Source organism: Manacus vitellinus, unplaced genomic scaffold (assembly GCF_001715985.3).
Source record: "Manacus vitellinus isolate BGI_N305 unplaced genomic scaffold, ASM171598v3 scaffold_3_pilon, whole genome shotgun sequence".
NCBI classification, from domain to species: domain Eukaryota; kingdom Metazoa; phylum Chordata; class Aves; order Passeriformes; family Pipridae; genus Manacus; species Manacus vitellinus.
The window spans coordinates 8842654-8914742 of NW_021940535.1; the positions used below are offsets into that span (position 1 = coordinate 8842654).

The following is a 72089-nucleotide window of genomic DNA, read 5'->3' on the forward strand; positions in this document are numbered from 1 at the left end:
AAAATTGGGCTTGTGCATGTTTTTTGGTTGGCTGATGAACTGGAAAAATAGGGGAAAATGAATTCAGAATTAAATGAAAATGCAAAACTCAAATTTGGAGGAGTATAAAGGGCTGATTTAAAAGAACAAGAAGATCCACGTATTTTGGGTAAATGCATACATTGTATTCACTGACAATATTGACTGTGTCCTCAGGTTAGTTATCACTCTTTGTTAACTTACTTATTTACATCAGTTTCAAATGAAATATTAAAATACTTTATCACCTATCAAATAACTTTTTTTAACTTCTGATATACATCCCTCTTTCCATTTCCAGCTGAAAATCATTTGGTCTGAATTAGAAACTCATTTCCGTTTCCAGGAACCAGATTTTTTGTTTGACAAATTCACTTATCACTGAACTTCTTGGCCATGTGGGGTCTTAAGACACTATCTCATTTGAATATCTAATCTTTACTTTATTATACATTAGCACTCCATCACACATTTAATTGTTAGATGCAAAAAAAAAAAAAAAATCCAATGAAAAACTCCACCTTACATAAAATTATGGTCCTGACTACTGTAGAGGCTGAGACAATATGGAGCTTCATACCTTCTTCTGTGGCTTGGGGTACTGTGGCAGATTTAGACCACCTTGCATGTGCGAGAGCAGTACTTTGAGGGCCACAGCTTCTTCCCCGCTACCCCAGGTACCACACGATCTTGAACTGTGGAGTGCCGACTCTGCTGAAGGATGGAGGTGCCGCGACCCTGCCTTTTCCAACCAGCCTCCTTCTACAGGTAGAGATGGGGCTCCTTTTTGTGTGCTCTGTGCCACAATCCTGCTTCTTTGCTGTGCCCCAGTGGCTGGAAGCTTTACAGCTGCTGCCCACACTGACGTCCTTATGTACACATATACAGCTCCGGGCCCAGATGTCCCCTTACAGCATAACCTTGCCATGAAACTTCAAAGCTCAGGGAAATACTTCCAGCTCAGGTGCCACCACCATCGGGGAACTTCTTCTCATGGAGTAACTCACCGCAAAGGCCACAGCAGGGCAGGATGGAGTGTGCTGCCCTAAATGGAGGGCAGTCACCTTCGCAATTTCTTATTAGGCATCAGTGAGTTCCTCACCTGTGGCCCAGCGCTCAGCCTCACCCTAAAGCTACGCAGACACAGGACCAGTTCCCGTCTTTGCCTAACTAAAAACTAATGGCCTTTGGGATACCTTCTGTCCCGTCCCTGCCGTAAGTGAATGCAGCCATGAGACAAACCCACCCGGCAGGGAGGAACGGCCGCTGTCGAGGCGGGGGGCCGCGGCCGAGCCTTCCCGGCGCCCTGTGCCCCCTGCTGGCGGCGGCGGACGGGGCCGCACGGGGCCTCCGGCCCTGCCGCCCCGCCCCGGCACAGCGCGGACAGGGGGCTCGGCACCCGCCTCTTCGGGGAGGCGAACGGAGCCGGGACGGTGAGCCGAGAAAGGGAAGAAGTCCGAAGGAGGAAACAGGAGGAGTTCTGTATCCAGTATTTTCCATGCGCCCCAGATGCCACCTCTGGTATTCCTTAAACTCCCCTGTTCCCGCTGGCCTCCCTCCTCTGACCTCAAGTCCCTGTAACACAGTGGTAACTCAGTTCTTGCTACAGGGACCTACTCTGTCACTGCTGCACAGTTTCACTGTACTGCTTCAGATGTTTTTCAGGCAGTAATATCCTTCCCCCCCCCAGTACCTAACCTACAGTCTGCCTCCAGTATATTTTCCCTGATTTTCTACCAGGTCCTCAGGTGCAAAATCCACATGGTGATTGAAAGGGTGCTGGCCTGCATCAGCTATCTATTTATGTTCCTTAAATTGATTAGGATTTTCTCTGGTTTGTTTTTATCTCAGTAGTTTTGTTTGGTTGTTGTCTACTTACTGATTGGATGGCATCCAGAAAGTCATAAACTGTAATGTCTTTTTGGATTACGGATGGTAAGACATATATTTTTTTTTACTCTATTATTTTCAGCAAATATTAATGTTGTCTGCAATAAATGAACCTGAACAAGAGAAAAGAGTTAGCTTGTATCCACTACTTCTAATTTCTTCCAGGTAGACAAAACAAGTCTATCAGTCTGTGCCTTAACAAAGAAGTAATCTTCAAATACTTTTGGAACATGTACTCAACACCATACCAGGCAGAAAATACACAGCCTGATTTTCATTGACACAAAAGGCAATTTATAAAGCTCAGGAAGCCTTGCAAGGATTAAAGCAGATGTCTGCACCCACTTAGAGCTTTCTTTCCGCACCAGTGTTGTGTAACTGAATAGTTGTTCAGGACTTGCTGCTGCTGAACTGGGTAAGTGTGCCACACCTAACACCTTACTCAGGGCAAAACTATGCAGATCAAATGTTTGCATAAAGATGCATGTATTTGCTTTGGTGGCAACCATTTTCATCTTTGCAGCCCTTCACTTTGAGTCTCAGAAAGCATGCTGACAGTGAGCTATAAAGAGACCTTGTGATTTATTCTCTTGTGGTGGTCTCAACATTTTGTCCTCTTTTCCTTCCACAAATTGCATTGATCTAAACTGTTATTGATACAGAAGCCATCCAAATACAAAAAAACCCCTACTATTTTAAAGTGTGATGTTGAATGAAGTTGAAATTGGCTAAACTGTAAAGAATCGTTTGGTATAATTAAACAAAGATATATAATATATACAGAGACATTTCTTTAGGTAACTGAGTAAAAATCATGAGTTTAAGGACTTATTTTCCTCTTTAATCTTCATGATTTTTGATTTTATATTCAAGTGGACACAATGAAAGAAAGGGATTCACTCCCTGAAATGGATGAATCAGTCTCTGAGAAAGGATCAGGTTGTCTCAGCTGAACTCCCTAGTGAAATGGGAATAAATATGTTTTTAATGAAAATGCTGAAGTCCAGAGCACGTGTCTGCCATAGCCCTACCAACTCTGGGGAGTAAAGATATATGACCGGTCTTGAGTTTGAATTCCTTCTTCTTCCAAGCCATATTTGGGGAGCTTTTTAGAAATAGGAGGGCTAAACCACAGAAAAGAAGATTCCATTAGTGTTAAAATTACAGAGACTGTACCACAAGGATAGGGCAACTCTGGAGAGTAAAGCAGAGATAGGACAGAAACCTGACAGTATTTATTGAGGTAAAGCTTACAACAAGAGAAATGTGATAAAAACTTGAAGGTGTAGTTGCAATCTTTCTTCTTGTAAGGCGTCTGTAGGTGTGAACTTCTTTGCCTGCTTTAACTTTCCTTTCCTTCATGCTCAAGGGGTGCAGTTCTTCTACGTTCTTCTATGAAGTTTAACACAGGCAAGTGCCAGATTCTGCACCTGGGATAGGGCAAACCTGGTTGTGCGTATAGATTAAGGAACAAGAGGCTGGAGAGCAGTGCTGCAGAAAGGAACCTAGGAGTCCTGGCTGATGGCAAGTTGAATATGATTCTATTTCAGGTAGTAGTGACAATGAGGAGGGAGGACCATGAACATGTTCCCCATAAGACCTTTGGGACTTACCTGGGGAAATTCTGAGGAGGAAGAGACCTCAAGTCAGTTTAAAAGAAGACAGCAGCAAAAATCTATCAAGCAAGAGACAGTGAGACCCATTCTTGAACATGGGCAATAGAGTAAATATGACTCTTTGAGAAAGCAATATTTATTGTATCCTGGGGTAGAGAAGGTACATAGAAGGATGTCTTCTCAATCTCTTGGATTACATGCAAAATTTAACTATGACTGACTGAGCTTTTACACATCCCTGGGAGTCTGAGGTCTTGGGGTCTCTGAACTACTATAAGCAGCAGGTCAGGAGATCCAGGTTCTGGGGCCAAAATTCACTCCAGCACTTAGGTATTTCCTTTCCACCCATAGCACTACTTCAAAAATGTAAGGAACACTGAAAATAGCAGAATCTCTGTTGGAGTTAGGCCTCTGTTGCACTTGCACATTTAAGACTATTCTACAATATGACTTTTCCTCCCTCTTTTCTTTGTCCTCTGACTTTTCATTTTCTTCTCCATTTATTGTCTGTCCCTCTTCATTCTCATTCCACATACACAGACCCTGTTCTTAATGCTATTAATCAGTTATTGTCAACAACTCCCTTCCTTCCTTGTTTATTGCTCATTTTAGATCATCCATTGTACTTACAAAGTAGATCTGTGGTAAACCCATTAGAGAAACCTCTGTGCCTCTTTAAGACCCAAGCTAGTTTTTAACTACACACTCAGTGTTTCCTCCTTCTTATTTTGCTCTCCCACATCAAAAGAAAACCCAAAGTAAATAATACAGGTATGCCCTTGCTCTTTTGTTTTCAGAGTTCTTTCTCTTTTCTTGTTTGGTTTCTCTTTGATTTTTCAGGTGTTGTCAAAATCTGAAGGTGTTGCCTATGTATTTCATCTCCAAGTTACATACAACCATCATGATAAACAACCAGAGAATGGCATATCAGGGTAATAATTGCATTTTCCTTGGTATATGAGGAGCTGGGTGGTCTCCAGCTCAAAGCTGGGTCAGGGCATACTTGGGATGAAATTTTTTCATAAATACTCATTGAGGGATTAGCTGGTATATAATAATAAAAAGTAGGGCAGGAAGGGATCATCAAAGATCATCTCCTTGGCTCAAGCCAAGATCAGTTTATAATTAAACCACCTCTGAGAGATGTTTATCTTATTTCCTTTTAAGAAGCCCCAACAATGGAGATTCCACAGGTCCTTTAAAGTTTCTGATGCTTAACTATTCTTTCCTTAGAAATTGGTCCTAATGTCCAACCTGACCCAGACTGAAATTTTAGCCCTTCACTACTTATCCAGTGCTTCTGTCTCTTCTTGTAGCAACCTTTTGCCTATTTGAAAACTGATATTGCATTCCCTCTGATTACTCTTCTCCAGGAAATTTTTCACAATCTCCTTCTGTAGACTTCAAGGGGGTTTTCTGCTGTATTTATGTGCTTCATGGAGGTGGAAATCTGCTTTGCAACTACCATTGCTGATGTAAAATAAGAATGACAGTAAGGGGTAAAGGAGATTAGGAAAACTCCTCATCCTTCAGTGGGTCCATATCTTTCCCAAAGTGCAGTGTTCATTACTAGACACATTCTTTTAACTGAGATCTCACCAGTGCTAACTGGAGTTAATAGATGACTTCATGAGTGAGATATGAAACTCTTTTTCACATACTCCAATGTAACATTTTGTTTTCCCAGAACTACAACATTGTTGACTGATTTCATTCTAATGTAAGAGATTTTTTATCAGTTTACTGTAAAGTAAGACTATCATAATTTATTTTGCATTCTTTCCTCTGTGTTTTTTCTAATAATGCTGGCAATAAGGCTTATAATGACAGCTGAAACGTGGAGGTTCTGTGCTGCTTGCAAAACACAATTCTGCATATGCATATGGTATGCTAGCAGGAAATTACTTTAAACATGGTACAGGTAGCTTGTGAGTTGTTAGTAGGTAATGAATCCCTTTCTGTTTGAAAGGCAGACAGAATTTTTCCAAGTAACACATCAACAGATGGGAAAGATTTCTCTAAAGAAAAAACACTTTTTAAAACTTTATCACCTTTTTCTGATTCTGCATTCTGCTCTTTGACACTCTCTTATGCTTCCATTAAGTGGCAATTTTAAAAGCATCCTTCCCATGAAGTATTTCTTCAGCAAAACCCAGGTTTACTAGTGGGCCACAGTTTCCTTGCAGTGCAGCCCTTGGGGTCATTCTGGAATGTCAGCTCTGCTCAGTGTCAGTGAAATTCTCTGTAACTCTGTGATGTGACAGTTGCATGGGAGAAATGGCTAAAGACAAGTATGTCTTTTGAAATATGTCTTCCATGCCCAGCAGTGCAGTTTGATTTTTAGTGTTTTATAGATGCTTTTTATATATACATGCATGGAAACACATACACTTGTATATGCCCACTTGAAAGTGCATTGTTTAGTGAATTCTCATTTTGCTATCAGGCTAACATGAGAAAATGAATGCTGTCCTATATTCAGGCTTCAGTCCACAATCAGTATGTACATTGATACATATCACCAATGTAATCTCTCCAGAAGGTAAATCCTCTGAACTCCTACGTGTCATGCTATGAGGAATCATGCTACAAAACACCCTACTGGGAAACAAGTTGTAGCACCTCGAGGAGCTGGAGTGGTTGCACCTGCCTTGTGAAACAGTAAGTCAACTGCTGCTCTCTGAGTGTAATGAGTTGTTCTGACAAGCTTAAAAAAAAAAGGCATCAAACTATATTTAAGAAGGAAGTGTTTCCCCTCCCCCTCCTATAACCCCTTCAGTGCTACCTGCTGCACAGTTCTTGAGAAGTGGGCTAGGCTAGGGATTTTTGTTGGCTATAGATACTTCTTTTGATTTGAATTCTCTTTGCTAAGAGAAAGGAGGATTTCCTTTCAAAAGAAAGGAGGATTTCCTAGTGGTAGGGATGGGGTGGACAGAGCAGCCCACATCTTGTGTAAAGGTTAATGGGGCTTTTAGGGTGAGAGAGGGAGTGTCACAAAGGATCTGTGGTTACTTGTGAGCAATGGGTTGGTGTGAGGGCAGGGATGGTCCCAGCCTCACTTGCAGGACAGTCTGTGGTGCTCCAGGCAACACTCATGGGGAAGTGAAATTACCTAAAGTACCACATGCCATTCATGAAGAGAGATGGTGAAGGCAAACACAAACGGAAGAGGAGTTTGTAAAGGACATCTCTGTATCTTATAGGTGATTTGTATCTGCAGAGTCAGAATGATCACCTGGAGCAATACAAATCTGTGGCAGATGGATTTACAATTTGTACTTGAAACACAGGCCTGATTCTTACTTTGCATGCATGTCAAAGCACTTCCTCGTGTAGAATTACTCAACATTTACAAGTCAGGTGTGATTCAAGCTCTGCATAGATCAGTGGCTTAATTTAAATTATCAGCAACTCTGACAAAGCAGCATTAGAGTCAGCAAGAAATGACAATGGCCTGTTTAATCAATCAAACAACCCAGACTTGGCCTGCTAGTCTAGATGAAATTGAAAAAGAAATGAATGCATATTGAAAAAGAAACGAATGTGTTAATTCCGGGGGAGGAAAAAGTATATAAACACTTGGCATAATTTTAACTATGATGCAGAAGTAAAGAGGATGCCTTGGACAGTAGAGGGCACTGTGACCTCAAAAATAACTTCAAACTGGGCTTTGGTCGTACCTGTTTGTGAGCATAGTTGATGGGACACAGACAAATGCCGTATTCCAAGTGAAAATGTGCTCTATTTGTTTCATAGTAGTTCAGGAGACTAGAGAGGCAATGTGAAAAAGCAAGGGGAGGGGAACACGGTAGGTAGTGTAAAGTCACGATGCCTACAAATACTCACTTGGAAAATTGAAAGAAAGGGATGAATTCTATCAAGCTGCTTGACACTGTGGTACATCTTTATGTTTAGGGAAGACAATCTTTAAAGCTTGATTTGAGTGCTATTGTTAACAAGGTTTAAGAATGTATCATGAAAGCACACAAGTATTCAGAATCATGCTTTGAGACAGATTATCAAAAATTGAAAATGTGAGGAAGAAGATGAGAAGATGTAACTGCTGTTGCAAGTCACCAACAAGGACAATGTCCTATTTTTAGTTTTGTATGGGTATAAATTAAAGGGTTTGTAGCATCAGCAACATTTTCTTCTCTTGATAAGGTACCTAGCAAAAAGACAAGATTTATCAAGAAAGGACGCCCTGCGGCCCTTGAAGTGACCATGTTAGTCACTTCAGTTTGTCAGAAAGAATTCACCTTTTCTCAGTCATATAAAAGAAGCAAACAGCATTCCCAAGCCACAGCTTTGTTTGTCATTTAAGGGGTGTTCACTGTGTAGGATTATCTTGCCTTCAGTCTGGTCTTCCATTTTGCTTAGTTTGCCAGAGGTACTTTCTACTGCTGTTTTAATTTGCCTGTTCTCTACCTTCACTAACCAGGGCAGCATAGCACATACTGAAATCCCCACCGAAATGAGTGTCAGGTTAAGCAAAGTCTGAAACAGAAATAAACTTGTTAACATCTGAACAGGCAAGCTTAGACTGCTGCTGTTTCTGATATAGTTGTTTGTATTACACAGTGGTCCGCAAGCTTCTCTCACTCTTGCCAAAACAGATTTGCCAGTAAATCTCCATCAGTGTAGATTTATTGACTTTGATATGGCAACATATTTCAAGAGCCCTACTGTTTCTCACATCTGGTTGCTCTGCCAGTTGGTCACTGAAAAGCTAATCTGTGAGCACTTCCAGATTATTGCTTTTCTCCTCTTTCTATTCTAAGTCCATTTCTGTCCCTCCCATATTTCCACTATAAATGGTGTCCATATTCTCAATCTCACAGAGATTTTGTCTGCCATGAAAAGTAACTCAGTCCATGTTCATATGGTCCTGTTCTGTTGTTATCACTTAGCTCCTGCTTGTCACTGCAGGACTGCTACTTAGAGACACAGCAGATAAACACTGACTCCACAAAACATTAAGTAAAACCACAGTGGCTAGTAAATCAAGTTAGGGGGAACTGGATCCATCACTTCTGCTTGTAACAGTGAGTTCTGGGGTCCTCAGATAACTTACTCTACAATTTTCTCCTGCAAAGAAAAGCATAATGAGATGCAGTTGCTGTGGCTGTGAATCATGGCATCTATGCCAAATTAGCATGACTACTCACAGTGGCCAAATGCCACACGATGAGAATGTAGAGTGTACAGCAAGAGATCTTCATTTTGAAAGCTGTAAGGAGATTATGTTATGCAGAGGAGTTAAAAGTCCTCAGGACAGTGAAGAATTACAGAAACATTCCAGGCCTCAGTTGGGAGGAAATGATCACACTCCATGCTTTAGGAGGGGGCATTGGCAAATCTCACAAATCAGCTGCTCAATAGGACAAGTGAATGGCTGTGCTGCTTTCATCATTCTGTCTACAGCAAGGAAAGAAGGGCAACTGGAGATATGTTAATCCTAAAGGTTCCCAGTGTAGCCTAAATTTTTTTCCTGCTAGTCATAGCATCTATTGTCCTTTTTTCTTTAGCTATTATTTTTTCAGAGCTCCAGGGAAGCATTTAAGGTAGCATGAATATATTGTACTGGAAACCAAAAGCCAAGAAATCTGAAAAAGTCTGGTGGAGACTAATTAGGTTTTGTGACTCACCAATGTTCTTCACTGTTATTCTGGCAGCAGGAACTTTGAGATTTACAATCACTGTCATGGAAATGAAGGAAGTAATTTCTTTGTCAAAGAAAGAAGGGCCTTCAGGACCTCTCCTTGTAAATATGTGATTTTTTTTTTGTTGTTCTTTTTGCCAGGGTAGGCAAGCTGGGTAAATTGTTCTTATTTGTTTCTAGTAGAAACAAATTTTTGCTTGTTTGAGCAGTTAGCCATACAGACACAGATGTTCCAGTTCTATATAGTTTTTCATATATATAGTTGAAATGCAACTGCAACTATAAAAGTGAGAGAAGATACATATGAACACGGATGTGCAAGTAGAGATCAGATTGCTGTATAAATAACTCACCAGAAGCATATTTTTCCCTCTTCGGGATGTAGGCAATGTATGTTTAAAGGGGTTGACTCCAAGGGGAATAGTGATATCCTGCAGAAAGTGAACTGGTCCAACAATGCTGTTAAATAGGACAAGGTACACACTATAATAATTTGCCACCACATTCCACTGGGTTTTTTTCTGCCAGATTCCTCCAAGGGCAATCCTGCATTTTTACTTCTGCCTTAAAAGATTTCTTTGCCTTCTGCACTTCTATTCGGCTTGGTCTTCACAAGAAGAGGTCCCAACTATTTCTGTTCTCACAAAGCTCTTTCTGTAAGTAAGAATTTGTCTGCTTGGCTTTGACTGAAGCTCAATCAGTATTAATAATGAGTTAAGTCAGATATGGCCATATGGTGTGGAGCTCAAAACGCCCTAACTTCCCAGCTAGTTACCTGGGGCTCTGAGCTCCACATTGCTGCAGCTCTTTTGCTGTCAGCACTCAAAATTACTAGTTTAATGCTAGGTTGAGCACATCTAACCATGCAGCAGCCACAGAACTGTTTGGTGAAGCGACATACTTTCTGAAACATGCTAACCTTGGATTAAATAAACCAAGGAAAAAGAGCCTGAAGTTCCCTAACTTGCTACAATGCAGTCCTGCTATTATTAAGTCTGCTGCTGAATGTGTGAAAAGTGTGTGGGATCAACACAAACTTCACAGAAGCAAAGCCCCATGGTAGGTGGCAATGGCAGCTTTGTCAGAAAATCTGCAGAATATGCTCTGAGGCTGTGCCGCTGGAACAAAGCAGAGAAGTACAAGAAACATCATTATAGACTGAAAAAAGGAATCTCTACAGGCACTCTTATTCGGATCTCCTTGGGAGAGAGAAGGGGTTAGTAGTGGTAATAAACTGTAAAGTAAAGGTCTCACTTGAGGCAAGAGGAAGAGAGAGAACTGGTGTCAAGAAACAGTACAGAAGATGAGAATGAGTGGAAGAAAAGAAAGCAAGCTCTGGACTGTTTGATAATGAGGTGTGCCTGTCCAGTGTCCTGAGGAATGAACAATGTTAGAGAATATATAGGAACTGCCAAGGCCAGTGCGTTTCACTTGCAGGGTCTCAGTCCTGAGGACTGTGAGTTATCTTCACTGACAGTGTGCCACAATCACTATCCAACTAAGGTTGCTGATATCTATCAGAGTGATTTGGAAATACGAAGAGACAGTCCAGTAATCATGGAAAATGTGCGAGCAAAGAGATAGAGAAGACCTAGAAGAGATAGAGAAGAATGTTGTGTTCCACGATATGCCTCGTCCTGGGACAGTAGAAAACTGTGAAGCAACAGCTTATGGATTTTGCACTCCCTGGACAAAAGGAGTTAAGATAAACTGATTAAGAAGATGTCTCTCCTATGGACTTAACATATATCCTTCAACATCCTTGAGAGTTAAGAGAAATTAAATTTATTTTCAGAGATATATTTCCTTCTTCCCCTTCCTTTTTGTTATAAACAGTAAGGTCTGTGCTGATTTATTGGAATTACTCCTTTTACTGTGATGTGCAGGATTAGTAATGAGCTACTCTGTCTGAAACGTGATGTTAGATATTAAACATAGCACTTCTAGAAAAAATATGCAATTCCTGTGATGATATAAACCCGAGGTTTATTTCTTACTACTTGTGTCTTACAGACTGAAACGTGTCATTTTATTTTTAGAGGTGTACCGCTCTACTGCAGCTCTTTTGAAGTAGTGTTGATGGTGTTCTATAGCATTTCATAGTTGCTGAATATGGGCACCTTTACATTTAAGAATTTCATGTTCTATTTTTCCATAGTTATAGTAACTTTTAAAACCTTTAGAGTTGTTTAGTAGTACGTGCCTTTGTAATCAGATTCTGTGGGTGGTACCCTTTGAAATAAATTGCCTGAAGAGCTTTAATAAAAGAAAACAGCCTGAAGGTAATTGGTTTGCTGAAGGCTGGAGCAGGCCCAGTTAACCTCAATGGTTGAGCCATCCCACAGCGATTATTTGAACCTTAATAATATCAACCCTTCAAGTTTCTAAGTGTTCCATGACTCTACTGGTTTTGGCAAAAATTGAAAATAGGTCTCAGGAGCTAAAAATCAGCAGAACATATCATACTGCTCTTTTTCTATGTCGGTTACATTAAAAACTCTATCTGGAGCCTGTACCTTTCAATCACTCAGACAGCAACAATAGACTCCTTTGGTTACTAAATTTACGACAAGGCTACTTGATTAAAATCAAATACAAAAAAGAGCAGACTGTGGAACTTTTTCGCTTGAAAAGCAGGTGGGAAAAATAGCATGTATTCTTCAAACACTTGAAGTGTCTTCCCTTTAATAAGCACAGATAAATGTTTCTTGCAATATGAAACTGGTACATGTAATTCACACTGCAAGAAGGGCCTACGTACTCAGGAGACTGGCTGTTTTATATGAAAAATACTATTTCTTCCTTGCTCCCCTTTTGAGATCAATGTAAGACATGCCCTTCGCAATTATCTCCCCAAAAGAGCTAGTGAAGGGCTATTTTCCCTCAACAAGGAAAGAAATGTGGAGCCAAGAGACACACAGGCCCTCTGTCAGTCCCACAGGCATTTGTTTAGTACCTTTACAGGCTTGTATCTTTACAAAGATTGTGGTGTAAACAGCCTTCCTACTACCACAAAGACACAAAAGCCATCCTGTCCTTACACATTTGTTACCTCGGTAGCTATAAAACTATATATATTATTGAACAATTTTTTATATTCTATCTTAGTACGGTATTTGCCACATAGGGCTCAAACCATGTGTTTCACAGGCCAGGATTCATAAAAGTAATTTGGAAAAAGAGATGAAAAGAAAGAGGTGGTAAACATTTTAGAAAGAGATCTACATCTGTTATGACAGAGGAAAAATATGGAAAAGCCAGGAAAAAGAAGCAGAGAGTTTCAAACGTAGAAAACTTGAGAGCAGAACCAAAGAGAGAAATAAAGAGAGCAGAGGGATAAAGAAAAGCCTGAACAGAGCAATGATGAGCATCTAGGAGGCAGGGAATAGGTACGATCAAGAAAGGACTTCCAGGGGACAAAAAGAAGATGTTAGGGAGGAAAGAATGAAATGGATCTGCTTGGAGAGGTTGCAGTTACTGAAGATGTGATATTCTGCTATACTTAATCAAGACTATCAAAAAGTGGTAATTAAATTAATGTATCCCTATCGGATGAGCTGCTGCCTAAGCACTGCTCTGTGCTAAAGCACTGGTAGGAGGAGGAACGACAGTTTTCTGCAGCTGGGTCTTGTTTGACAGTTGTGCTGTACATTCAACACTCTTCAAGGAACAGTAATTCCAGCTGTTACAGTAGGAGCTACAGTGGTTGCTGCTGAGAAGTTCCTGAGGAGAACTGCTCTGGAAAAGTCATAAAACAATACCTCAAGGGTCCACGTTATGCAGAACTTGTGCATAATAAGGCCTTTTAACCTCTGAACCCAAAGCAAGGTTTGGGCTGGAGCTGCCTGGTGCTCCTGGGCTGAGAGGCCACATCACTAGTACATGGTAAGGCAAACCCACGTTTAAATTCCATAACGAGGAGGTGCAAGAGGAGGAAAGAAGGATGTCTTCTGTGGCGGGGAAGCCCCTAGGACAATAAAAAACACAGGGTTACCTCCTGGCAGTTAAAATTTTGGCAATTTGGGCGGGGGGAAGGGCACTTCTGGGGTGGGCTCGGTTTAACAAACCGAGACAACGCTTACAAAGCTGAACGGCCCGGGGACGGGAAGGGCAACCAAGAGAAACACCAGAGACCACAGCTGCGTGAGGGTGGCGGCAACCCCACCCGCTCGGCGACCGGCGGGAAAACCTCCCCCGGCCCTCTGGCAAGAGAGGGCGGGGCTGAGCGAGAAGAGCTTCACTCCCGCCTCCTCGTCCTCCTGCTCCTCCTCCCCGCCGGGCTGCGGGGGCGGTGCGTCCGTGAGCGCGGGGCGGAGGCGGGGACGCGGGGGGCGCGGGGGGCGCGGGCCGCTCCCGACCCCGCCGCAGCGCGCGCCCCCTCCCCCGATCGTGCCCAGCCGGGCGGCGGAGCGGGCGGCGGGCGCGAGCGCGGATCGGCGTCCCCTCGCCCCGTGGTACTACGAGCCCGCCGACTGCGGCTCGCCCCGTGGCCTCCGGTCCTGCCAGGGGGTGGGGAAGCCTCCTCGGCCGAGCACCGCCCTCCAATCGGGCTCGCTCGCTCCCCTCCCCTCCGGCGCGGCGCCCGCCCCGGCGGGGGACCTATTGCGGAGATGGTCGTCCCTGAGCCGAGGCAGGAACAAAGAGTCGCCGCCGCTCAAGCCCGGGCAAGAGCAGCAGCAGTCGCCAGGCGCCAGCCCCAGCCGCGCCGCGGCGCGCACTTTCTGCCGGGCAGGCAGCCAGCTCTCGGCGGGGCCCGCACATGCGGAAGGGGAGGGCGGCGGCCGGACACGTGACCCGGCGCGACCCTGGGGATCCTTGCCGGGAGGGGCCTGCGGCCCAGCAGGTCCCGCTTCCCCCTCCGCGCGGGGCCCCGTGTCGAGGCTTCGCTGCGCGTCTTCGCAGAGGCAAGCTCCGAGTGAGGCTACTACCCCGAAACCGCCCCTCCCCCGCTCCTTGTGCCCCCCGGGATGGGGGCAGCCCTTCCGCCCGGGGGAGCGCGGTGGGGCGTGGGTGTTCGCCTCCCAGCCCCTCTCTCCGAGTGATCCCCGGCACGGCAGGCCGAGCCCCCGTGGTACGCGGTGGCTAGTTCTCGGGGAAGCGAGCGCCGGACGTCCTTCCTCGGGAAGCAGCGGTCTAGGGTGGCGGGGCAGGAAGGCGGGCACCCGCTGCGTCTCCCGCTGGAGGGAGGGCAGCGGGAGGGCGGTGTCTGGCACTGCCCGGGACAGGGGCCGGTCGCGCTCCCGCCCTGCCCGGGCCCCTCCCGTCCTCCAGCCCCTCACAACGCGGTGGCGGGTAAAAAGAGAGAAAAGCTGACAAGAGCCACACGGGGATCGGCGAGAACCAGGGGCAAGGGGAAGGAAGAGAGTTTTTTTACCACTTCAGCATCCTTTGGTGGAGAAGTGGGGAAACGTGCTGTTTGTGTAACTAACTCTTGTTAAAACAGTCCCTCTGGTGGTGTTGACTAGCGCAGTTCATAGTGCTGGCATGACCAGCTTGTTTCTTGATAACGCTCTGCTGAAAGCGTGGAGGGTTGTGTGTACTTTAAAAGTCTTGACTTCCTGTTTGAACAAATTTGTCGGTAACATACCTGTATAGAAATCCTCCTTTGACAAGCTATTTTGTACATATTCTTTCAGAAATAAAAAACAATGATCTGTATAGTCACCTGAATAGTCTATCTGTGCTGTTTAAAGCTTTTATGTGTAATTACGAACTCTCTGTATGAAATTTCAGCATTTTTGAAGTCTAGTCAAGATTTTTACTTAAAACTGATGTTGCAAAGTTCAGAGTTCCTTTTACAGGGGCTGTTCTTAAGGTATTTGTGTTCTTTTGGCAGTATTTGTTGTCGACAAAAAGGCCTTCATCATAAAAGCTGATAGCAAGATATGGCTCACATTTCTTCTGGGTAAGTAGAAGAAATATATTTGGGAGTAAATGCTCTTCTTTTTACCTCTCTTTCTCCGGAATTGTAAACTGTCAAAATGTATTTGTAAGTACAGCTTGGAAAAACACAAAAAACATAGCTTATGTTGAAAATGGACAGGAAATAACTTCCTACCTGGTAACTTTTGTAAAGCTGTTACTGTAGCAGTTGATGTGGTATCACAACATTTGTAGGAAAAAGAATTCCAGATATTTATGGATCTTTCCTATTCAGTCATTAATTTCCTGGGGGGGGGAAAAAAGCAGCAATTCTTATTGAGTAATTTATTCAAAACAGCTTACTTGAGAAGAATTATGGATGGAAGAACATAGAGTTGTAGGGGGATGTAAGTTCAGATGTTATTTGGGAATATTTTTGAGTAAATAGTGAAATGGCTAATGGCCAAAGTCTTGAAAAGAGCACCTAAAGTGTTTGTGAAATTAAATAAGAAATGCATTCCTAAAGTCAACAAATGTTAAGTAGTAGCATGTTTGTAAGATGCACAGTTATATATACCCTTAAAGGTATTATAGTAAAAGACTGTCATGGCACTCCAAAGATGCTGGTACTATTAATCACACCACCAGTAGTCCTGGTTGCCAAAGGGAGTTTCTTCAGTTTGATGAATTACATTGCAAAGGAATAGCAGGGAAATAACCCTTAGATTACAAACTAATTGATGAATAGTGTTCCTGAATTACTTTGCTTACATCTGTTTAGTCAGCATTTCCTAGACTCACAGTTACTTAAATGACTTAGAAACATTAAACTGATGGTCAAAATTGAAAAATTATTTTCTTTGATTGAAATTTGAGAGCAGATTAGGGAAAGAGCTTTATAATTTCTGGAATTTGAATTTGTCTGTGAAACTCAGATAATCAGTTAAATACATCAGGGAGGTATTTACATTTTTAATAGCAGTAAGACCTTGACAGCAAATTATGTGATAACATACAATATTTGCAGTAGCAAAGAATACACTAAATATGAAATAGTGGGGTTTGATTAGTTTTACTGGTATTTGAATTTTTGTTGTCATTTTGCTTAAGCTTTAGGGCCCATGCTTTAAAAACAGGCTCCCAGAGCTGGAGCTGGTTTTGTTATAGAGTGTGAAATTTTTTCTCATGCAAATTACCTCCAATGCAGCAATAAAATTGTCAAAAATTTCAAGGATAGTCTTATACTACACTTTGCCCTCTTATGTTGGGTTTTTTTTTTAAATGACCATTGACTTGAGGCCTTTTTCTTGAAAATGTCCTTTTTATATTGAACAGAATCTCAAAATGGAACAACTTAACTAAGTTGCAGAAGTAGTCTGTGCTTGCAGGTTCCTCATTGTTTCCGGTTTTGCTGTATTCCTACCTCAACACTTTGTGGGTATTTGCCAAGTATTAGTTTCTTGTATGCTTCACATCCTGCTAGATTACAGTATCTCAGCATCTGTTGTTCTCTTGGTAAATAAAGCCAAAGAATGGCTTTATTCTTCAGTATTTAATTTCCAGAATTAAAATCCTTTTTAGGTGCCGTTCATATTGCTTTTCTTAGAACAGCACACAGGCAAAAATAGGAAATCTATCAGATTTTACATAATAGCCCTAGTCTGCAAAAATCTTATCATATGCTTTGCTTTTAGAGATTCTTAGGTTGGGAGAGAAAATGGCACCTGCAAGTTCAAGTACATAGTAGCTGTGTAAGTGTTTGTAGCATTAGACTATAGTATTCCCTTCCGGTCCTCTACTTCATTCTTTCCCCAGTAAGGACATTAATAGGATCAAAGGATGGTAATTTAAGAGAGCTGATCTGAATGTTTTGAATCAGAAACTAGATTAATGCAGTGTGTTGAAAAATGCCGATTTGTACTCACAGTGGAAGTCCATGAATTAAGACCATTGTCTCTTGAAATGTGAGTAATTACATTGCTGTGCGATTATGAAAGGTCTTAATTTTGTATTTATAATAGAGTGATGTTGTGAATTTTTGTAAAAATGTGTATGAAATTCTCCAAAATAACTGTGAATGTATTTACTGTTCCTGCATTGACTTTAAATGAAACATTTACTGAAGAATAAGATTGAGAGATATTGTTTTCTCAATGAAATAAGTGGTATGTTTGAAAGTGAAATGTAATTTCCATATTAATAGATAATTTATTTGCATCAATAAAATACTGCATATTTGGCTTATTTGGAACCATGTGAATTTGAGATAATGAACAGTATTGGTAGCTAATATGCATTTGACTTTATTGTATATTCTTACCTAACATATAATCTGTCTTAAAATTGATTTTTTTTTATATTTTTTTTATAGATGTGGTATGTCTATATGTGAATGTATTTCAGCATCTGATCTTACTGGGAGTCTTAGGAATGTTGCTATGAAATGAAATAATGCCCTATGCCAATGTACAATTATTACTCAATAAGTAATAACTAAGAAAGATGTGGCCTGCTCTATTTCATTCCATAGAATTACTGCAAAATGTGTTTTTCTTACAGAATATGGTTTACTGCATTGCTGATATAGCTAATGTGCTTACCCGGAATTCCATGTCAGATCAATATCTGCTTTTCTGAAAAAGAAATTTGCAGCTTTCCATGAGAACTAATGTAAATGTCCTTAGTATAAAAAAAAACCTGCAGCTCCTGAACCTTTCAGAACACGTTAAGTTCTGCTTACACTGAGCAATTTTTTGAGGATTTTTTTTTTTTCCAGAAAGTATATGTAATACTGTGAAGTTTTAAGTAAAAGTTTGAGGTCTTCATTTTCTAACTGGAATCCAGCCTTGCCTAACCTCAACTACTATGTGAAGTGTTCAACTTGAGCTAAATGTTAAATGGTACAGGCAGGTAGTGTAGAATTTTTTTTCCCTGTTAGGTAATTTTTGTTTCTTTTTTTTTTATTATTTTTAATTTCTGTCTTGCCCAGTTTCACCTTGCAGATCTTCATATACAAAACTTTAATTTTAAAATTAGATCATAATGCAACAAACTAATTTTGTGAACCTTGTGGTGACAATGATAACAAGTACTGCCATCACCAGCACTTCCAGGCCCTTTACTGGAGGAATATCTGGTTTGGATATGTATATACTAGGACATGAAACGTACATTAAGTCCACTCCCATTCCACATAAATTTAGTGCTTTTGCAAAGGTGTTTTTCTTTCTCTTATTCCTGCTGCTTTCCAGAAGCAGCCAACCACACTCTTGTAAAATTCAATCTGAACACATGTGCATTCACTAACTCTCTGACTGTCTTCTGCATCGATGTGCAGGCATTGCTGTATGTTTTACCGATGTGTAAGCAATTTGATCCATTCCACATCACCATAGAGGCAAGAGTTGTGTGCTGATCAGCACCCTGGAGAGAGACACAGTGCTCAGCACCTTTCTGGCCCCAGCTGGGTGTAAGTAGGGCAGGTGATTGTCTTCTCCACTTTCTCTCTATTCTGTATAGCCTATGTGAATAAGAGGGCTTTTCATTAATCATAAAGATTTTCCCTTCTGTGGCAGAAAGCCACTGTGTGCCTAGAGGGCAACCAAGACACCTTCAGTCTAGGAGGAGCACTGTGATCCCCCTAAATGCCTGCCCATTATCCCTCACTTATGCTGGCTTTGCTTCCATGCTGAGCGCTGTATATGTTGTCGGTGCTGCCCAAGGAAAATGGAGTGGTTTCTGCTCTCTGTGGATCTTGTCATGCTCAAGAGGTCAGAGACCTAGATTGTTAACCTACTGCTTTATCATCATTTGTCTTTTTCCTTTGTCCCTCAGATTACCTCCCTTGTTCTGTACTTTTGTGACAGCAGTGAAGACAGTCTTCGAATGGACAAATGGAACGTTACTGCATGCAGTCTATTTTTTCTAGCAATTATAGTTGCAATGAGATTTGTGTTGGTTGTCATGGTCTATTTGGATTTCTGATATTTACACCAAAATGTAATTTGTAAATTAAAATTTATTTAATGAACTCATGGGGAAAGAAAACAAACATGACAAACAAGGGCTCGGTCCACTTTGTAGAGACTAGTCTAACATGGGAATTTACTTACTCATCACTTAAGGCATGAGGGGTTGAACTCACAGGTTCTCTAATTCACAACTCAGCTTGAAGCTTCTAACCTGTGCACCTGTGAGCAAGATAATTACCTAGATGATGGTGGGAGTGTTCATCCGTCGTTTTTCATCACGATGCAGGCGTCCCCTGTATCACACTGGGAAGTATGAAAGCCTCACCAGTCCAGCAGCTTCAAAAACTTTTTGGCTAAGCTGACATATTTATACCTTCCAGCTTGGAAGTTTGGTCTATAGCATTTCCATGAGTTAGCAGTTTCTGAGGGCACTGCCAGACAATCAATATGCAAGGATTATGGCTGCAGGAGACAGCAAGCTGCAGGTGATAATGGCTGCATAGTGACCTTAAGCCCTCTCTGGTCACCAGGTCCTGCCTGTTTTTTGCCCTTGCTTTGGCCTAGCAGCGCTGCCTGTAGCATGCATCAGGCCTTAGCTCGAGTTGTGTGTTGGCAAAAATCTGAGCAGGAGTTGAGTGAACAGTCACAGGAGGTGTCATAAATGCTAAAAATATTTGTGCTTATTAAAAAAAAATGCTTGTAATTCAGTTTTGTTGTTGAAAGATGTAGTATGTGCATTAGATGCTGGTGGTCCAACTTGAGTGATGCAGGATATAGGTGGAAACCTATGCCTATTGCTGATTAGCACTGCATAATTTCAGATTTTGAGAGACCTGACCATGAAAGTTAATTCAGATGTTCCTATTCTTCTTTGCCTCTGGAGTCTTGAGTATTTTCTGTGCATCTGTGAAATAGTACTGTAATTACTACGATGAACGTGATTTCATGTTCAGTTATCTATTTGAGTAACTTCGCACCTTTTGTTTCCTTTACAGCTGTTTTTGCAGGAGTCCTACATTGGTAAGGTTAAATTTATTGTTTGAGAGTAATATGGTATTTTAAAATAATAAAAATAGAACTTTTACTTATTTTTAGACAAGATATTGGGATAATTTATATTTAGATCTTTCCTCTCAAAACTAAATTGTCTGTGAGCCGAGTAGTTCTGTTCTTGTGAAGCTGATGTGACAGGTTTCTTAAGCCTGTTCAGAGAAGAGTAAAGCCTGCTTTTCAGGTAGAAAATTGTTGCTTAATCATTAAATGTCTGCCCTTAAATTAAAATACATTACAGTATTATATAGCATTATAGTATTATAATTAATGCTGTAATATAATTTACTAAATACTCTATGGGTTCATATTTTTTCAATTTAAAATTATCTAAATAGGGGCGAATATTGCTATAATATGTAAGTAAATAAAATAGCAGTTTGTAAATAAACTTCATTTCTTCATTGAATGTCCCTTGGTATCTATGACTTAATACATTTTAAGCCTCTTTATTGGGTTTCAATTATTATTATTTTTTAACAGGTGTCACATAACAGCTCTATTTGAAAACGACCGTCATTTTTCTCACCTGTCAACACTAGAAAGAGAAATGGCTTTTCGCACGGAAATGGTTAGATTATGTTTCAGTGGTTGGAAAACTTCTGTCTGTAATCTGATCGTGGGCTTCCCAAATTTTTTTAATGCGTTCTGGATAAGTAAATATATTGATCTCTTACAGCTAACATGCATTACACATGCAGAGTATTCGTGTGTCTTGTAGTTCATCACTGTGTGTCACTTCACAATTCACTTTAAATATAATTTAAAAGTATGATTCTAAAGGACCTAAAATACAAAACTGTGCAAGTACCTTATACCTTGCTTTCAGTTTTAGTCTTGTTATGCAGCCATTTTTCTAAATAATTTATTTATTTAATAAATGTTGCATATGTATACACCTTTTGTCTGCTTTTGAGAATTGTGAAATGCTATGCTAGTGCATAGATATCAGATGAAATGAAAGATTTCCAGATATGCTGTGAAACAAGGTGAAAGGAAATCCACATTGCTTGTTTCAGTGACAGTAACAGAAGAGATCTGAGAAACTGGATAGTCCTCTTGAATAAGTTTGTCTTGTGTGTTACATTAGAAAGTTTGTTTAAAAATGAAGCTTGTATATGGCAGTTCATGAAGAAGAAGTGGCCTCTTTAATTGTAAATAATAATTCTGCTCTCCTGTAGGGTCTTTATTATTCCTACTTCAAGATCATTATCGAGGCACCATCGTTTTGGAATGGAGTAGGGGCCATTATGAATGACAGACTAACTGAATATCCTTTAGTGATTAACACCTTACAAAGGTTCAATCTTTACCCAGAGGTGAGCTATATTTTAAAAATAATACCTTCTGTGAATCTTTTGTTTCTTTAACTTTGACTACAAATTTGTAAGAAATGTTACTCTGGAAAATTGTCAAGATAAGGTGACTAATGAAGTGTTGCTTAAATACAGAATTTTAGTTCCAGATTTCAAATTATAAAGCTACTTCATACATTGCAATCAATTTTCAAACTTTGAGTATGTTCAGTCAAATGTGAATGCTTTCTAGATCTTAGTATTTATTTTGTGCAGTCTTCAAGTTGCAGTCCAGTTCTATACTTCTTGTCTTCTTTTGTTCTCTTCACTGAGAGCAAGTAGGTTACTGACATTGTGTACTTCAGGAAATATGACATATGAAATATCAGTAGTATGTGATAATAATGACTGCAGTGATACAGGTAGCAAGAGGTTATTTTGTCTTGCATTTTGTATAGGACACACAAAACTAACAGTTCACTATGACCATAAAATCTGTGAGTGGTAATAGTTTACTTAGATGTTGCAAAGGAAATTCCTCTGTGGAAAACTGATTGCTGTTGTTTTGTACATACTTGATGTTAGACTTGTTACCTGGTTAGATTGCTTTCCTGCTCTTCTAGAAAGAACATGTGTTTAAGTACAGTAGTGTTGGAGTCTCTTACAGTTTTGCCAGCGTGTCTCAAACATTTTGCAAAGGGGAAAACTCCCTCGGTTAAATGTACATTTCTGTAACTCCATGTATCAGCAACAGCCTATTTTTTGGAGAACCAACTAATAATGGCTGTAATTGTTGAGTACTAGCATTTTTACTCATTCTCCTGATCTGTTAGAGCAGAGCTGTTTTCAGGAACTATATGTGTAAGAGTTCTTGGCATGTGTGTATTTGTAGAAGTTGCATGTAGTGGTTTAGTTTGATTTCTTAATTCCTTACTCTGGAAGAACTAAATGCTAAATAGATGACTGCGTTTGTTGCCATATCACTTGTTTTGGGTTTGCTTGTTTGTTTGTTTTAACTCCAAAAGGATTGCAAATCAGTTGTAGCAATGTCACATTAGGAACATATGCCTTATTTGGTACTAAAAAGGTATTTTCTTTAGGTGAGAAAGATTCGTTGACTTCAGCTATAGTCTGACTTTCCAAAATCACGGATACTGGTCAAATGAACTTGTTCTTAGAGAGTCATCAGTATCACCATGAAACATGACTAAGTAAATTAGATGATCAAATCAAAACAAGAGCAATCAGATGTAGTGGCTGACATTCTGTAAGAACATTAGGTTGATTACTGTGCAAAATGTGTAGGCTTGTCTGTTCATTCAGATTTTTCTAGGATTATACAGGCTCGTAGAATTTGGTGATAAGGTATGAATTCATTCATCTTTTCTGTGCCTGTGTGGGCGTGCAAAGCAGACAAATAGTCTCCTTTGCTACTTTCAGTCATTTATTGTTTAACGTCTAACCTTTCTGTAAATAGTGATTTGGGGGTTGTTTTAAGTGCATTTCTTGAGTACTCTCGTTTGCACATAACTACATTTATAAAACTGTCAGTAGGTGCAACTTGACATTTGAAATGTGTTGTCCAGGTTTATCTAATTTTATGATTATGATTATAATGGGTGGTGGGAAGATGCTTGTGGATTTATTTGTTGGCAGTGAAATGTTTCTTTCTGATATTCAGTATCCAGTCATGTTTTCTGAAAGTGTTTCATTTCCTGTATGATCTTTTGGGATCTTTCCAGCTCTTTCAGCCCATTAGTAGCATTTAGGCTGAATTTTAATAAAATGTTTGTTTGTTTAGTGGATTTCAAAATTCAGTTAATCAAAACCGGCCTGGAAATCCCATTGCTAAATAGGATGTCAAACCCATTAAGAAAAGTAAAACAATTCACTTGTATGTACAGCCAATGCTAGCCATGAAAACTTCAAGGGGGGAAAAAAAAGGGTAAAGGAGAAAAAAAAAAAGGTAAAATGAGTCTATAGCAATAACTGCATTGTTCATGTAAATTATAATTATAAATGGTAAAAAAAACCCTATGGAAAGCAGCAAGGCAGTCTTTGTATTTGTACAATGTTATAGTCCCAATAAAGTTGATTTTCTAAGTACTTGCTGCATAGTCAGGTTGTTCTAGTAATTGTGGTGGTTTCATTTCAGATGCAAAATGGCAGAGGGATAATGTGTGACGGGGAGATAATGTGTTAAGTTGGTTCTCTGGCTGTTTGTTGTTATGGAACAGTTGATATTTCAGTGTGTGGCAGTGATAATGAAAATTTGAGTTGAAATGAGGAGTGTTGCAAAGATGCATGTAGATGGCTTTAAAGTGCTCACTCTAAGGCACCTAGTAAAAAAGATTGACTGTTCTACACATTCTTTTACAGCAAAGGACTGACCTCATCTGCAGAGATCTCCTGGGCCTGAGAGCTAGTCTTTTGTTTTCCCAAGTTCTGTGTTTTCTGCCTCATCTAATACAGAACAATAAAAATTCCAGAAACACCACTGTGCTTTAATTGACCTAGCAGTTTTGTACTGCTTACTGATTTGCTTCCATTTTTATACCCGTGTTAACTGTTTCATGTAAAGTAGCTTTTGGCAAGAAATGTTTGTTTTGCTTGATACCTTTGCTGGTACCTTTTTAGGAAGTATTCACTTGGAACACCTGCAGCAGATACAAACACTTGTGGCATAAAAACCTTAAGTGGTTAAGATGAATTAGTTTTGGATTTCTGTTGGATTTTTTTGTGCGACAGTTCAGCAAGAACGTTTCATGTGCTTGGGTAATGTCAGCTTCAGGGCTAGTGATGCAAATATGCTAGACAGATGTCTCTAAGCTGCCATATGCATTTTGTTGATTATGTACAGAGCACACTCAGGTGACAAGAAGAAAGATATGGATTTGGTTCCCCAGTCATGTTGATGCCTGTCTGGAGATGGGGCAGGTGTGCACACATCCATGTATGCACCCATGCATTGTGAGAAGTACCAGGGCACAGATGTTCAGAAAACTTCCAGGAATTCAGGATAGCACGCTTTACAAGGCACAATGTTGAGGCACAGAGTCTTGATCTAGAAAGATGTATTTTAAATATAGAAGATTTACATTGGGAGTGTGTAAAGGCCACAGATGAAGTGAGCCATGATGATTGGAGCCCTGGTATTAAAAATGAGTTTTAGAATCACAGAACAGTTGTGGTTAGAAGGGATGTCTGAAGGTCATCTAGTCTCAATGCTCTGCTCAAACTAGGGTGAAGTAGAACAGGTTGCTCAGGGTCATCTCCTTTTAATTTTGAATATCTCCACCTCTGGGCAGCTTGTTCCAGTGTTTGACCACCCTCAAAGTAAGAAAGTTTTCTCCTATGTATGGGTGGAATTTCCTGTGTTTCAATTTGTTTTCATTGTCTCTTCTCTTGTCAACCAAAAAGAGTCTGTCTCAGTCATCTTTATTCTGTGTCCTTCTTGTTGTGGACTGCCCAGAACTGGACTCAGCACTGAAGATACAGTCTTAGCAGTGCTGAATAGAGGGGAAGGGTTGCTCCTCTTCTGGTGACATACAGCCAAGGATGTATGTGGCTTTTTTTGCAACAAGGGCTTATTGCTGACTCAAGTACAAATTGTCCACCAGGACTCACAGATCTTTTTCTGCGAAACTGCTTTCTAGCTGGTCAGCTCCCAACTGTACTGGTGCACTGCACTATTCCTCCCCAGTGTAGGAGATTTCCCTTTCATTAGATTCCTGTTGGCCCAGTTCTCCAACCTGTTGAGATGCCTCTGAATGGCAGCACAAGCATCAGCAACTCCTTCCAATGTGTATCATCATCATGCAAACTTGCTGAGGATGTTCTTTTGTACCGTCATCTAGTCTGAAGATGCAGAACAGAATTGGCACCAGATAAAAAGAAATATTCACAACTGTCCCCTTATCTATCAATTCAGTCATCTCAGGAGGCTATAAAGCTGGGCAGGTGTAGTTACAAATTTACCTTTGTAAATCCATGCTGATAGCTTCAAATCAATTTTTTGTGCTTTTTAAGTTTGGAAGTGTTTTCCAAGAGGATTTACTCCATCACATTCTCAGACATGTTCTCTGTTTCCTTCTTACCCTTGTTGAAGATAGAAGTGATATTAAGAGTTTTATTAATTGTATGGGGAAAGAAAAGAGAGAATCATCTTTCTTATACATGTTTTCTGTGACACAGGGCTGAGACAGCTAATACTGCAGTGGTGAAACATATTTTCAATCTGAGAACCCCTGGGTTATAACTTTCAAAGCAACTCAACTGGAATGGCCACATTACTCATTTATGAACTCTATAAAGTCACTTATATCCTGACAGAATAGCTTGGTAATGTTATTAATTAATGATTTTGCTGTGAGATGAGTTGTCATTTTTCTGTGTATAAAGTACTGATGTTTTCTGTGTCAGGTGTTGAGATTTAATTGGGTTGTTGTTATAAGGACATTACAGCCTTTGCATGGAAAATGGAACTGCTGTCTTACATTGCGTCTGGAAACCCTTTCTAATGCATGCTTAAATTTAACCTATATAAAAATTTATCAGAGTAAAACTCTAAAGATTTGGTCCGCTAATATTCTTGCCAGGTGAAATAAAAATTAGTTGTTTTTAACGGATTTTATTTGTCTAACTGTCCTATGTCAACAAGATCTGAGATTTTAATATCTGATAAACAAAAATACTCAAATGAGTAACCTTCCAGACAATACTGAAATTTATAGGTTGTTGGTTTGGTTTTTTTTTTAATATTGCAGTTTGATGCATGAAATTATTTCTGTTGTAAAGCAGGCATAATTTTAGTCTATTAATGAACACTTGGTCTGTGTTGGATGACTTTAGGAAACCATGGTCAAAAATCCCAAGTTTTTGAGATAAATTCCAAGTTTAAAAATAATCCCAGATGAGGCCAGTTGTCATGACAGGTTACCTTGGGCATTGAGCTAATCTCAAAGTTCCTGTTCAGAAACTTCAAATCCTGTTTTCCTGCTAGGTGGTCCTTGCCAGCTGGTATCGCATGTATACTGGTGTTATGGATTTCCTTGGTGTCCCAACAAAAACGTGTTGGACTGTAAACAGAGGAAAAGGGCTTAGTCCTGTTGAAAGCTGTGAGGGTAAGTTGTGTTTTATTCTGTTTGTTTCCTGGAAGCATATAATTGTGGCTTTATATATTTCAGAAGTAATAAATATTCCTGTGGGTTTTTTTGGCTAAACCCAGGGTTTTGTCAGGTTCACAGCATTAGTGAGAAGCATGAAAAAGAGAGACTTTTAAGAACACTAGGAGTGAGAATGTGGGCTTTGCTTATTAGATAGCTCCTCCTACCTGGGTTGAATTCCTATACTGCACTTAGAAACTTCATAGTTGTAGTCTAAGCCTTCGTAATGTTGGACTATTACAAAGAATAAGATGTCCTAAATGTAATTGGAAGCCACTGTACATGTATTAAATTTCTGTAACTTCTGAACAATCCCAAATACATTCCAAGTTGCTACATTTCAGAATTTATCCTCTGTATTTCCTCACCTAATTTTAGAGATTTTTTTGAGAAATCATATGTAGTGATTCTGCTGGGAACAATCCTCTCCCTCTCATGACTATTCAACATAAGAATTTCTACCTTATACCTTGATTTTGATGCCAAAGCTTGGACACTACCACTTTTTTGTTAGTTTGGGGTTTTTTCCACATCTGAAATACTGGCTTGTCAGGTCAGTATTATATGATAAAAGTACCTTACCAAGAAGCACTTTCAAGATGTTCTACAGTCGGTTAAAGCTGAATGGTAGATGGTAGCTTGTGAAGTTGTTTCATTTTATCATTTAAAATGCCTTTGTGTGATGACAGGTTAGTATTTTTCCTTTACACAAAGGCTGTAACAACTTTCTTCAGAGCTTGAATGGTTCACTTTCTCTAAATCTGTTAGAAGCAATAAGCAGTGAATACATGTACAACTTTTCATTCCTGTTTTTTGTAAGAACAAAACCAAACCAATGAAAACACCAGTGACTGAGGCTACCATGTTTGGTGAGCATATCATCATCCTACTTTAGAGAACTGTCTTGCTGTATTTTCAGTAATGGTGAATAATCAGTTTTGCGTACGAAACTATGGAGTTTTGCTACCATTTTCTTTAATGAATAAGGCTTTTCATGCTGTTTTGCTGAAATGATGAGAGTCAGGAGGGTTTAAACAAATAGTGGGAAAGAGAATAACAGCAGAAGCATGAACACAGAAATGTCTGTTAATGAATAAATTGAAAGACTTGTGTTACTGGAAAATCTCTTGGCTTATAATGAAAGAAAGCCAAGAGCATTGTGTGTGATATGTTTAAAGATGGATTTACTCCTGCAAGGGATGGGAAGTGAGAGTCTAGGGAGAACAAACCTGTTCTAAAAAGCTCTATGAAATCAAAATATAGTCTGTAGAAAATGTTCTTAGTGGTGCTTATACCTTCTAAACATTGCAGGATTTTCTCTGCAGTTAATGTGTGTCCCTCTTGGCTTGTTCTGTTGCTGACTGCCCCAGTGCCACCTCTACCCTTCCTCTTTCTGTGTTTTCAGAGCTATGGTCTTCTGATTGAATCTTTACATTAATGTTGATGACATTAACTTTTTTTTGTTGTCTTTCTGTAAATATATTAGGATAGTACACTGATTGTGTGGTGGGTTGTAAGCAATATGGCCTTTCTTCTGTATTTGACAACATGTGTTAACTGTTTGCTCTTAGGGTTGGGAGACCCTGCTTCCTTTTATGTTGCTGTGATTTTTCTTTTGAATGGATTAATGATGTCACTGTTCTTCATATACGGTACATACCTCAGGTAAGGCAGTTGAGACTGAGCTGTTTAGTTGGTACTCGCTCTCAGTTTTGAAAAACTGAGTTTGAAAACGTGAATGTTAAAATATTTTTATGGGATATTGATTTTTTGTTTTTACAGCAGGAATGCTTTTATTCCATATATATTGTCACTAAAAGATTACTGAAATAGAGAACCTTTTTGCTTAAAATAAATGATGATGCTGGAAAAAAATTGCATAAAATTCAGTGAAGAGGTATCTCATTGGTACCACCAGGTTGTGGGTAAAAGTAGATGCTGTACATGTTTTAAACAGCTTTTGACAGGTTTCTGCTCTAAAAATTGTCACCATAGCTCATTTTTAAACAAAGTTTAAATGATGGTGTACTTTTAACCAAGATTGGAGTTTTCCCAAGTCATATTGCATGTCTTTCAATTTTAACTTAACTGAGAAGGCAAAATATTTTTTAAGATAATGCATTCTTTGAGATAGATTCTATACACTTCCCCTTTTCTATAAATTTGTGTTTTCAGTATCTGTCCTTAAATTTCAGGAACTGTAATACACTTTGATACAAAAATAGACTCCACTTTCAGCAGAAAAACAGAAGTGGAAATGCTTTTCTGTTTACCTCATCTGTTGGTTTTCCAAAAAATTAAATGGCAGCTATATTTTCCTCTCAGAGATGTAACTGGTTGTCCCCCTCATTCATGCTCTGGCTTCACTGTCTTGTGATTTCTTCCTTCTCTCTCTGAAGCTTGTACTGATAATTCAAATAAGAAAAAGCACAGGGCAGACACTGACAATAGAAAAAGGTGTTTGGGAGTAAAGCGTCTATATTTGTATTCCTTAGCATAGGAAATGAATATCTCATGTTTTGCAGAAGTAGATAGATTTGAATATTTGTGCAATTCACTTGTAATGTTTCTCTTAAGGGAGGTATATGGAAATCCACATTTTATATGTGAATGTCATTGAAAAATCAGTAAACTCTTCATTTCTCACTACTTTCTTTAGATAGCATAGACCTTGAATTTTATTTCTGGTTTGGGGTGGGTTTTTTTTTTGCAAATTTCGCTTTGTTTCCGAGATTACATTTTTAATGTTGAGCACATTATTTTGTCATTTTGCATTATAATGTTGACACTTTTAGAATTTATGGAATGTAAGGTTGAGTTTTATGTGCAAGAATGCACAATTCCTGAAGGTTGTTTTACTGCTCAGGTGGTATCTTAAATCGTCTGATTTTGTACCTAGAACCTACTGATTCTGTTTAACCCGTATTCTAGTGATGGGTGAAGGATCTGAAAGAATATGAAGGGGATTTTTTGCTTGTTTGTTTGGGGTTTTTTAATAATCTTAACAGCTGGCTGATGCTTTTGTTTAGTAGCAAAAATGGTATATTCTGTATATAATGGTACATTCGTTCACAGTAGTAGCGCACTTATGTGCACAAAAATGTTGCTTTATGTCATAGAACATGAGTAGTTACAAATCTGTCCAAACAAATTGCAACCTTATCTATTGCTGTTTTGAGATGGGTTAAATCTAAGCAATATCTTTGGGTTTAGTGTTGACTTCATGGTGCTATTTATTCAGTGGGTGAATTTGATTGCTATGGAAATGTAAAAAATCCTTAAGTCAAGGGTATTAAAGGTTCCTTGTGTTAACATCACAGTATTTCACATAAGAATTCAGTTGTATCTTGTATTGACCGTATAGCGAGTTAATTTTTAAATGTGTTTTTTGAACATGCTTGATTTGATTACCCTAAATTAATCTTAGATTCAGACCAAAATTCCCTGTTGGGTGATTGAGCACACAAACTCTGAAATTTACTGCTCAGCATCTTAGGGAAGAAATACTGCATTTGTATTGCCTGGTGTTTAAAAAGCACTCAGATGTAATGATCTAAACCAGAGTTTGTGAGGAGTGGAATAACTGTTTTACAAGTTATTAACATTAAAATTGGTGTTCTGCAGAAAATTGGTTTGCTCTGAAATAATTATCTAACTAGTATTTTAATACTGTATGTAATTTGTTGATTGCCTTCCCTTGATGCTTCAAAGCATTCCTCTCTCCCCCCCCAATAAACTTACCTGTACACAAGTCCTGCTTCATGTTTCAACGTTGACCATTATATGTTGTACCTGTTTTTCTTATTCTTTTCACAGTGGGAGCCGTCTAGGAGGCCTTGTTACCGTGACATGTTTCTTTTTCAATCATGGAGAGGTAGGTCTCTCTCCCCCACCCCTTTTTTTTTAATTATTATTGAAGTTTAAGCTAATTCTAATTTCATTAAATGTAGTGATGTTGCAGTACTATTAGGGAATGAATTTAAATAACTTTTAATTCAATTTAGATACACAAGTAAGACATTGAAAGCAAAATAGTCTCTGACTGGAAAACGTGTAGCACAGTTCAATGTATCACCTTGGTGCTTAAAATAAAAAATCAGAAAGGATGTATATTGTAAAGTGGTCCTGAGATTTAAATCTTAGTAGCACAAGTTTCAAAACATCAAAACACTTTATTTTTCTGCCCATTCCAGACATCACCAGGCTTCATGTACCATATGAGTAAGCTTCAGAAATAGTGAAAGTTTACTTTAAATTGGTATATATCTTACTGGAAATTCATGAATACAAAAAAAAAAGCACAGAGAAACCTCTGTAGTACTGATGTTTTGTTTTGGGTTGGGTTATTTTGTAGTGCTCATTTTATGTGTGAAAATGTATATAAATACAAATAATATAATATATATTATATATACATGCATATTTACTTTACTTAAAATGCAGATGGAAAATAACTACCTTATAATTTAGTTAAGTGTTGAATTTATGACTTGTTTTCTTATTTATCTGAACTGACCATGATAGAGAACACTGAGTAGTAAGAATATGTAGTTGCACATAACAGAATTAAAGATGCTTCTATTCATAGTGAGCTTTGACAGTTTATTATAAAACAAAAATCTGTGGGATGAAATAGCTATTTTATTTTTAAGTTTCATTTGAAATGTTTTTGTCTAAATATCCCACATTAAGAACTTTCACCCATGCCTGGTTGAGTCCAGATAAACATTACAGAGTTGCTGAACTTTTTTTGGTACTATAAAGGCATAAATACATTAGTGTGGATTTCTGTTCTTCTTAATGGCCTTCTGGAGTGAAATGACCAGGGAATACTCATAGAGTAAACACTGTTTTGCCAAATCTGTGAAGGTGATAAGTGTAACTTCAGAAAGAAATGACCTGAAAAATGGTAACAATAATGAAAAGAAACGCTTATTTCATTATGGCACAAACAGTTCTCCTATGCATCAGAGACTGTAGGAGAGCTTGTTACTCTTAATGGATGACTTGACTTGGGGGAAAAGAACAGATAATGCATGTATTTTGGAGAAGGGCATGAAATCAGATCTGCATAACTCTACACAGATGTAGTGTGGGCTTAGACAGAGCTTAAGTAGGATGACCCTGATTCAGGCAAAGTTGTATGGATTTCTGGAAAACAATAGGAATGACTTACAGAGGGTGCAATATTCGATCTCAGCTGGCTCTTTTTGTTTGTACTGTAGCTGATAAAATAATTCAGGAGTTGTTGGATATTGTTGTGTATATAATTATGGTGGTATATGTAGTTACATGTACATAGGTGGTCTTGCTTCACTGTGTGAATACATGTGAATCACAGGCTGTGGATGTGCGTCTGTGCACACGTGTAGGTCTTCTATATGCCTCTGATTATGAGCAAATCACCTTGTATGTGGTTCAACAGTACGTACAGTCGAGCTAGACCAGTTGCTAAAAATTTGCTTTCCTCTTTGGGAAGGATAGGACTGAGCTGCATGAGTAAGCCTGATCTGTGAGTCTTGGTATCTCAACTCTAATGCTATGTAAAAGTAGGTATTTAAAAATGCCTTCTGGCTTTGAGGTAATGATCCTCAGGCTGTATGTTTTTATTTGTGCTGTGCTTGTGCTACTCTGTTTTAATGATTTCAAGCTTAGTCAAATCTGATACATTTATACCTGCGGCAAAGTTGGTTTACAGCCTTGATAAATCATCCAGAGATGATTGAGTTTAGCATCACATTTCAAATATAGAAAAACAGCATGGCCCATGTTAGTCAATCTACTTTTAAGATAATGCTTCCTTTTTATGGTTCTATATTATAGTTGGCTCATCATTTCTTTCCTCTTTTATCTCTTCCAGTATTGAAAGATTTGGTAAATCAAATATTGCTGTCATCTTGAAAAATATTCAAAATGACTTCACTGCTTTAGAATAATCATGATTATATTTATTGCTTATAAAATAAAATTAACCAATCACATCTGTGCAGTCAGCTGAGGACAACACATTAGTATATATATTTATGAAAGCTTTATTTTAATGGTAATTGGTGTAGCTTTTGCAAAGAGTTCTTCTAGATGGCAAGAACTGTTATTAATGTGATGGTTTCTGTACTTTGCATTTATTTAACACTACTTCTATGCATTTTTTTTACACTAATAATTTAATGTGTTTGTGAAATAGCAAAACAATAAGCGAGGAATCATACAATGTTGATTCTAGTGACTTTAGTAAAACAGTATTTGAGAAGCAGTTTTAAGATGATAGGAAGCAAAGGAGAAGGAACATTCTTGCATCAACATCCTCCAGGGTTTTCACAGATTTATTGTGGTCCATGTTAAGATGAATTCCATTTTTTTCTGTAGTTGTAAAGAACCTACTTCTAATTTGTAGTGCAAATCTATTCATAGCCATTTTGAACCTATTTTTTGTATGTCAAAGTTGTCCTTTAAAGTTGTAATTTTTTTTTCTTGATGGTCAGTGCCATCTGCAAGCACTTTATAAAGAGCTGAATATAAACAATGACAGTTGTAGCTGAGCCATTTGCCATGAGACCCATTATTTATTTGCCATTCATCCCATTAGGAAATTATTGAAAAAACTATTCAGTTGACTTCATTGTATTATGCTTTGCTTTATTAGTTTTAAAGAGTGAAATATATGAGTTAGTATAAACTCTGTATGAGCTTAATTTCTTGTGTTCAGTTTTGCTGACCTGGTTTGGAGGGCAGCTTCAGATTTTATACTTTATGTGCTGTTGCTAGTAGAAATGTGAAATGTTTATAACCTAGAGAACTCTAGCTTATGAAGAGTATGTTGGTTTATCCTTCAGATCCTCTCCCCCACACACTTTCTCCTTCTAAGTGTGGCAAGTCACTGTCTAAGTTTGAGAATGGTTTTAGTTACCTGAAGGAGTTGATACTTTCGGCAGAAGCAGGGACAAGCAGCTGCTGTCCTGGCTTTTTTCTTGTCTGTTCTGTAGCTGCCACATTTAATTTTGGAAAAGCAATGATCTATTTTAGTTAAAGAGTGCATCATAGGCCTCAAGTTGGGAAGCTGCTTCCTTTCCCTCCTCTTTTCTGCTTCCTGGCTTGTTTTTTATAACTTTGTGTCTAAATCGCTTGTAAATTGATTTTTGCTTTATTAAAGTATCTATAGTTATTAATGCTGAAATACAAGTGCATGGAATTATGGAAATGTATCAGTGAATGTTATCATCCAACCCAGTTCTTATTTTTAGTGCACTCGTGTCATGTGGACTCCACCTCTTCGTGAAAGTTTCTCATACCCGTTCCTTGTGCTGCAGATGTTGCTTTTGACCTATATTCTCAGGTACCTTTCAATTTATACTTGGCTCTTTACAATGCTTTAAAAAAATTGAATGTCACAGGACATTTATTTAAATGCATTTATCTAAATATTTAAGTGCCTCTGTGTGCTGTAGCAATGTTATCATTAACATAGAAACTTTCCTGTGGCTGTTACATTGCAGACGCTGCACCAGTAGAACTGCAGTCATATTACTCACTTATTAAAAGGAAAAACTTTGCAACTTGAAGACATGATTAACATAAAAATCAGAATTACTGTGTTGGCAAATACGTATCTAAAGTAAAAATCAGAATTTTTGGTTGATGTCCCTTCCTTCCCATGAGAAACAAGCTGATACTTCATCATTTGGTTTTGTCCCTCTTGGAGAGTGGTATGTTGGTTGCACTTAGAATAAGCCTATGCTTTGCAACAGAGGATGCTATAGGCACCCATAAGCTAGTATGTTCTTGCAATTTTCTATGACTAATTAACTAGTCTAATTAACTAGTTCAGTGATTTAGAGCAGTCTAATTACATTAATGCAGGGATGCTCTTGAGTTCATTAGCCCTGCTTTTCTGTGATTGTTTCTGGCTTGCTACATGATTGCGTTACTGTCTTGCCTCTGTTTTGGAAAATAAGCATGATTGTTCGTATGTAAGGGCTTTTCCACCAACTCCATTGCATCAGATTTGCAATGTATTTATTATTTAGCTGAACTTAGTATTTATAACAAGAGATTTTCCTTTATTAGGTCATACCGCTTTGTAGTTACTGATGTCTAAAGCAAAAATATTACATGCTTGTCACTTATTTGTGTTTTTATGCCAGGAAAAGATATGTACTGTCTAGAATTTAGGGAAATTTGAAACATAACATGTTTCTGAATTGAACTTGAAGCTAACACAGGATGAAATATTTTAAATAACACTTATTTCAGGACATTGAGAATGGGCTTGTTTCAGTTATAGATGAGTTTCACGTATTTGTCATTATCTCCTTCCCTGAAACATCACTCAGGATTTCTAGCAGAAAGTAAATATGGAAGAAGTGTATAAGTTAAATCCCTTTCAAATGCAGACTGTTCTGAGAATAGTCGTGATTCCAGCTGAAGTGGAAGTGGTTGTGACCTGACTGTAGAGTTGTAACAAGAAGGTGAACTGCTTGCAAACAACACTTTGGCTTGCTGCATAGCAGGAGAAGACTTGTTTGGTAATCAGTGACTCATCAAATAGTTAAGAAACGTTAAGCATCAGAACTGTTGTCATGGAAACTCAAGAAAAAAAGGATAATAAATTTACTTGAGCAATGTTATTTGTAGTTGATCAATATTGTTAGCTAACTCCCAAGGTAACTGTGTTTTTATTGCATTTCCTATTGTGCTTTTCAATTATTTGCAAACACCTGTGTAATTGTACTTACTGATGCCTATTCTGTCTGTTTTTCCCAAGGATTCCGAATATTAATACAGGAAGCTTGATTGCACTGTGTGTTTCTAATATCTTTTTCATGCTTCCCTGGCAGTTTGCTCAGTTTGTTCTTCTAACTCAGGTAAGCCCATATTTACCTCTAAGGAGCCTCTTTGTCTAATCTGGGCAAATTAACTGCTTTGTATAGGCAACTACTGAATTCACAACTATACCAGTGCTTTCCTTTTAGCCAGATTTCACTCTTGTTCTCAGGAAAGATTCTCACCGTTTATCACATCAATATTTTTCTAGTCTTAAGTTTGATAGTTGACCACTTACACCACTCAGTGTTCTCTTTCCAGGACTAAAAAATTTACTTTTCCCTTAAAAAGAGCCTCCAGACTGAGATCAGTACATAAGAACAAGAAAAAAATTTGTATTTTGAAGTACAAAAATAAAAAAAAAAAAGGCATTGATCTTGCATCTCTTAAGGCTGGTCTTAATTTTTAAATGAAGCAGTGTTTGCATGGCATGTAATATCTGGCATGATTTCGCATGATTTCCTATTTAATTTTGATGAGTCTGTGAGTGGCACTGTAATCTTACTGTCTGAGATTTTGGACAGTTGAGGCAACTTTAGTTAGTGTTGAAATACAGCAAATGCTAATGTGAGCAGTAAGATACTGTCATACAGCACACCTTCTTAGTGTTTGAGTCAATTGAAATGTAGCCTGTTGACTGAAATCCGTCCATGTCTCCATACCTTTTCACTTGTCTGTCCTACTTGAAGCAGATGTTGGTTAGTCTGAATTGATAGCTTTGAACTATCAGTATATGCTGTGGTATGCAAGTGTTCTAACTGCAGAAGAGGAAGCCAGTAAATTCTGTAAAATACTGTGAGAAACTCGTCACTATAACTTGTTTAAGATGCTGGGCCTGAAATTTGAAATTACAGATTCACTTCATAATTTCATCAATTTCCCATGTGACTTTTAACAAGAGGCCTTATCAATGAATCAACCAGTCTTATTTTCCTCAGCAACAAATTGGGAATGTTTCCATATTTTGCTGAAAAGTTAAATAATCCTAATGAGTTATTCTTTGAGGTTTTTAGACTGATTTGGAGGGCGGTTTAATTTTTTTATTTTGTTTTGTATCTAAGGATGAAAGGTAATTCTTTACTGCTGTATTTTGGCAACTTGCATTTTTTATAAAACTGAATACTTATTTCTTAAATATCTAACTATATTTGATAATTGTTATTCAGAGCACCACAATAGGTTTTTTGATAGAAATGATTATGAAATGCCTAAGTACTGACTTAGCAGAAAAATAGGAAGAAAAGTTAATGATTGTTTGAATAATCTCTTTTTTTGCATGAATGTATATTCTGCTGGAAAGAGTACACCAGTACAAATTGTTTTAACTTCTCTTTCACTTTTCATTCTAGATAGCTTCGTTATTTGCAGTGTGTATTATGGGTTATATTGACTCCAACAAATTACAGAAGATACTAAATGCTCATATGGTAATACTTTTTTAAAAAATCTTTAATCTCCTTAAACATCTCAAAGCATCAAAAGAGACCATTTGTCTGACATGTTTTCCTTAGCTGCACAATGGTTTTCCTTAGCTGCATTAATGAGGCAGAGTGGGCCTGGATTTGAACTAAGATTGGGTTTTGAAAACTAGTGTAGTCTTGACCATGTAAAGATCTTGTGGTTTAACTGTTTGGAGAGTTATCTAGAAAGGAGAACAAGAAAATAAACTATTAACCTGAAGAGCAATTATTTTTTTTTTTTTCAAAACTTGTGAGAAAGTCAAGAAAGAAAGAGGTAATTAAAGGATGTGTAAGTTTCTGCGTAATATCTGATTTTAACTTTTAAAGTTAAGATAATGATCAAGATTTGCTACCAGGAATTTTGCTCTTTGAAGTGAGATTGAAGTTTTAAATATAAAGGAAGATGTGAACAACTTTTTAAAGAAAGATGATTGTCTTTAAAAATATTTTTTTGCTAAAATTAGGCTATGCTAACTCAATGGACAAAAAGAGAATATTTACCTCAGGAAAGAAACTAAATTGTCTTTCATATGTTTTCAAACATTTTTTGAAATACTCTAAATGGTAAACTAAAGGCAGTAATAAGTTCTGTGCAAGTCACTTCTCATATAAACCTGGGACACTAAATACTTCTTTCCAGTCAGATTTACAAGGGAAAATTTGCAAAAAAGCATATTTCTTAAGAAGTTCTTTGACAGTAGCAGCATGAAATACTTTAGCTTTTTGGCTTATGTCAATAGCTTTATGGGTGCTAAAGTGGCATAAATAGCCTATTTTCAGATAGATAAACAATCATGTTATATTACAGAGAAAGCTGAATGAGTCTGGGTAAACTGCCAGTCTCTGTTTTGTGGCGTTTTCAATTTTTGCTGCCCCCTCTCATCTGTGGAAAATGAAAGTGTGAGGAAGAGAGTAGAAAAGTGTGCAAATAACTGCGTTGTTTTTCTTTATTCCCGTGCGTAAAAGACAGAGCTTGCTCATTGATTTTGCTCTCCAAGTTAGAAAATGTAATTCAGATTGCTTTCTATCAAAATGAAAGCACAGTAGGAGATCAGGATGGTGGATAAAAGTTTTATTTCAGCCTTGATTTCAAACTCATATTGTTAGGTGCATATGTCAAACAGTCAGAGTTCTGCTTCCTTGACTTTGGGGATGATTGTATTTTAAATATATGCTTGTCAATTAGGAAGAAAGAATGCGACATTTTATTCAGCTTTTTTGTGTTTGTCCGGAATTCTGAAAGGTAACAAACAGGATGGAGAACTAAGACAACAATTTGAAAAAAAAAGAAAAATGTTTTTAGAAATAACTTCAGAAATGTAGCTGTTGTATCACATAAAACGAATTAATCCTATGATCAGATCTTTTTGTCCTTAAGCACTTTAAAAATGTAAATTAACACAATAATATACTTGACTTACTGTTGCCATTAAGTCTTATAGTCACTGCTTTCAGAACGAATCTGCAAGCTTGAGTATCAAGCTTTTACTTGCTGTGAAGCAGGTGGTTTTCAATTTAAAACTGTTGACAGAACAGGTAATTCTTACCTTTTCTATTTTAAATTTAATTATTTTTGTTTTCTTCTTTCAGGTATCTCTTTTAGTGTGTTTTATTCTGATGTTCGGTAATTCAATGTTACTGACATCATATTATGCTGCATCTTTAGTAGTTATCTCGGTAAGTTGTTTAGGAAAAAAAACATGACATGCTAAGACTGTAACGCTGTACTGCTATAAATGTATTGATGTAAAATGTGAAACTGCTGCATTACCAGACATGAGAAATCTTTCACATGAGAGACAGAATTAGACCATGAAGATATCTAATGAATGGGTAAATACTAATTTTAAAAATGATGGATTTGCACCAAACCCCTCTTCATAAGAGAAATTCAGTTAAGGCTCAGTTCACCTATTTTTATAGTGCTCTTCTTTTTATAAAAATATAAAATTTTACCAGGTTTGTATTTTTAACCAGAGTAATTGTAAAATAAGAGGAATTGTAAAGGAAGAGTTTCACTTAAATGCTTCTTTATTAATAGTGAACCCGTTAATGCAGAACAACTGACTAAAACATATATAACAGTGGTTTAAGACTATTTGAAACTACTGAATCATACTGCCACGTTAGTGATATTTTTCACTGAAGACCTGTCATCTTGTTGTTCATTGTCTTAATTTTTCCTTAAATAGGAAAAAAACCCACGATCTCTTTCAGTTTCATATAGTTTCTCTGAAGGTATTTATGTACTTAGGAAATAGGACTGCGTGAACAGATCTAGTTTGGCTTACTACAAATCATCTAAATTTCTGATTATTTTTGTCTCTTTTTTGTTTGTTTGTTTATATTTTGTCCGTCACCAAAAGAGTGATAATTTCTCACTTATGCTAACAATAAACTGCCTTGGCTTACATATTTGCTGTCATATAGTTTGCTTGTTATAAATCCATTCTAGTTTCTTGTAGCAGCTTTTGTAATTATATAGTGAGTACAGGTTGAGTTCCTTGCCTGTTTTCTGCTTTGAGAAAAGTATTTATTGTTTCCATGGTATTTGGGTGCTTATAGTGGCCTCAGTCTCACATATGGACTGGATTTGTGGAAGCTTTTAATTGCATTGTTCATCAAATTAGCTTAAAATGAATCTTCCTTGTGTCATAAATAGAGGAACATAATGTGAAACAGAAAAATATGAGTAACTCCTACCACCCTCCATATTCTGATGCCTTACATGAAAATTGTTTGTATTAGGCTCCCAGTAATTTATTTATTGCTTCAGATGTTTCTTGTCATTCACAAAGCAGACATAATTCAGTTTCCCATTGGCTTTGATTTAAAGATGCTTAGAACTGTATAATACAGAATCTCCCTACTTGTTAAGGAAAAAAGTGGTCTTCCATTAATTGTATATAAACTGCAGTAAGAGTTTTTATGCTGGTGTGTTTTGCTAGTGCAGGGTGAATTCATACTGCTACATATTCATTTGTCTTTGAGGTTGTATTAATAATGGAAGGTCTTTTAATAAGTACCTGTTTGTTGCAATAGGCTTACCAAACAAAACAAAAAAAGCCTCATTCAGGGTACTAAAATGTCTTATTGTTACTATATTACCTGAAAATGTGCATTCATTTTTTATTAGAGAATTCTTGTTTGGAGTCCAAAAATCTTGAAAAGCCGCAGAAGGGAAGTCTATGTCTGGGTAAGGAATTGCATATATTTTGAATTTTAGAGAAAAACTAAGACTTTTCTTTGGTTTAGTGAAATACTGAAATAACTTAGTTTTTTATCATGGAAAATCAAGGAATATATCTTAACTACTGTCTTTAATAGATTGGTCATGTTCTCAGCAATTAATCCTAAAAGGGCAGAAGCATACATTTCTGTCAGAAAACTGAAATAGCCTTTGAATGACAACACATTTAATTTTAAATTAAAAACTTAACATGTTTACAAAACCTAAGATCTGTATGGAAACCCCTTTAAAATAAAGGTCAGTTTAGAAAAGGCAAATAAAAGCCTAACAGTCCTTGCAGAAACGGAGATTAAGATACTGCTTTAGATGTTCACTAAAACGTGTCCTATATAATTTTTAAAACATGTTTTTATAATGACAGCAGACATCTTAAAATTGCATAAGAAAGCACGTTGGAATAAAAGACTGTAGGGTGTGTGGGTGGGGTTTGAGGGCAGTAGAAGTCATGTCCAAGCAGGGGACACTCCTAAAACTGTTATGAATAAAATACAACCCTGTAGAAAACATGAGAAGTGACTTGCTGCTTAAGACGTAACATCAATCTGTAAAAACATCTGAAATGGGAGCCTACCTAGACTATGATTGACTTAAGACAGGCATTCTTATTAAACGAAGGATAACTTGTTAGGAAACCTGGATGGAATTTGTACAATTAGAATTAGAATAGAAAGGAATTAAAATGTTTATAGCAAACTGCAATTCATGTATACATGCCTGCCAATGTAGTTGACTGTGGTACCAAGAAAAATCAGTAGAGACATATCCCATGTCAGCTTTTTAAAAAGGAGATCCAAGGCATTTGTGCAATGGTAGACTAATAAATCTGTTTTTTCTAAAAGAATAAAAACATGTGCAGTGATGAAGTTGTTAAGCTGTATGTACGTGCAGCATAATGAAAGAGATCCAATACAGCCTCTGTGGAAGGAAGTCATGCCTCGCAAATGTGTTTGACTTCCCTGAAGGATGTAGTTAAGGGTGTGTGGGTGAATGCAATGCATTTGGATTTCAGAAACCTTTTGGAGAAGTTATCTAACTGGAACTATAAAAGAAATTAAACTCATGGGATAAGGTGTGAATGTTAGAAGGTAAGAAACAAAGGGTGGGATTAAATGGTTAAGTTTTCAAAGGAGGACCACCACTGTAAATGTGTATATAAAATAATTGATGCTAAATAAGGTCTTGCCACTCAGCAGAGAAATCTTGGTATTTTTATGGAAAATTCTCTGAATACATCAATTCATTACTGAGCAGGCATCAAAAAGGAAAATACATGATGGAAGTCACAGAGAAGGAACTATAGTGAAAGCATAATTATTTCTTTTATTTTGGAAATTCACATGTAACATCACACATATTGCATGCAGTCTCAGGCAATGTGTCTTAGTTTAAAAAAAAATTAACAAACTAGAATGCCTTCCCCCAAGATCTACTACCATCAGATTTAAGTAGAGTATGAAGATAATTATTAACGTAGATTCACTAAATAGCTGAGATTTTAAAATAGGTTAGAATTCTACATCTTGTAAAATAAAGGTAAATATTACAAAACCAGTGAATAGAATATAATTATAGGTTTTTTTTTAGTGCCCCTGATGCTAGTAGCAATAAGCTTATAAGGAAGAGAAAAGTTACTATGGAAGCAAAAAAAAAAAATAGAGGCATTCAGAAAAGGATTAGGATACCTCCTAGGTTTCTTAGCAGCCATTAAATGAGATGATTGAATGCAACCCATCATCACATAAAAACCCTGGCCTGGTTACATAAGGGTGAAGATCAGTTTGTATTTTGTTGAATTCTCTCTGAAAGCATCTTCTGTGAGTCCCAAATACAAGATACTGAGACAGGTTTTCCTGTTCAGTTGATCCAGTTTTATAAAGAATTAAATAGATTAAGCGTCAGTGCCAAGAATTTAATCTTTCTGCCACAGGGATAAACTTGATACGTAACTAAAAGTAATAACTGTACATATTTTGTTCATATTTCCTTCAAGTTCTAACTTGAGATTATCTTTACATGGTGCTATAAATCAGCTAATTCCTCCAAAGATTTGAACCAGAGTAGCACAACCTGAGAATATGAAATGGCTCTTGTTGGAAAATAATCCTTACACACTGGTGTATGCAAAACAGATGGCAGCCCCTGTTTAAAGTTAACTTTGGTGCCTCCTCTGTGATAATGTTGTATGCAGCTGTAGTGTAAATGAGCTGCACAAAATTATTTCAGCTGTAAAAGAAAATACAGAAACTTTAAACACCTCAGTGTACTGAAATCTGGCAGGTGTCATTGGTTAGAAATTACTGTACTTATGGGTGATAACATAGGAGAATTTGTAAGTAGTAGCTAAATTTAATAAGCCTTTTAAAAAATAAAAGATTTCTTTAAAAGTTCAAGAAATGTTTATTTCATTCCAAATGCATTTTTAAGGTCATTGAAGGATGTGCCTGGTTATTTGGGACAGTCACCTTGAAATACCTGACTTCTTTTGTGCTTGGAGTAGCCGATGATGTAAGTTCTCTTATTGGAGTATCTGGTTGGTGTCTTCCAAAACTTTTATAATTCTTAGTATTTTGAGTTTGACATATTATTGATAAACTTCCATGAAATTCCAATATTTGTTTTGCAGAAATGGGAGAGAGACTGTATATTTGCTTTCCCTTTCATTATGTGTTATCACTTTGAGATGTTATTACCAAAGTTTGTGAAAAGACAAATGTCTTTACTTTTGAGTTAGTAAATATTCCGCATTTGTTTTTAAATGTGGATTTATAGACCTTTGTTTATTTTGTATATCTTCTACCTACACCTTTTGTTTACTCAGTTTCTTAGCTCACTCTTCTCTGAAGCTAATTTTTAGGGCAGTTTTGAAATGATTGTTGTAACAAGGTTGTCTTGCTTTACTTCAGCCGATTTGTTCTGTTGTTAAAAACTTGTCTGCAGATGTCTATCAAGAGGTAAAAGATGGGAAGCTCATATTTTAAAATATGACTATATAAAACTATACGCTTCCTGAATCCAATCACAATGATAATACCTCTTTTTCTACTATTTTCTGCTTTTTATTTGACACCATCCAATCTGTATTACAGTCAAAGATGTCATTTAATACACTGGAAGTAGATTTTTAGAACTCTTATAACAATATTGTAAATGCATAAACTTCTGTTCTAATTTACATTTAAACTACTTTGCTGTGGAAAACAGGACAGTTTTTGCTTACTACAGTTTGCATTTTTTTCCTGTATCAGGCTCATATAGGAAATATATTGAAATCTAAATTTATTGGCTACAAGGATTTTGATACATTAATGTATACCTGTGCTGCCGAGTTTGACTTCATGGAAAAAGAGGTAATTTGGTCAAAATATATGATTATGGAAAGGGGAACTTCTTGTTTTATCTTTGTTTGTAACTTAAAACATCTAAGAACTATCACCTCCTACTGCCATCATAAGTTCAAGGGCGTACTTGTGAAAAGAGAAATTAATGAGCTAAAGCTAAATTTAACTGCTTTTATTGCATTTAATTGAACTAAAAACACTGTTTTGATTTTGGATCTAAGAAATATGCTTGCTTGAATGAAAGAAGTCCTTGCTCAGGGATAAATGAAAGGTTACAGATCTGCAAACTTAAGAGTTTATGTGGCTCTCAGTGACTGGTTTTGAGTATATGGAAGATATACAGAGAGCTGCAAAGGCCTTATGTCGTAGATTTAGACTACAGAACAGCACTGAAACTTCATAATATGGCATTAGCAGATGTTTTTTAGTTCATCAGTATCTAGGTATGCATTATAATGTTTTTAGATTACTCAACCCGTAGTACTCAAATTCAGATGAGATACAATCTACTTCTAGGCTTCGAGTAGCTTGCCAAAGAATTAGAAATAATGTAGTGATGACCCCAGTGTTACAATTGCTGGGTAGAGTTTACATTTACGTTTTACTCAAGAAAAAACTCTTCATATTATTTCCTTTTAAATGACCACTGAAATAATTATAGATTAATGGAAAGCAATTAATGCAGTTAATTTCCATTTTAGACTCCAGTAAGATACACAAAGACTCTCCTATTACCAGTTGTCCTGGTGGTTTTTGGGGTAATCATCAAAAGGGTAAGTGATTAATGTAGTGAATCACCTTTACCTGGAATTTAGTTTTCAGCTTTTTTAAAGAGATGACTATTTATTTTGAGATGGGAAGAAGTTAGTATGGTGGGTTAATCGTGGCTGGCTGCTAGGTGCCCGCTAAGCCATTCTCCCCTTCCCTGTCCTCATTATGACAAGGGGAAAGAAGAGTTGAAAAATCTCATGGGTCAAGATAAATGTAGGGGGATCACTCTCTGATTTCCTGTCATGAGCAAAACAGACTTAAATTGAGGCAGATCAATTTATTGGGGATGAAAAATAGAGTAGGATTATGAGAAACAAAAGCAAAACTCAAGACACCTTCCCCTCATTGCCTGGCTTAATGGGTCCCTTCCATAGGCTGCAGGTTTTTAAGAACTGGCCTATCATAGGTCCTTTCCATGGGGCGCAGTCTTCAGGAACAGACTGCTCCAGCGTGGATCCCCCACAGGTTGCAGCTCCTGCCAGAAAACCTGCTCTTTTGTCGGCTCTTCTCCATGAGCTGCAACTCCTGCTAGGAATTTGCTCCCGTGTGGGTTCTCCATGAATTTCAGCATCCTTCAGGGCACGTCCAACTGCTCTGGCATGGAGTTCTCCACAGGTTGCAGGTGAATATTGCTCCACTGTAGTCCTTCATGGGCCGTAGGGGGAAGAAACCTGCATCACCATGGTCTTCTCCAAAGCTGCAAGGGAATCTTGTGGCACCTACAGCATCTCTTCTCCCCCCTTCACTGACCTCAGTGGCTTCAGGGTTGTTTCTCTCCCATTTTTCTCACTGCCCTCTCTTAAACCTGCTGCACAGTTACCTTTTCTTAAAATGTTATCAGTAGAGGCCCCACCAGTGTCACTGATGGGTTCAGCTTTGACCAGTGATAAGATCTGGTTTGAAGTTCTCTGGAAGTGGCTCTGTCTAACATGGGGGCAGCCCCCGGTCTCTTTTCACAGAAGCTGCCCCTGCAGGCCCCCTGCTACCAAACCTTGCCACGTAAACCCAGTACAGTTAGATAAAATACAGGTTTTCAAAAACATTTACTTCAAATTCTTTGTTCTCTATATGAAGATTTTTGCAAAGGTTCAGTCCTGAGTCAATGGTAAGATTTGCTCTGATGTTGAGTGCCAAAAATATTTCTGTCACCTAGCTGATGAATACTATAACTGGAGTTTATAACTGGTTTTGTAAGTTTGATTATGTATAATTTGCATAAAAACAACTTACAGTTTACACAGGAACAGATGGGATAACTGCTAACTGCCTGGCTAATTAAACATCCTCAAAAAGAAGTTTTAGCTAAAACATTGCATGTCTTTTATCTTAGCATTTTCTCAAAATGAGATTACCAAGGTGTGGTTTAATTTAGCAAATGTTGAAAATGCTTTGGAATGCTTTTGAAAGTTTATTCATATTTTTTGTTCGCTCATGTTTTCTTCAGGCAATTAAATCTATTATCTGGTCCTTATCTCAGACAGGCCAATATGAAAGGTAAGTATTGCCTTCTTTTTTAATGTAAAACTGAATTTTCTGTGGAAAGTTCATTTGATTTGCTATATGCTACATAATTCAGAATTCTACATTATGTTGGTCCTTTTCGAAGGATAAGTTATATATAGCCCAGTAACTGAGTGTACTATATGTGGTATTTTTATATGGTATCTAAACCTAAGGTTAGCTGCTGAACTCGTTTTAGACATGTTAACCTATTTAAGCCTAGATTTTTTATTTAATAATTTACTTTTCTGCTCTGTTCCTAAACCAATATTTATATATATTTTTGCTTTTTTACTATAAATAGTGAATGCAAATTCTTTTCTCTCCATTATTTTTTCCCAGGTTATAAAGATACATGAGTTTAATCCTTAGGAAGGGATCCCAACTGTATTAATTTTATTATCTGAATATCTAATACATACTCTACCTATCAGAGCTGTTTGACATCACTTGTTGATGCCGTGCTAAAGAGAAATCAGTTTGTCCAATTGAGTGTCATCATTTCCCTGGCATGTCTTTCTGCTCCCCGTTTTTTTGTAAAATACCATTAATCATTTCAGTGATCTCTGCTATCTGTAGTCTACTGGACATTACCAAAATGTCAACAGATGTGAGCAGGATTCAGCATCCTATCTTCACAGATGTTTTTGGAGAACAAGAAGTGTACAAGATTTTGACTCTTTTTCTGTTGACAATCCAAGATCAATATATGTAGTGCCTGACTGACTCTTCTTTTGGTACCAGTGTTCTGCTTCTTCTCAGTGGTGCCCAGTGACAGGACAAGGAGTAATGGCTGTAAATGAAAACACAAGTTTCACCTCAGTTGAGGAAGAACTTCTTTCTTTTGAGGGTGGCAGAGTACTGGAACAGGCTGCCCAGGGAGGGCATGAAGTCTCCTTCTCTGGAGACATTCAAAACCCACCTGGACACAATCCTGTGTCGCCTGCTTGAGGTGACTGTGCCTTGGCAGGGGCGTTGGATTGGGTGATCTCCAGAGGTCCCTTCAAACCCTAACAATTCTGTGATTTTTTTTTTTTTTTTTATATTACTGAAATTTTATTTTCTAAATAAGCTGTTCTATAATTAATGGAATTAAAAAAACATACTAAAATTAATATTCATATTTCCAAATAGATACAGGGATTGAGGAAGATAGTTACTGATTTGCAGTATATTTAAAACTTTCACAGAGTGAAAAAAAATTCTGTGCAGACACTGACTCATGCTTACTGGATTAGTTGTGTTGTCTAATGCCACTATGATGATTTGAAATAAAACCAATGCTTGTGTAATACATAAATAATGTGGCGTTTGGATTTTCTTTTTTTTCAGAGAAGAACGTTTTAACCATGGTGAGGTAAGATTCTTTTTCTACATAATTTTTTTACTTGTACGTTAATGCAAATACTCAGTATTGAAATGCAGGTTGTAATGCTGTGATGCTGATAGACATGCTTTATTTGAAGCTAAGTATTCACACCTTTTATTCACTCATCTTAAATTACATCTGTTATGTCACCAGAATAATTCTGGAATGTTGAACAAAAAAATATACTGGCTCATGGGGGTGACTGCAAGAGAGGAGTCTTGACCTTTTGCTGTAGCAGTACAAAAAGACACTGAAATTAGTCTGCATCTTCAGTTTTCTCCATATAGACTGAGAAGGAGATTGCTTCCTTTGCTGGGCTTTGACATGATAGATAATGTTAAAATTCTGTTTTGAAACATGCCATAATGAATATAATACTACACATGGTTCTTTTTAGTAAAGTTATGCAAAATAATGTCCTGTGTCCTGCTCTGGAGCCCTCAGCACAGGAAAAAATGGACCTGTCAGAGGAGGTCCACAAAAACAATCAGGGATGGAACAGCTCTTCTATGAAGACAGGCTGAGAGAGTTGGAGTTGTTCAGTGTGGAGAAGACTCGACTCCAGGGAGACCTTATTGGGGCCTTTCAGTGCTTAAAGGGGACCTATAAGAAAGATGGGAACAAACTTTTTAGCAGGACCTACTGTGATAGGACAAGGGATAATGACTTAACACTGAAATCAAGTAGATTTCAACTAGGTATAAGGAAGAAGTTTCTTACAAAGAGAGTGGTGAAACATTGGAACACGTGGCCCAGAGAGCTGATAAATGTCTGTCAAGTTGCCTTAGGGGAATTTTAGATTGGATATTAGGAAAAATTTCTTCACCATAAGGGTTGTCAAGCACTGGAGCAGGCTGCCCAGGGAAGGAGTTGAGTCACCATCCCTGGAGGTATTTAAAGACATGTCGATGTGACACTGAGAGACATAGCTTAGTGATGGACTTGGTAGTGTTAGATTAATGGGTGGACTTTTTCCTAGAGATCTTTTCCAACCTAAATGATTCTGTGATAAGCAATCACTTAGATAAAAGCACTGATTGAAAAAATGCCTCTATGATTTACCACAGCACTTTGACAGGTAACAGATTCAGTGTCAGTAGTGGTGAGTGATATCTGATGCTTTTTAACATTTTCTGAGAATATTGGAGAAAGCTGCCTGTGACTGTGTGATTATCAAGGATGATTTTATTCTCTGCTTTCATTCCATACTTGGGTATTCTGGACATTAAACAGCAAGGTCTCTTGACTTCTGTAAAGAGGTTATACAAGAAATTTTACATTTGCCTGTTGTTTAAGGATTTTTTTTAATAGGTAGCCATTTCTCCAGCTCCTTTTGATTTTATTGTTAATGTTTACCTTCCTGTTGTTTCATTCCTTAGCATACTAGGTACACTTTAGAAAAAAGATAAGAGAAAGTCATTATTACTATCTGAAATATGAAGATCTTTACTTTGATTTGTACTTTCAGACAAGCTCATAATTTGTATTGAAAATGAAGTTGCGTGTTTAAGACAGAAATGAAAAGTATGAAATATTATGCTCCTTTCTTGTGGTTTTTTTTCCTTTCAGCTGGTATTCCATGCATTACAGCTGTTGGCATACAGTGTCCTAGCAATTTTAATCATGAGACTAAAACTGTTTTTGACACCACATCTATGTGTTATGGCTTCCTTGGTGTGTTCAAAGCAGGTAAGATCTCTTTTATCCTGTAGCTATCTCAGTACTTACAGTATTACAAAGATGTTTGTCCTAAAGCAGATTTCTCTGCATGTAATTGCTGAACCTGAGGGTAGCAGTTAAAAATAAAGCAGATTATATTGCCTGTCGAAAAATAGTTCCATTCTCACTTCTTCCCAAATAAAGTAAATGCCATGTTTTATGCAACTTGTCCAATTGCATTAGTATATGAATTAACGTGCTGTGTATTCAGCTTGAACATAGGGAGACATATACTAGATTTTACTGCATTTACACACCTCTATGCCATTGCAAGTTTTTATTGACCATTAATTTTATCTAGTGTTTGACTTTGTTTACACTGTGTTTTCACAGCTCTTCAGAGCTTATTGCCTTGCATATTTTTGTCTGTTATTTCTTTATAGAAGTCTTGTTTGAAATCTTGCATGTTGAAAACATTTCAGTCTTAAAAATCAAAGTCATATATCTAACTCGGATTTAATCTTTCTAGTTTGAAATCATCTATAACATAAAATGTTACTAGATTTTCAATCTATATTTAAATAGCTGTTTTAGAAGGCTTGCACTTGCAGCAAAAGTAGGGTAAGTAGTCTTTTGTCTGGGAAGTAGAGAGGGAGGCAGATAGAAAACTGTCTGAATGGCTGAGCCCAGAGAGGGGTGATCAGTGGTGCATGGTCTGCTTGAAGGCCAATAACTAGCAATTTACCCGAGGGGTCAGTGCTGTGTCCAGACTGTTCAGTGTCTTTGTTAATGGTCTGGATGATGGGACAGAGTGTACCCTCACCAAGTTTGCTGATGATACAAAACTGGGGGGAATGGCTGACTCTTTCAAGTGGTGGCCAGTGACGGGACGAGAGGCAGTGGGCACGCAGTGAAACACAGGTGGTTGCCTCTAAACATCTGGGAACTTTTTCACTGTGAGGATGATTAGGCACTTGCTAAGTTAACATGTGCATGTTATTTACCTGTGTTAGACTTCTCTCCACAATACCATTCACCTTTCCAGGTATGACTGTATTAGTGTGGGTGCCTGATTTCACCAAGGCAGCATGTTTTTTGCAGCCATTTTGCAGAGTGATAAGAGCACAATTTCAATATTCTGTGTTCATAAGATGACGCCTGCAAATATTTGGTTGATCTACCAGTCAAGTTTAACAGTAGAAGCAGAGGCTACTTTAATCAGCTGTAATGTAATACATTAAACACATTATTTCTGGAGGAAGGACTCTTCTTCTGGTACACTAGACGTGTAGATGAGCAGCAGCATCATGCTTTAGAAACACTGAAGCACCTGCTGGCTTGTTCTCAGTAGTGAAGGAGAAGGCATGTACTCTGGAAAAGTCTGCTTGCAATCAGGACAAGTTTTTAGTTTTGGAAAGGAAGTGTGTTACGGACTGCCTGACAAGTCCTCACTCCGTGGTACACACTTTCAACTCAGCTCAGCTCTGCTAAGAACGTGAGAACCGTTAATTCCAGGCAACCATGAAGTTCCAGTTTGCTCTGCTACAAACATATTTCCTTTTGCGCCAGTGTAGAAATTTTCCAGGGGAAGGGGTGTGGTCAGAGAGCTGCTGTATCTTGCTGGTATAATCAACCCTTTGGGGATTATTACCAGCCAGTGCTTGATTACTGGGAAAATGAAAAAGTAGTGTAAATAATTACCTGTTTGGATTTTAAATGCACATGCAAACTGGGCTTCATATTTTTCAATCGGACCCTGACTCAAAGGAGAATTTTGTATGAATGAATGAATCCCAAAACAGTGGAGATACTCAAAAGCTGTCTGGACATGGACTTGGGCACCTGGCTCTGGGTGACCCTGCCTGAGCAGCAGGGCTGGATCTTCAGAGGTCTCTGTCACCCTCCACTCTGCAGTGACTTTTTAGAAAGTGTCTTAAAGGTGAATTAGGGTTGTATGATGAAGGCAGTTACTGTCTGTGAAACAGCTGATGCCTGTGTCAAAAAACGGGAAGATGCGTTAATGAGACAGAATTATGCAAAGAGGAGAAAGCTATCCCATATTATGCCACCTGAACAAATGATTGTTTCCTAGAAAACTGAATTGTTTCCCTGCAGGTTCTTTAAGGGAAGGACAGTTCTTTATAATACTGGACGGGTTACACAGTATCAATCTGCTTAAGTGTTGTGCTCATCACTTTCTTCATGCCTGATTTGTTATTTGGCCTAGGTAGAAGTGCTTAGTGTTGGCCAACATCAAATCAGTCTGTACAGTTAAAATATAAAATGCTAAAAATTTGTCAAAACTTCTTCAAAAAGTAACTTTATTTAGCTACCCTCTTCTCCACAACTACATTTTAGGTATTAGAAACCTGTGATTAAAACCTTTTCTTCTCTAAGTTGAACAGAGATGAATAATTAAGCAGAGATGTTTCATACTGTAATATATATTAGGTTCCTCATAGAGAAATAAAAATGAATTGTTCTGCATACAACATTACAGAATTGTTGTCTAGGAATTAATCGATTCTTGCATTTCAGTTATTTGGATGGCTCTTCTATAAAATCCAGCCCAAAACGTTGGTCTTTGCTATTTTAGCATTGATGGCAATAGAGGGATCTGCAAACCTTCAAACTCAGTGGAACATCATGGGAGAATTTAGCAATTTGCCACAAGAAGAACTTTTGGAGTGGATAAAAGTCAATACCAGACAAGGTAAACTGTTTAATAGTGTAGGATGTTCCCCATTTACTGTGAGATCGAACCATAGAACTTGTCACGAATGATTGCATAGGTATTGCTACAGTTTGTGGCTTTGCCTTGGGACAGGCCTAAAGCCAAGTCATATATACTTGTCTGTATAGAAGCTACTTCAAATGAGAAAAACACTGAAAGCTTTTCTCATTTGTTAGACTGCAGACTACTGGTCTGGAGGTTCTAGCCAGTGATGTAGTATTTCAACAAAAACCTCTTTGCCAAGTCCAATTAAAATAGGTTTTTGCTTAAATGACACTGGTCCTCTATGTGGGTCCATGATCACCATTTTGCTAGAAGAGAATTAAAAACGTGTATGTGTTGTGGTTGCACCACTTCTTTTCCTAAAATAAGTAGAAGTGTCAGAAAACTGGCTGGAAACAAAGTAAAATACATTCAAGCCAAAGTGGACTGACATTTTATTGCCCATTTAACACTAGCATAAGAAGTGACAAAGTGAGTTGTCGTAATAACTATGTTATTCTACCCGTTCAAGAAAAATAAGATGCATTAAATCTTCATTCTTAGATGCTGAGTTATCTAATGGCTCATGTTGAATTCAAGGTTAAAAAGAAAACAGATTTTGTGCATCTCCTGTTCCTGCCGTGTCAGACCTTCTAAAAACTCTATGTTTTTTCTAGAGGATTACTGTTTAGATATTTGCACTGTTTCTCTACTTTTGCTGTTCGATTCTTCATGTCAAACATGCCTTTAATTGTGCATTTCAGATGCAGTGTTTGCTGGAGCAATGCCTACAATGGCAAGTGTTAAATTGTCTACACTGCGTCCTATTGTAAATCATCCTCACTATGAAGATGCAGGTTTAAGGTAAATTTTGCAGTTGAGGGTTTATTTGTGTTTGCTGTTAATTCTCTTAATGTTTGCAGTGTACTCTAGGAATGGCATCATGTTATATTGTAAAATTTGTTAAAACCCCATAGAACTTGGTTTGCTATTTTAGTCAGATTGAAAACTCACGCATTATTTCTTCAGGATTTATGTTCATCTGAAGGGATATACTGTAGGGATAGATATGGCTTCAAACTTATATAGAAAAAAAATTGCAATTAAATTGTGGAATTGAATTTAATGTGTACTCTTATGTCCTTTCTTCATTCTAGTTACTCCTGACATTGTAGACAGGTTTGATTTTTTTTTTTTTCTCAAGATAGCTAGTTTAGTTATTTCTGTTAACTCCCTGTGACTGGCTGTCATTTGTTTTGTGATCATTTGTTAATTATTGAAATACCAAGAGTAGTTGAAACTGAAATTTTATAATGGAATTACTAAGTTTTCTATTCTGTTATTTTCAAAATCAGGATATTTTGCTAAACGGAATTGATTTATCGGGAAAGGTCAAGAACTTTTTCTAATAAATACAATGTAGCATCATTTTTTGTTAATTTGGTAAAACTGGTTAAAAAACCCCAACACACAACAAGAAAACAGCAAGATAGAGAGGGATAAAAGAGAAAGGGCAGGGATTAATTTTATGTACCTTATGTCCTTAGTCCTCTGTTGGCATTAACTTGCTTTAACTTTTGGTCTGCCCTGAATTGGTCAGGCAGTTGGACTAGATGATTGATGTATGTCCCTTCCAATGGAAATATCCTATTTTATTCTAGCTACAAAAATACGGGACAGGGAATGTCTGGAGAAAATAAAGTACCGGCAGTACGGTATCAGAAAATGAATGTGAGTTAACAATGTCATGCTTTGCACATTCAAAGGAGGATATTACTGGGTGATAAAGAATGGCCTGGGCTGGAAGGGACCTTAAAGATCATCTAGTTCCAAAACTAGGATCATGGTGTTCAAGTGCTGATTTTGCTTGATCAGCATAGGTGAACATCAGGTCTTGCACTCTGCATTTAGCAAAGTCTGAAAAAGGGCAGTGAGTGTGACCTTTTGCGGAGAGGCTCGGCGAATGATTCCTTCTGATCACCTACAGTCCAAGCAAGGTTGTTTCTGGCCTTCAGTATTATATAATGAATGCATTGCTTTGGCATCTTCACACTTTCTGTTCACAGTAACCATGTCTCTTGTTACTAAGTTGTCTCCTGCTACAGAAAAATCAAAGGGCTATAAACATTGTGCTTGGAATCGTTAGATTTGTGAAGAAATAATCACATTTAAGCAAATAGTACTATTAATGTAAACTTTTTTTTAGCACAGTTATCTTGTGAAATAAAAGTCTCTCCAGTCTAAAGTTAAAGTTTACATTCTCATGCTAGATTGCTAGCTAACTTTTGTATTATTCTTTTTGAAGGGCCAGAACTAAAGTAGTGTATTCCATGTACAGTCGAAAACCTGCAAATGAAGTAAAAAGAGAATTGATGGAACTAGGAGTGAATTACTACATTCTTGAAGAGTCATTATGTGTAAGCAGAAAAAAGTGAGTAGTGTTCCTCTTTCTCACAAGAATGACACACCGCTCAAAAATGTAGTTTAAGATTCATACCAAGTGGTAGTGTTAAAATGTTGGTCTGTGCTTTGTTTATTAAAAGTATCAAAAATACATTTTTGTCCAGCATCTAGATACCTGGCCTGTATCAGGAACAGTGTGGCCAGCAGGACCAGGGAAGTGATTCTTCCCCTGTACTCAGCACTGATGAGGCCACACCTGGAGTGCTGTGTCCAGTTCTGGGCCCCTCAGTTCAGGAAGGATATTGAGGTGCTGGAGCAGGTCCAGAGAAGAGCAACGATGCTGGTGAAGGGACTCAAGCACAAGTCCTATGAGGAGAGGCTGAGGGAGCTGGTGCTGTTCAGCCTGGAGAAGAGGCTCAGGGGAGACCTCATCACTCTCTACAACTCCCTGAAAGGAGGTTGTAGCCGGGTGGGGGTTGGTCTCTTCTCCCAGGCAGCTGTCAGTAAGACAAGAGGGCATGGTCTTAAGCTGTGCCAGGGGAGGTTTAGGTTGGATATTAGGGAGAAATTCTTTACAGAGAGGGTAATCAGGCATTGGAATGGGCTGCCCAGGGAAGTGCTGGATTCTCCATCCCTGGGTCTGGCACTTAGTGCCATGGTCTAGTAACCACGGTGGTAGTGGATCAAGGGTTGGACTTGATGATCTCACAGGTCTTTTCCAACCCGGCTGATTCTATGATTCTGTGATAATTGGCTTTACTCATATTAACAACCTTGTGTTCTTGGTGTGCACCTGAAAAGCTGTGTTGTATGTGTGAAGAGATTCACTAAGGAAACAAGTCATTGTTCTGTAGTGGTAAGAACAGATGTGTGTGTATAATGAAAGCCTAGTATGAATAAAAGGTGTAGAGTAAAACATAGTTGGAGTACCAAAATATTATGACCACTAGTCACTAAAAATTTTGTCACATTTAAGCTGTCCTTCAGAAAGAGCTATGCTTTTTTCTTTTTCCCCCCCCTTGATTTCTCTTTTTGCCCTCCAGAACACAATTAGTTTGGATTTTTGATTTTATTTTATTTTCATTTAGAATAAAATTAAATGTATATGTTCTATTTCTTTGCTCTTATCTTTGTTAAAATTAGAAAATTTTCAGTAATTCTAACTTTGAAAGACAGGTGTCCAGGAAATATATGTTGGCTATGGTCCTTAATAAAAAGCAAGAAGTTACTTTTTTAAGGTGTTTTATTTCTTGAATTTTCTTTAGAAATGTTAGGAATGTGAATATCACCCCCCATTTTATAAGACTTAAGGGTCTCTGGTAATGTATATAGTATAATTTGTGTTGTTTTATATGCTTTCTGCTCCAAATTAATTATTTAATGATTACATAACGGCAAAAGCAGATCCATTTTACACATTCTCAATATTATTTTTAAATTACTACTATATTTACTGGTTTTGTAATCTGATAATGTCTAGTATAAAGACAAACTTTAAAAAATATATATGTCACAATCAAGTATTCATGGGGCACTGTAAAACTGAGTTCAGCAAGCTAAATGTTCGGGGTTTTTTATGGCATTTCTTCATTTCTCTTTTCATATTCGTATGTTTTCTAGGCCTGGTTGCAGTATGCCTGAAATTTGGGATGTCGAAGATCCTGCCAATAGGGGAAAAATTCCTTTATGTACCCTTATGAGCAAGAATTCCAGGCCGTATTTCATCACAGTATTTGAAAATAGCAATTACAGAGTCTTGAAGATTCCAAAGGAATAACATTTCAATGCAATGAAGCATCGGTCTTTCAAATCTTTAAACTATTAACTATAAGAATTCTAAATCAGAAATACCTTTTCTACTAGACTTAAAATGGAAAAACGTGTATTTTATTTTTTACCATTTTAAGTGAATTCTGATTATAGAAATATCTTAAACCTAACAGTTTGAATTTCTATTTCAGGGTCAGTCCCTTGAGATTTGCTATGCAAATGATTATATGTTTGCACATTTTATTTAACACTGATCCAAAAAGAGTTAAAAGTAGCTATGGAAAAGTTTGTAGGCGGACTTGAAACTTCATTTTTTTTGGTGCATGTTCCTGGAATCCTATTGATATTAAAAAAGAAGACTAATAAGGGTAATATTTGCAGTAAGCAATAGTTTAGCTTCTCAGTGTCCAAGGGTTTTTAGCATTGTTATGCATTCACAATAAGCTGGCATAATATACATGAAATTTTTACGGGAAAATGCTTTATTCAGGAAAAATCTGTCATAGCCTTAGAAAGATACTGAAATAAATCCTTCACTGCCTTAACTAGACCTTCAGCGCCTAACTTGATAAGAAATTACTTTCAAAATGTATTCCCTGTTTTATTTCCCCATATATTAGATCCTCCCTGGACTTTATCATCAGCATTAAAGAAAAATTAAGCCCCAGTTGTGATATGGGTGTAGTCAGTCGTGTGGGTGTAATTGCTTCAACATTATTAGACTGGTTCTGCAGTTTTTCTGTCATCTTGGTGTCACACCAATATTATAATTAGATAGAGAATTCACTTTCCAAGATACCCAGTGCAAGGACACCCTTTAGTCGTTTACCTGACCTGGTAGAATTTTTGTATGTTTATTGCCATTGGGAAGTATCACAGTAATTGTGATTCTACAGTATAAGACTTCTCAAGTCTGATGTTTCGCTGTATATCATTCATGTTTTGGATTTGGTTTGACTTAGTTTTTTTTTTTTGTTCAGACATCAGTCTATTGATATGACTGATCTTTTTAGCCCTGATAGCATCTAGCAATTCTAGGTGCTATAGGGATACCATCCATCACGCCTATAACAGTATCAATTAAATGGGAACCTGTGATAAAGTAGTAGTATAACAACTGATCAGTATTGTAAAACTTCTTATTTTTTTAAAATCTGTTTTATTGAGAGGGTGAGGGAGAATGGCTGAAAATGCATTAGCTTTTTAACTTTTACAGAATAGCTTTTGGAAAAATTTCTATAAGGAAACTCATAAAGAAAGGGCTTTTGGAAAGTCACTTTTTAAAATGTTAATTGAATTCAAGGAAGCAGGAAAAAAAATCTTTATATAAACATTGTGACTAGTGTTTCGGCACAAAAAGGTACTGTATTTTTATGAAGTTTATGCCAACTGTTGACATGTACTTATGTGGTTAAATAAAAAAGAGAAAGATGGAAATTGTTCTCATGTTTCTGCTGGATGTTACACTTGTCTCTTATGTCCGTAAACTGAAGTTTAATACAGGTACCGCAGCAGATACGATTGAAGCTGAACCTTCAACTAAACCCAAACCCACACATCTCTTTCTAACCTCCTTTTTATTCAAAATATCAGTGCAGGAATATGTGAAAAGCACTGAGAAAATGTCAAATGCTTATTTAGAAAGCAAAGTGAACTTGGAAGGCAGTTCAAAATTATTCCAGTTTTGTTCTAAGTTTCTGAGCTCTAGTAATCAAGAGTGAAGCTCTGATACTGGTAGAATGAAGAAACATTTGAAAGTTAAAGTTCAAATATGTGCTTTAGTAAAAATGTTCATCATTTGATGAGGAGGTGACTGTTACTGAGTACACAGCCAGACACTGTAAATTTTCAGCATGTCTTGAGATATATTATGCTGTCCCTCTCTTTAAACTGGATAAACTCAATTATTGTCGTCTGATGTTAATCCGATAAAATTTAGTCATGAAAAAATATGAAGTAAAAAATGCAATATATAATTTTGGGGAAGAAATATGGGAATTCTTGAATTAGGTGTCTCATGTTATGAATTTCTTATTGTCTCAGTAATTTGCTCTCAGTTTCAAAGGAAGGAAATTGAGTTTAAATAACAAAACATCGTACACATAGGACCACCATGTTAAACATTAACCTTATCACTGCAGCTTGAACCAGAAAACACAACTTTGAGACTTCTGAGCTCTCACTGAAGTTGGCTTTCCCTTTGCAAGATCCTAATCAATAAACATGTAACACAAGTAAGTTCATCACTAAATATGTGCTGGCTTTGAAGTAATTTAGACACAAGACTGGAATACTTCCATACCTGAAAACAGTTTCTATTCAATTTTAGTAATATTGGATCATTGTGCTGGTTTTGGCTTGGATCTTACATTTTGGCAGAGCCAAGGTGTGCTGCCACACTGGCAAAGAAGTTGGGGGTGCATTAGGAGAAGACACAGCCGTGACAGGTGTATCCTGTCCAAAATGACCAGAGGGATATCCCAGACGATATGACATTATGCTCAGTGTGTAAAGTGGAGGGAAGAAGGAGAAAGGGGAGGATGTTTGGAGCGATGCTGTCTGTCTTCCTGAGTAACTGTTAGGTGTGATGGGGCCCTGCTCTCCTGGAGATGGCTGAACACCTGCCTGCCCCTGTGCAGCAGTGAATTAATTCTTTCAGGTTTTTTTCCTTGTGTGCACAGCTTTTACTTTCCCTATTAAACTGTCTTTATCTCAACACCTGAGCTTTTTAGCTTCTATCCTTCTGATTCTCTCCCTAATCCTGCTGATGAGGGAGTGAGTAAGTGGCTGCTTTGTGGGGCTTGGTTGTGAACTGGGGTGAAACGTCCAGATTTGTCTGTTGGAATCTGAAATATTTATTGTTTTACATTAAATTTCTTCAGTACAATGGACACAATTACAATTTGGTATAAAACTTCTGATAATTTTGCAAGCTAATATTTCATATGGAGACCAAATGAGGCATCTATTTAGTAGTGCCCTGCACTTCATCATACTCATGCACACCATATAAAAAATGCCCTTTTGTCTTTTTTGGCAGTTCAGCTGAAACTGTGAAACTGAGTCAGTCAGTATCTCTTGGATTTTTATGACTAAGGCATTGAGTTCCACAACACAGGACTTGCTCCAAGTGAAAACTCCTTTAGCAACAGCAGATATGTAAGGAGGAGTATAAACCCAGGGTTGTCAGAAATCAGCATTGTTCTACATGGCATGCAGAACTTCTAAATGAGAGCTGGTCAGCAGGGCAGTGAAACCTTACTGCTACAATAAATTCTCAGCTGTAGCTGTACAACTTAAGTACAAAATCAAAGTCAAGTGTTGTGACAAACTGTAGCAGAGCTTTAAGCTGACCTGTTAGTTTGGAGCAGAGTAGTAGAAGGATTTACAGGGTTAGGCAGAATCTCCTCCTCAGCAAATTGGCTTCTTTCTGATCTCATGCTGTAATTCGCCATTACTGATGTAATTAATACAGTCTCTGAAGTCGTCAGTTGCTTGAGTGGGTTCATCATGTAGTAGTTCAACAACTTCATTACTTCCTGTTACAGCATGTGTAGAACACTTACTGCCAATACATCATGAGATGTGGATAGAACACACAGACTGAATGAATAATATTGATTTCATATCAATATTCTTCTGCCTGAGGACTCAGGCCGGATCCCTGTGGCCAGTCTTCCATCCTGTCAAGGTTACCAGTGTTTAAATTGAGTCATGATTGCAAGCAACACTAGTTTTGCCTGTTTGGTAGGAAGGATGAAGTCTGTTTTTTTGCCTGAAGAATGACAACTTACTGGATTGCATTTAAAGGTGATTCTGAGCCTGCAACAGGACAACCTCTGAAGGGGAAACCTCCCTCCTTTTGATGTTCACCTGAAAGGAAATGAATAACTCTAGTTCATTGCTGTGTTCAAGCACCCTGAACAGTATCATCTTCATGTTACTGAGCAACCAGTTGCTTGGCTTCTCTGACTACAGGTCCCTGGAGTGTCTCAGGATGCAGTTAGCAAACACTATTTGCAGGCAGTTAATGTTTTGCTGTAGATATCTCTGCTTGAGCTCTGCAAAAAATCCTAACCTCTTCTGAAGTAGTGGCTTTTATAATTTCACTATTTCTGAAAATCCAACTTTTTTTTTCTCGGCTAAAGCAAGTTAGCAAATCCTGAAAATACCCCAGAGTAGGATGTCTCCTATTTTTTTTTCTGAATTAGCTTCATGATGGTGTTTGAGTTGCTGCCTTGATTTTCTTTGATTTTGAAAGTTAAAATATAACGCATCTGTATTTGGAGGAGTTTGTCTTCTATTATTAAAAAAAAAGAGCTGAAGTTAGAATCAAGCTTAGTAAATGCATAGAGTAAAAATTTTTGCATTCCTGGAGTATTTCAAAGACCATTCAACTCAAAACACAAGTTGTAGAAAAGCAATAGGTATAGATGTTTTTCGTAACCTTAGTTTTCTTTGTTCTAGATCCTTGCTGGATTTAACTGCAGTTATCATGCTACAGGCTGCTGCATACAGAATCTTTGATTTGATAGTTTTTAGCTATTTTTGTGTTATTACATAATTTAATCTTAGAATGGTTTGGGTTGGAAGGGCCTTAAAGATATCTGGTTCCAATGCCCTGCCATGGGCAGGGACACCTCGCTCTATTCCAGGTTGCTTAAAGCCCCATCCAATCTGGCCTCGAAAAATAAAAAGAATAATTATTTTGAGAAGGGATAAATGGAAACAAGATGACCAAAAGTAAGTTGTATTCCACAAGTTCTTTATTCAGAACTTTAATTTCAGAGTTTACCCTCAGTGCTTAAAACGAATGAAATGTTACTTAGCAAGTGGTGCTGTCAGACTCTGATTTTTAAAGTAGCAAAGTCTTGGCTACTTACCTGAATAATTGCAGGTTTGTTTCATCCATTAGGTTTTTGCCTGAAATAAAATGGGATTGTAAAGATGCCTTTGAATTAGGAGCTTGTGACATGTATTGCCTTCCTTTGAACCCTCGGTGTGCGACTGAATTCATATCTGAATTTAGAAAGAAACGTGTCAGCACTGATGGTTTGTTTGGTAAGGTTGTCCTTACACATAATGAAGTAGCGAAGCAATAAAGTTCCAACTGAAATAAACTGAAAAGCATAAATATTTGCAATGTTGAGCTGCAGCAGGACTGCCGAAAGGAAACATGTTTTCAATAAAGTCAGACTATATGTGGAATGACTCGTTTTTTTTTCTTTTCTTCCCCTCCCTCCCTGCTGTGTTCTATTTCATTTTATTCCATTTCACTTTGATGATGGGAAATGGGATAAAACTTAACAGAATAGACTTGAGAAAAATTGCGTAGCTGAAACTGAGGTGGTGTTTATATCTTCCAAACATGACCTGATTTTAATAAATCTTGTTAAGATGTTTGGCTCATGCCAGTAAACTAGGTGATGGAAGATGTCCATGTTATCTGGTGTTCCTGTAAAAGGAAGAGTTCTGTCATTCTCTGTTGCTCTGCAATTCATTTATTAATGAGCTAAAAAGAGCCTGGCTTATTGCAAGGTTAAACCTGGAGTACACATTGTCATTAGGACCTCACAGAAAGGGTAACAAGCACAGCTGGAGAAAAAAAGAAAAACACACACTTCATTTTTGTTTGTTTATATCTATTAAAAATTACTTTCTTGGCTCCCAATTCTATATGCAGCAGATCTCAATTAATTTCTGTGACATGGGTGCTCACCACTGTAAACTACTGAGCACATGCTGTGCTGTAATGGTGGGAACTGAAGGGGATGTATAACAACTATGACTGGACCACATTGTCTTCTGTGTGGTCTTGAACTAGTGATCTAGTAGGAGCTGGATTTGTTCTTAGTGAGGACTAAGCATGTTGATACTTCCCTAAGCAGCAAATCCAGATGTGGATTTACTGAAGAATTACTTCAAGCTGCTGTGAATCAGAATGACATCAGTGTTAGGTCAGAATGATTGGTGGTTTGACCAAGTTTCCTGGACTTTGGCTGCAACATTAGAGCAGTTTGGACAAATGTTGTATACTGCGTCATGCTGATATCCTTCAAAAGAAGGTCTGGCTAAAAATGTAACCAAGGAGAAGTGCACAGAAGAGGTACTCTGGACAAAATGAGGGATTACTGGGATTCTTAATCGCTGGGAACACAGTGAAAAAATTTTAGCACAAAAGAGTTGAAAGAATGGCTTTTCTAAGGTCATAAGTGATTTTGTGTACCTGCATTCTAGGGTGTGCAGTCCTGACCCAACATCCAGAAAAAAAGTATTGGTCAAGTCAGTCACTCAGAATTGGCTACTTGAACTGAAACTTTAACCCCAAGATGTTGTTTAAAGGAAAGGCAGAGAAACTGATATCTTACAAGTAACTTACTCCAGGACACCTATATAATGGTAGCTACAGTAAATCTTAAAAGTGTTTCAAGAAAGAAACAATTAATTTTAAAAAGATTGTCTATGAGCAGTTCTTCAAACTGCTTTTCTGCTTTAAATGTAGGACTAGAGCTTGCTAATTGATTTTGCTACCACATGAAGAATTACACAGTCCTTCCACTCAAAGGCTCCTTTTTTTTTTTCTTTCTGAGACTGATGTTAAAGCACCTTGAGATAAGTCATTGAAGAAGTAACAGGAGGATATTGTTCTGCTGTGCTAAGCACTTCATTTGGAAAGCTTTGATGAAGAGCTGCGCTTAACCTATGCAATCCCCCCTCCTGCTCTCAGAGATTTTGAAGCAGAAGATGACATGTCTGGTGTGTTTAAAACCACAAAATTGGGAGTGGTTTGTGGTTGGTGATGTCACTTCAAAGCAGCATTGTTTGCTAGCTCAACTGTTTAGTTTATCTTTGTACGGGTGTACTTTCTGGATTGCTTCCAATCATTTAGACCCTCCTAGACAGCACATGGTTGCTGTTGCCTGTGCTGTCAGTGAGGTGAGGCACAGGATCTCTGTTTTTCCTATTACAGTTTCCCCCTTTCTTCCCCCTTTTTCATTTCCTTATTACCACTGTGCTTCATCCAATGCCTTTGTATTATAGGTAGTAGTTCACTCTGTGGCCAAAGTGGTCACATCTGTGCAGAACAAGCAACTACAATGGAAAGTTACCTGTTCTGTGCTCCCCTATTTACATTCCACAGATAAGTAACAGTGATGTACTTCTTGATGCTGCTACCACTCTGTAAATGCCTACACTTCCTTCTGGAACTTTCTTCTGCAAATTTGTGACAAGAAAATACAGAAAATACACATGAAAATTTTACTGAAAGCTTCACAAATCAGGGCAATTTCCTCTGATAAAGTGGCCAAAATGTCAGTAGATATTCTCTGACAACGTTACAGATCACACTGTGTTTTGATGGGTCAGATTATACTCAGTAAGAACCAAGGGTGAGGGAAGTATGCAATTTGGAAATGCAACTGAGGGTGAACAGTACAGACATACTTCATCAGTTTCTGGTCTCCCAGTAGCCTTTCAATACTTTCTTATGTAAGGTGACTGTATGACTGCAGGCTGCCCGTTGCTGTTGTCATCTGAGCTGATAGCAGAGAGTGAGTGAGCAGAGAGACCATTTTAAGGTAAAAGGTAAAGGAGCCAGAGTCTCTTACTGGCTCAGCTCATTGAATTCTCTGTATCTGTTATTTCTGTGCAGTCAGTGTCAGACATCCATTGCAGCAACTGCAATCTTCCTGAACGTTACCTGTGTCCTTGGAAGTAGACCAGTAAATGAACTTCACTGAGTCCTGCGTGACTACCTGATTCACAACTGTGAGAAAAAGATGAATGGCATCACGTGACCAGTAAGGTCCATCCAAAAGACACACTCAAAGTTGAGAAGGTGACATGCTGTGACGTGGGCTGCATCCTGACCTGCACAGCTGCCATGCCAGTGTTCAATCAGATTTCATCTGTGACAGGTATCACTGCCAGGGAAGATGCCATTCAAGTGCTACTCCAGTGACTTTAGGGAGATTACCCTTGCTTTTAGTCTACTTTTCCTAGCATCCAGGAACCCTTTTTCTTTAGGCTTTGTTTCATTAGTGGTTGGATTCAGTCTCATCACTGGATGAAACCTCATTGCCCATTTACTAGCATGTGTGGTTGATTTTGGAAGGATTTAGAGGAGTTTAAACTAAACTTTCCCTGAGGCAGAGATTTTCTACTTCCTCAGGATTACTGAAGTCTAAAACCTAGAATTTGTACAAGCTGTAACACCACCTCCCAGTACTATTTGCTGACCGAGAAAGATTGAAAGACTGAGAGGAAACGTAGCAATCACATTCACTTAGAGAAAAACATTAATAAATTATTCTTTTTCATTGTGTAAAAAATTGATTTAAAAATAAAATGAAGGATGAACATTTGAAGAAAAGTTATTTAACTCTGAGGGAATGGCTAACGCAAAATGCAGGTATGAGAATGTTAAATAAAACCTTCTTCTAAAGGCTTTTTAATGATATTGAAATGGTGGAAGGATTTAGTCTGGCTAAAGCTGTATTTCCACATACGTGACCAGCGTAAACTGGAGTGCAACTGAAGTCATTCTCCCCCAACCAGCTCACATGCCAGCATGAAATTTCACACTCTCAGTGCCATAAACCAGATCGGGAATCAACCCTGATGAAACTCACCTGGCAAAGTAAATTGTTTGTTTTTTTTTATATCAGCTGAGTACATAGTCTCAATCATCATGCAACTACAGGAAACCTTGGAACAACCAAGGAGAAAAGGCATCATGAAAGAATATACAGACAGTCAACACCAGCTTTTTTCGGCGGTTGGGTCACACTAGACTGATTGAAAGTGCCTGTGATGCTGGGCCTTCAGGAGGGCCCGACTGTCAGTCCCTAGTAAAAAGCTTTTGAGATCCTACCTAATTTCAATGAAATCTGATAGATAATTTCTTTGGTACACAGGAGGTAGGCAGGAGAGATCAGCATTACCTCCCGCACTACAAAACCAACAGAATGAGTACTTCTGCCCCAATCACAACACTGCTGTTTCTCGTCTCTGCAGATGTAGTGAGGATATAGGAAAATGGGGTTATTATGGCAAAGGAGGGAAAGCGAAGGAGAACAGGCTTCGCTATTCATAGGGATATCAGCTTTTTCCCTTTGGAAAGTCCTTATATTTCAGAGCTTTTTCCCAAACCTCTGCACAAAGGAGGCAGAGAGAGACCTTTCACTGGAAAGATCAAGATGTCCACAAGGTATCTATAAGGCATATTGGTTGCATCAGCTTAATTTTTAGATATTATTTCCATTCTCCTACTCCAGACAAAAAAACCCTTCTCCTGCCTTAAATCCATGGGCTGTGCTCAAGGAGTGTATGCATCTCCCCACCACTTTCTTGGCACCCCCCGTATCTCAAGGGCTCAGAGGTGACTGCTGCAGCTGCAGCTCTTGCAGAGCAGCCCTTGCTGAGCAGCGCTGAGTCAGCACAGGTGGGACTAGCACCTGCTGCAGGGAGGAATGTTTGAATGTTACTTGAAGAGTTGTGGATACTCTGGCAAATCATCCTCTGGCCTGTGGGGACTGCAGTTCTGCTTCCAAAAGCACAACAAAAAGCCAGATGGGGCTGCAGGTAGGCTTAGCCCCCAGTCCTGTAGTCAGGGGTTCTACCCCGAAGGTGCAGCCATGTGTCAAGTCATAGGCATCAGTGCAGGCTTGAAAGGCAAGCCATGGAGCTGAGGGATTTCTGTGGGTCTGGTGCAGTGCACAGGTTTAAGGGGGACTGGACTGGGGACAACGAGGGTGGGAAGTGTGCATTTTTGTCTCCATTTGACCTGGAGAACCCCACAGCTCTGGAGGAGACAGTGATGTGTGCTTCTCTAACATAGTGGGTTATTTCCTAAGATGTGGTTGAGTCATATCTTAACCCCTTTATTGTCTGCTGGTAGTTTACTAAGTCAGCCAAACTAAAGGGTGAACAAAGTTTTCCAGTGGTGTCCCCTTCACCAATGCAAGTGGAAACTGCTGTAAAGAGTGCTGAGCATTTGCAGTTGTCCATAAAGCCATTAGGAGGTTTGACTTAAAAACATAAATTTAGACCAGGTGGTGCAAGACTCCTCTTCTGTGTCTGTATGGCTTGGAAGGATGGACTTCCTCACAGAGGTGTTGAGGAGATAATTTCATTGATGTGTCTAATGTAAACTCATAGTGTGATGATTATGAAATAACAATCTAAGGCAGCAAATCTGAAAAGTGTGGAGTAAAGGTGTGTGGCCATGCACTGAAGACTTGGAATAAGGTAAACTAATGAAAAAGAATTAATCAAGGTGGTCTATTCCATCTGCTATATAAATCAAATATACTTTGTGGTAGTAATTCTGTTCTATATTGCGTTATGTCCACATGTAGAAAGAATGAATAAATTAGCTATTACAAACAACCTTAGTTTTGGCTTGTGCTAGTTTTGGAGGGATTAACTTTGACACATTTGTGGGTTTTCCAGTGTCTGGACGTGCATACATGTGCTGTGTGGTCAGAGAGCATGTGCATATCCAAATAGTGGATCAATGCTGGCTCAGAATTTTCATCCATGGTACCCTCACAATGCTTTGTCCTTGGAGTACGTTTTACCAGACGATTATTTTGGAAAGCTTTGACAGTTTGAAATGCTGCCTGCTTTGTGAGTACAAAGCCAATGTCAGCAGCTCCACAAGCTGCTGTTACTGCCAGAAAGCATGGCCTGCTGGCTCTCCGCCTCCACCACCCTCTCCTTTGGTTAGCTGAGGCATTTGTGCAGCATCACAGGGAATTGGATATAGGAACAGGTCAAGAGAATACTGTATTGCTGAAATTAAAGCTAATTTAAAGTGCTTGTGCAAATTAGGTGTGGACATGTGCAGCTGAGAGCTGAGTGTGAGGGAAACATGCATGCTGGAAACCCTCTAAGCCCTCTAAGAAACTATGTTACAAAGTCACACCTTAAAGCCTGAAGTTGTGAAAAGTGAGGTCTGGTTTTGATGTTGTAGTTGAGGACCTCTGAGGCTAAGCAGTGAGAGGCTGTGAATGTGTCCTGGGTAGAGAACTGACCACATCCTACCCTCACCAGCACTTGTGGGGCCTCCTGTTCAAGGAGAGAAATTCCACATTAAAGCTGCAGATCTTTTTCCCCCATTATTTATAAAATGTTGACTGTTTCATGAAAATTGTTCAAGCTTATATTCAGGGTTTTTTTTTAATTAAGAGGGGAGGGCAGGTGCATGATAAATAAGGTACATGAGAAATATAGGTCATGACTTGGGCAGTCACCAGCTTTGAGTGTGCATGCACAGGTGGAGGGCATGAGCTTGTGTTGTAGGGTGAAGCTACATCTGTGTCTGAGATACCCTGTCTAAGGTAAAGGTTTGTTACTTTTATTTAGCATCCCCCCTGTTCTTCCTCAAATATAAAGAGAAGAAAACAATTGTGTGAGATGTGAAGAAAAGCCTCAGCCTGGAGAAATGGCTAAAAAGTTGGAGAACAAAGTTTTCCCATCCCATGTGTTGTCAACAGTTTACACTGACGTAGGTCTGAAAATCCAAGAAGAAATGTAAAGTGATTGAACTGTGCCAGATATGAGAGAAGCAAAGTTCTCATCCTCAGCTCAAATAGCCAGAGATTTGGTAAGAGTCAGGAAGTATGAGAATAAGTCTTTTGGTTCTGGTATATGGTTGTGTTGAATAAGCAGGCTTTGTAATGCTGTAGGTAGGTATCGCCCAGAAGGGCAGGTACTAGATACAGGCTGCCCACCCTGGCACTTGTCAGCTGTGTCTATCTGGGGGCAAAAGTGTTTTAGAATCATAGAATCATTTTTAGGTTGAAAAAGACCCTTAAGATCCTTGAGTCCAGTCACTAATCCAGCACTTCCAAGTCCATCACTAAACCACATTCCTAAGCACCACATCTACGTGTCTTTTAAATACCTCCAGAGATGGTGAATCCATCACTTCCTTGGGCAGCCTGTTCCAATGCTTGACAACCCTGTCGGTGAAGGAATTTTCCTTGCATCCAGTCTAAACCTCCCCTGGTACAGAACTGTAGGCTTTTAGCAGTTGTTGTCCTAGGCATTGAAGTGCTGAAAAAATAATGACTGATGTGTTGAGCATGACTCAGTAGCAGCCCCTATGGAGTGGGACAGATCCAGTGCCCTGCTACGCTGGAGGAACATGCAGAGGCCTGAAGGAGTTTCTGGAATCTTGCACATCCAGGACACTTGGCACCTAGAAGACCTGAATAACAGTGGTCTAGTTGAAAGAGCATTTATATGGTAAATAAGATCAGTTTGCTGTCTGGCAGCACAGCATAGTATCCGGTAATAGATTGGGAATGAAGCTCAAAGCAAGAAGGAACTTGGAAATACTGAACTGACTGAATGCACATTGTCAGCTTCAATCTAAGGGTACTTGGTCACGGTCCAAAATAGCTGGGGTTTGTTTTCAGTTCAATGTTTCATATGATATTATCTCTATAAATTCTGTATGTTGGAGCTCTAGAAAATTACTCTTGCCTTTTCATATTCTCTATATGTTTTTTGCTCAGGTAACTGCAAAAACATCGCTCATTTCAGTGTAAAAGTTCCTATGTCAATATATTGTCCTTTGTAAGCTGTATAACTAGATGAGATGCTAATATATGACCCAGAGAAGAATTCTCACTTTAGATGGAAATGCAAAAATAATGGCATTTTGCCATTCTGGAAATAGTTGTCTTTGTTTTCTTTGGATTTAGGCTGATTTAAACCCTCTCTTTTCTCAAGTGCTGGCTTACAGCTAGGGACAAGGGGTGAGCCTGAAACCTGCAGCACTGTGACGGTCTTTGACGTGATGTTGCTGCCTGTGTACAAATAAGGATGGGGCGATTGAAGGGCTGGGAGCATACTGACTCTGCAGTCAGGGATTTAAAGATTGTAGCTGGCATAAAAGCAGAGACACAAAGCTTTTATCTGAACAGCTCAAATGACAAAAGCAAAGTAGCTGCAGCACTGCTGGCCTTGAATGTTTAGGCAGATACACCTCTGAATCGTGGTGGTCTTGATATCCTGCGCAGTCAGATGAAAAGCCACCTCGTGTGCCTCTGTACAGACGTATTTGCATCCATAATATTGCTCTGTCAGTGTGAGGGAGAGCAGAGAGACACCCAGGCACTGCTAAGCTGTGCCATCACCTCCTGCAGCCCAGAGAACAGCTGGGGACATTACAGGATCATGGAGCTCTTGTTTGAATTGTGAAGGGGGCTGGGAAGAACAGCCCTGGCTCCTACCTCCAGGCAAGTATATTTCAAAGAAGTTAAAGAAACAGCCTCGGAGCAAGCTCAGTGTGGTGTAAATCCTTGAAGCAATGCAAGTAAAGAGGAATTCAAAGTGTAGTTAAAGGTCATGCACTTCACTATCAGTACTACAGTAAAATAGAATTAAAAAGAGGCATATAAATAACAAATGCTTGTGTCTGGATGAGATAACGGCATTTTGAAAAGGACAAAGGATTCTCCTGAATAATATTTAAAATTTCATGTTGCAAATTGCTTGAATGAATAAAAATGACATTTTTAGAAGGTCAGAAATAGCTGCAGAAAGGTATCTAATTTTTAAAGTTCAGTAAAGGAATCTGTTTCTTACAGCCATGCTTCTGCTCATATTGCGTGCGACTCACTTCCAGCTGAGGAAGCTGAGCTGTAGTGGAACTGACTCTCTTGCTCTGTGGGTTAAGGAGCATCAATCCGGATGGTGGTCCTTTCTGTACGATTTTCATTAACACAAGTGACTGTGTGAGCTACTTGATGAGCCTGACAAACATCTAGGAAAGTCCATCCCTGTTCCCAAGGAAAGATGAGGGAGAACTTCCGAGCATCTTGTGTTAATCACAGTCTATGTGGCAGAGCAAAAATACCTGCTGCAGCTGGCAGAGGTGGCTGATAGGATTTTCTGTAGATGTGTGGTTGGCACACTTTTCCTTCAGCCCTGCATGGAGCACCTTAGTGACATGCCTGGAGTGTCCCTGTTCTTGCTTTTATGCTTCTGGCCTCAGATTAGGGCTTCCCTCACTTTCTGGGAGATGTTTTGCCGGGGGATAGAGTATGCTGTGGCTCAGGGACTGGCAGAGCACAGAAGAAGCAGGGACTCCCCCAAAGCAGACAACTCAGTGTCCTGTACTTGGAACTGATGCACTGAACTCACATCTCGGTGCTCAGCCTGTCTCCATTCCAATACTCGCACGCTTTAATGTGGTTTTGGTGTCAATTATGTTATTGACACATCAGTTAATAGCATGCCACCATGTCAATGTAGTTTCCCTGCATCCCTACTCTTAGACCTTATCTTCCTGAAGCAAATGTCCCAGGAAAAGCAAGAGGATGGGGCTTGAGGGATGGTAGCATGAACTTTTGTAGAGAGGGTAATCGGTAGGATAAAGTTGTATTTTTAGGTACTCCTCTGAATTAGAACTCTGCTGTGCTGCAGATTGATCCAATGTGTGAAGGGGCAGTGTCTGGCTTGCCTTGAAAAATGCATCCAGCAAGAAGCAATGTTATACTCTTGAAAATGTGCTTATGACCCTTCTTCCTCTCCCTCGTTGCCTGGCAGGTGAAGAGAGAAGGTGAGCAGGGGATAAACCACATTGCCATCATTTGTACTGGGTTAAACAAGGCTCATGTGAGTTTTGAGTTGCCAAACTCAAACTCGGAGTTTCCCACCCGGGGGAAATGACTGAGTGTTGAGGCACAGACCCACATCTTCTGGGGTTCAACCTCCCCATAGCAACTTCTCTGTCTTTTTTGTCTTATTCTCTGATCTATTAGTCTTTTACATGGTAATGGACTCTATGTCACATGGAAACTGCATGTGTTACAATGACCCTTTACTTGGTGGTTTCTTTCTATCAATTTTGTGCAATTCCAAGGCACAGTTACAGTGAGGGCTGAATTTTGTTGCTTTAAATGCCCTTTAAGTAATTATAGTTACAGAGACAATATCAACCTCCTTTCCTCTAAAGCTGTACCCTGGTAAGGCTGTTTTATCACTATTGCATTTTTGGTAGTACATTTGGTCTTCTTAGACTAGCACTGACTTAAAAGAAAAAGGATTTTTCTGTGCTATCGCTAAAGTGTAGCAAGCATCATACACTTGTTTTTGGGTGGATAGTCCCTTGGGTGCAGGAGTGGATGGCACAAGCTACGGTGAGATGTGTGGTTAGCACTAGATCAAGGAACTGAACGAACAGGAATGCTTGGCCTGATCTCATCTGCAAATTAGATTAAAGAGTCTTTGCAGGCTGATTGAAGTGCTAGTTGTCACAGTGTCAATGAACCCTCATTCGTGAGCTGATTGGAAAATTGCAGTTTTCCTTCTGGTAACTTTGAATGCCTTCCCTTCCTTTCTCCTGCCCCCTGCTATTGTTTCACTCTGGTATTTCAGAACTTGCTCATTGTGGCTGGTATTTCCAAAAAAACAAAGTCACGTTCAGCAGCAAAAGAAACATTGTTTGGAAATTTGCTATGGGTAAAGTTGTGGGAATTGAGTTTTTCTGGTAAATGTGTAAATAACTGAAACTTGGAGTTTCACCAGCTGTCTTCATCTGTTTCAGGCAAGCAGACTTGGGTGCACCTTTGAATAGATGCTGATATGTTGGAAAGGCAACTCCATTTCATTTTTTTCCCTACTCCATACTGACTGAGGAAGAAGTCAGCTCAAGGTCACTGTACAACCTGGTAAGACTGACTCTTTTCTTGTAATGGCAGTGTCCTGCTGTTGTGGGACTACTGAAAGTTGTATAATGGCAAGCATCGAAAGAGCTGAATTAGGGGGCACAGAGGTTTCACAAATCTTTGGACCAAACCTCTCTGTCTTCAGTGGGGGTTTGTCAGCAGTGACTTCATTCTTCAGGATTTGTGGTGGGAAGTTCTGGTTAGGTCAATGCCATACATCCATCAGCTGATGTCCTGTGCACTGGTCTGATCACAGATGCACACTGTGCAAAGTGAGATGGCTCCCTTTGGGGAAGTGTGAAATGGCACTGGGGCCTGACTCTATCTCTGTCTTACAGTGTTAAAGAAATTTTGTCACTAGGCTCTCATCTCTGTTAGATAGATTTATTGACACAGATCAATCGTAGTATCTGGTAGCTTGAGCCAGGTGCCTCAAAAGAGGGACCATGAACAAAGAAATTCCTGGGCAATTAAACTCTTACAATCTAAAGTCCCTATCTCTCACATGCCAGTATGGAGAAACAACTGAATTAGGGTCTGGGGTCTTCTCACTCTCTGTTGGTTCACTGTTTTCTTACCAAATGATTGTGATGTTGTTGTCTTCATACTTCCTTAGGTAGGATTTGGTGAGGGTTTCAGTTGATTCTGCAGTCAATGTTGTAATATGGCTGTTACAGTATATATACCATGATCTGGGGTCTATCAACTCTAGCTATTAATTTTTAAGTAATATGTAAGCTGCTGGCTTTGTCTATTCTGCCCATTATTAATGTTCAGACTGTTAGCTCTAGATTTCACTATAATCTATCTTTGACTTA

The 72089-nt window shown here is 38.4% G+C and overlaps 1 protein-coding gene across 1 annotated transcript; it reads left to right on the forward strand.

Annotated features, from left to right (window-relative positions):
- The first annotated feature begins 15026 nt into the window (after nt 1–15026).
- On the forward strand, nt 15027–57022 carry DPY19L1 (dpy-19 like C-mannosyltransferase 1). The gene is made up of 22 exons (XM_018075893.2): nt 15027–15091; nt 20015–20039; nt 20553–20640; nt 21251–21388; nt 26367–26487; nt 28101–28194; nt 30346–30403; nt 33771–33862; nt 35291–35390; nt 36699–36776; nt 38400–38486; nt 39946–40005; nt 42484–42564; nt 43305–43406; nt 44099–44170; nt 45613–45662; nt 47001–47025; nt 48607–48726; nt 51235–51409; nt 52177–52276; nt 53718–53843; nt 55436–57022. Exons 3-22 carry the CDS (start codon nt 20620–20622, stop codon nt 55590–55592), a joined length of 1857 nt encoding a protein of 618 aa, XP_017931382.1. The 5' UTR covers nt 15027–15091; nt 20015–20039; nt 20553–20619; the 3' UTR covers nt 55593–57022.
- Nucleotides 57023–72089: the final 15067 nt, after the last annotated feature.

What these genes read in the sequence shown, in the direction of transcription:
- DPY19L1 (XM_018075893.2), top strand. Translation starts at nt 20,620, where the DNA reads ATGGCTTTTCGCACGGAAATG. An exon ending in CATCTTTAGTAGTTATCTCG is followed by an intron (nt 38,487 to 39,945) that starts GTAAGTTGTTTA and finishes ATTTTTTATTAG; the next exon opens with AGAATTCTTGTTTGGAGTCC. An exon ending in TATGAAGATGCAGGTTTAAG is followed by an intron (nt 52,277 to 53,717) that starts GTAAATTTTGCA and finishes TTCTTTTTGAAG; the next exon opens with GGCCAGAACTAAAGTAGTGT.